Source organism: Salmo trutta, chromosome 16 (genome assembly GCF_901001165.1).
Source record: "Salmo trutta chromosome 16, fSalTru1.1, whole genome shotgun sequence".
Taxonomy (NCBI): Eukaryota; Metazoa; Chordata; class Actinopteri; order Salmoniformes; family Salmonidae; genus Salmo; species Salmo trutta.
Window position 1 is genome coordinate 41737185 of NC_042972.1, and position 58529 is coordinate 41795713.

Below are 58529 nucleotides of genomic sequence, written 5' to 3' on the forward strand. Positions count from 1 at the left end.
CTTGCAGGCAGACACTGGAATAAGTTCGAGTATCATAGGAGCTTTGTTGCATTTTTGTTGTGGGACTAGAAAAAAAAAATGCCTGGAATGTAAAATAACGTTATTAAACAGTTCCCATAATTTTAAAATAGCAGTTCTGTTTTGGAACTTCCGTTTCAGGCTACATTTCTTGAAAAATGACATCCTTATCCGGTTTTTGGTTCTGTTCCCCGAACCGGTTCCAAACCCTAGCGTATACATATACATTTGTGAGAGGATCCTCAAACCAAAGTCATATTAGTGCCAAGGTGAATATAAGAAAACAATAACCCCTGGCTACACTCCCACCCAGTGACAGCATGTTCATAAAACATCCCTAACCCCACTGACATTCTAATGAAGAGAGAATGACGAAGAGCAATTGACAACTTTATTCAGCAAAAATACATACAGGTACTATAAAAACAAAATGTCAACTCAAGTGAAACCTCATTGTTCAAATGAAAAGCATTATCAAAAAAATTGTACCCAACTAAATTACATTGACAGCCGAGATGAATTCATTCTCCGTTCTCCATGGAGCTTTCCTGAGTGTCATCATTCTCTGACTTCTCATCATCTGAGAAAACAGAATCCATAAACATAATTACAGAAGGGTACTGGATCTCAATCACTTAAGTAATAATGCCTGAGAAGCTGGTGTTGGGAGGATATATTGGTACTGGTGTTAGGCCCGAGACGAAGTCATGGCAAAAAAGTAGCTGCATTTGCATTTGTTAAAGCTGTTTTCTAGGTGACATTTATTTGGATACATCCATAACAATAAGCTGATGGAGGCATGATTTCACCCGGCATAGAAAATATTCTCAATCAAGACACTTCTTTAGAGGAGCTAGCCAACAACACCGCTGACACCATCAAACTGAAGCTGGAAAGACCGCAAACTAACTGCACTTCGTTTGACCCGTTTTCTATTGATAGTGTATACATACAAAACTACCAGTCAAAAGATAACACCTACTCATTGAAGGCTTTTTCCTTTATTTATTTTTTTACTATTTTCTACATTGCAGAATAGTGAAGACATCAAAATGATGAAATAACACATATGGAATCATCTAGTAACCAAGAAAAGTTAAACAAATCAAAATATATTTTATATTTGTGATTCTGCCAACAGCCACCCTTTGCCTTGATGACAGCTTTGCACACCCTTGGCATTATTTAAACCAGCTTCATGAGGTAGTCACCTGGAATGTATTTCAATTAACAGGTGTGCCTTGTTAAAAAGTTAATTTGTGGAATGTCTTTCCTTCTTAATGCATTTGAGCCAATCAGTTGTGTTGTGACATGGTAGGGGGGGTATACAGAAGATAGCCCTATTTGCTAAAGACCAAGTCTACATTACTGCAAGAACAGCTCAAATAAGCAAAGAGAAATGACAGTCCATTACTTGAAGACATTAAGGTCAGTCAATCCAGAAAATTAAGAACTTTGAAAGTTTCATCAAGTGCAGTCGCAAAAACCATAAAGCGCTATGAAACTGGCTCTCATGAGGACCACCACAGGAATGGAAGACCCAGTTACCTCTGCTGCAGATGATAAGTTCATTAGAGATACCAGCCTCAGAAATTGCAGCCCAAATAAATGCTTCCGAGTTCCAGTAACAGACGCATCTCAACATCAACTGTTCAGAGGAGAATCAGGCCTTCATGGTCGAATTGCTGCAAAGAACCCACTACTAAAGGACACCAATAAGAAGAGACTTGCTTGGGCCAAGAAACACGAGCAATTGACATAAGACCTGTGGATGATCTCCGCATGTGTATTTCCCACCGTAAAGCATGGAGGAGGAGGTATTATGGTGTGGGGTTGCTTTGCTGGTGACACTGTCTGATTTATTTAGAATTCAAGGCACACTTAACCAGAATGATTACCACAGCGATATGCCATCCCATCTGGTGTGTGGTTAGTGGGACTATCATTTGTTTTTCAACAGGACAAGACCCAACACACCTTCAGGCTGTGTAAGGGCTATTTTACCAAGGAGAGTGATGGAGTGCTGCATCAGATGATCTGGCCTCAACCAAATTGAGATGGTTTGGGATGAGTCAGACCGCAGAGTGAAGGAAAAGCAGCCAACAAGAGCTCAGCTTATGACAGAACTCCTTCAAGACTGTTGGAAAAGCATTCCAGGTGAAGCTGGTTGAGAGAATGCCAAGTGTGCGCGAAGCTGTCAAGGCAAAGGGTGGCTATTTGAACAATCTCAAAATATATTGATTTATTTAACACTTTTTTGGTTACTACATGATTCCATATGTGTTATTTCATAGTCTGTTTTCACTATTATTCTACAATGTATACAATAGTAAAAATAAAGAAAAACCCTTGAATGAGTAGGTGTTCAAAAACTTTTGACCGGTAGCGAACAGCCATAAAAATGATGCTTTGTGATTCGACTGGCTGACCCCGACACATTCATTAATATGGGACATCTGGAGATCGAATTTGAATATTGAAAAACATTTTCAAATGTCAGAGACAGACAGCAAGGTTATAGAAATCTCCACTGTTGAAAACTAAATGTTAGTCTAAAATGGGAGAATGTCTAGATGCTTTTTAAAGTGGAGAGTTTATAAAGTGAATGGCTGGACTGTCGAGACAGTGGATTGCGCAGTTAGATGGAACAGAATAAATAGCATTTTAACGTCATCGATTTAGCCGGTGGTAACTTTTGGAATAGAAACCATCTGGAACGCACTTAACAAATTAACATTCAGGATCAGACCCACCCCTTGTATAATGACCGACACACAGTCCAGCATACCCATAGCCCATCTTGCCATAGGAGAGCACAACGGCAACAGTCATACTTACTCTCCAGTGTCTGCTGTAGTTCCTGGATGGTACTGAGGAGCACATGGAACTGTTTCTTCCTCAACTCCAGCTGAGGGACAGACAATATATTAAGAAAACACCATACAAATCTATAATTAAATAAAATGTTATTTGTCAAATGCGCCGAATAATAGGTGTAGACCTTACAGTGAAATGCTTACTTACAAGCCCTTAACCAACAATGCAGTTTAAAGAAAAATAAGTGTTAAGTATTTACTAAAATAAACTGAAGTAAAAAATACATATTTTTCTTAAAGAGCAACAATAAAATAACATTAACAAGGCTATATACAGGGTGTACCAGTACAAAATCAATGTGCGGGGGCACAGATTAGTGGATAAGATAGTCAAATAAAACAGGCCTACCTTATCTTCCACATTCTCTTTGATGTGAGACAACTGCTGGAGCTCTTTGTCAAGTGCCTCCAACTGCCTGTGGTGAAAAATAAGGGAAAAGATCACATTTAAAATCTAAATGAATATCGACACGTACATGTTGGCTGCCTCCTTTAAACCGTGTAGAGAAAAGAGGCAGTACACTCACTTCAGTGTTTCATGGCGATCTGGATGTTGCTGGATGACTTTTGCCAGTGCATCATACTCTGCGAAATTAAAGGACACCAAGAACATTTAAGTCTACTCCAGTACCAGATTCCTGTACTAAAAGTATTGACACAAGACTAATCAAATTGTGCAAGTTAAAAACAATAGATAATTTCCCCAAAAAGTATATATAGTCATCTTGCACTACAATACATATTTAAGTGAACCCGGGTTAACCTCACCTTGACGATTCTTTCGTATTCTCTTTGCCCTCTGGATCTCCTTTTTGCATTCTGATATTTTATCATGTGCTGATGTGATGTTTTGTTCTGAAGAGAAAGAGAATCCAATATGGCGTGATTATAAATTCTGACAGTAGAACAGTGTAATGCAGGGTTGCCTAAACTCGGTCCAGGAACAAGTTCGGGAACCCTTGTGTAAAGGACTGAGATGCCAGTGTAATTTCTCTCACCAATGTCAGTGTATATTTTCTCATAGTTTTCCATTTCCCGGAGGTTCATGTCATACACCAGCAAGGTCTTCCCCATTGAAAATTCACATTGTGCCAATGTACCCAACATCCTCTGGTACTGTGTGAATCTGCAAAAAGGAATACATTACAATTTCACTTTGAGATAGTTTACATAACAGTTGATGTAAACTTCAATGAAAGTCAAACACCATTGGCTAATCTACACACACACACACACACACACACACACCACTATGTGGACACCCCTTCAAATTAATGGATTTGGCTATTTGGGTCACATCCATTGATTATAAAATTGAGCACACAATCTCCATAGGCAAACATTGGCAGTTGAACAGCCTTACTGAAGTGCTCAGTGACTTTCAACGTGGCACCGTCTGTCATAGGATGCCACCTTCCCAACAAGTCAGTTCGTCAAATTTATGCCCTGCTACAGCTACCCTGGTCAACTGTAAGTGATTTTACTGTGAAGTGGAAGTGTTGCTCTGGGAGCAACAGCGCAGCTGCAAAGTGGTAGGCCACACAAGTTCACAGAACAGGACCGCCGAGTGCTGAAGTGTGTAAAAATAGTCTGTCCTCGGTTGCAACACTCACTACCGCGTTCCAAACTGCCTCTGGAAGAAACAACAGCAAAATAACTGTTGGTCGGCAGCTTCATGAAATGGGTTTCCATGGCCGAGCAGCCACACACAAGCTGGAGCGGGGTAAAGCTTGCCGCCATGGGACTCTGGAGCAGTTGAAACGCGTTCTCTGGAGTGATGAAATCAGGCTTCACCGTCTGGCAGTGTGACGGACGAATCTGGGTTAGGCGGATACCAGGAGAACGCTACCTGCCCCAATGCATAGTACCAACTGTAAAAGTTAGGTGGAGACGGAATAATGGTCGGGGGCTGTTTTTCATGATTTGGGCGAGGCCCCTTAGTTCCAGTGAAGGGAAATCTTAACGCTACAGCATACAATGGCATTCTAGACGATTTTGTGCTTCCAACTTTGTGGCCACCGTTTGGGGAAGGCCCTTTCCTGTTTCAGCATGACAATGTCCGCGTGCACAAAGCGAGGTCCATACCAAAATGGGTTGTCGAGCTTGGTGTGGAAGAACTTGACTGGCCTGCGCAGAAACATGACATAAAACCCTTCAAACACATTTGGGATGAATTGGAAAGCTGACTGCGTGCCAGGCCTAATCGCCAAACATCAGTTCCCGACCTCACTTATGCTCTTGCGGCTGAATGGAAGCATAGTGCCCTTTGTTACAGGTGACAGTTTTAATATTCATCACGGCATCAAACGGTTGGCTGGACTTCACTTAAGACCCGTAGATCTCTACAGTACTCCTTTTTGTTTACAAGGACCTCCTTCAAAAACATCCGTCTTATCGAACTTAGCTGTTGAAGTGTGGACAGAGTTGCCGAACCCCTTCACAGGATTGGTTAACGCGAGGTCCCTAGGTTCTCCACCGAGATAGGCAAATCTGCTTTTAGTTTTAATGCCCCATACTGCTGTAACAAAATTCTAAAGACATTTCATCATGATGTTCTGGTGCTGTTTAGGCAATTTAAAGTATTGATTGGGGACTTATTTGTGGAGGAATCTGACTATTTTTCTTGGTGATTTGTGATGTTCTATTTGTGCTTTACATCTATCCACACATCCATGTGTATATTTGTGTTGTTTTATACAGGGTGTACTTGAAAGAAAGACCTAGGTCTCAATATTTCTTCTCTTTTAGAATAAAAGGTTAAATAAAACACAAATACATAAACATTATCAGTCAAATCAACCTCTCCTTGAAAGCAATGATTGGTAGTAACTAACGTTAGCTAGTAGCAACAACGGCTTATCACACAGGGCAGAGCAGTCACATTTACCCTTCTTCGGGAGATCCAGTTGAATTGCACCATTTGGTAAAGCTCTTCAACAGAACATTGATACGTCTGTCGTCTCCTGCTCCGTCTCCATCAATGAGAAGACGTTTTCTAATAACTTCGTCTGTAATGGAGAAGTTCGCAATGAGCACATTGACCACCTCCGGACCAACAACCTTTGCTAGCTATCTTTAGCTTCATGGCTGCTAAACTACATTCACACTGGTTGTTCATGACAAACTAAAAAAGGTCCGCCATGCACACTTATGTAAAATGATGTAGTTAACTAAACACAAGAGATATGTAGCGCCTATCACCACGTACTCATGAAATACTGAACAATGATGAACTAGATAGCTTGCATTGCTAACAAATACATGTAACGGTAGCTAGCGAACGTTAGCTAGCCAAGCAATGTAGCTGAGGCCTTCAATAAAATATTAAAATGTAAATTTCAAAGATGCAGAACTATTTAAGACAGGTAGCTGCTTCATGATTAAGAAACCATTTTCAACACATTGGATAATATCAAACAATTAACGATCTTACCATCAGTTACAGCACCCATTCGCCCAGCACGAACAGTTTCTTTGAATAAAACTTTTTGTTCAAGGAAATATGCTGCGCTAAAACAACTCGGACGTGGGAACTCGGGAATCTTCGACTTCAGTGCGTTCAAGACAACTGGGAACTCGTTAAAAGAAGAACTCCGACTGTGAAAAATCGATGTGAACGGTCATCCAACTCGGGCATCTTTTCTTAGAGCTCAGAGCTGAAGATCACTGGCGCCATGATTTGACCTCGTTTTTTCCCCCGAGTTCCCAGTTGTCTTGAAAGATCTAACAAAGACAAGTTTGGAAACTCTGTGGCACCAATAAACAAGGCTACGGGAAATGCCCCACCTTTATTAAAAAAAAACGGATTGGTCAAAAGGCCTCGTTTTAATTGTGACAGCATGCGACTCGCACGAAACTGCCCTCTTCGCTCACCATTACGGTGCATTTATATTGCTGAAAATGGTTACTTGGCCCCTTTGACAAGGCACAAAATGGCACCAGTTTCAGGTCTTTGAAACCGCGTGCTGGCAAGGCAGCGACGTGCGTGCTTGCTGGTGAAGTGACGTCTGCGTCCCAGAATGCATTCTGGTAAACAGACATGGAAGCACCTGGTAAAGACCTCCACAGTCAGTGAGCATTGTATTCGTTCTTTTTTTCACGATCTTCTTACTTTAATATCTGCCACATTCAACAGATTTTCACCTATCTGCCATCATATTTGCACCCCCAACGTCCAGGACCCTTGTAAGTGCAAATACATAATGTTCCTATTAAGGCTGTTAATTACTTATGCTGTGCTTTTGCCAGCTAGCTAGCTAGCAAGCTTACTTGGGCTAGCGCTAATGTTAGACACTCTTCGATTGATTGCAAAATTAGCTACATTTTGGTGAGATGGGCATCTTTTACAGCTAATTTCACAGTCAGATGATATATTTGTGTTTGAATCTGTAGTTCTGTCATTAGTTATGTCATGTTATTCACTTGGTTTTAAGTGATGCAATCTGGAATCCAACATTCCCAGAGCTAACGTTAGCTAGCCAACTGTCAATTTGCCCATGGTGTCAGTCTGAAATGCAAGTACAGTCCCTAACTAATATAATACTAGTATCTAATATACTAATAACTGAACCAGTATCTGGGCAGAAGAGACGATGAATATGACGAGTTCATCGTCTCCTCTGCCCAGATACTGGTTCAACTAATACCTAGCTACCATATAGCTATGTTGTTTAGCTAACTAGTTAACTTCACATAGACATAACGTTAACGTGTTTAACTTCTGTTTCTGGCAAGCTATTGGCTACTTGGCCAACTTAGTTTTTTTTGTGCCTGATTTTAGCAGCTAACTTTAAATAATTAGTGCAAATGTAGGGTCATTAGACAAATTGTTGAACTTGTGAACATAATCGTTGAGGGATGTGCAATGTCAACAAACAATGTCAATGCCACCATCAGCTGTCAGATGACAAGTGTCATTTTTTTCTTTTTTCCCCTCGATGAGCCACTATTAAACATGAGTAAGTATGATGTTACTTTTAAGCTTGTCTCAATGGAGTGTAAATTATGCTATGTGCCACAATGTTGTGTGGTTCATATGAACAGTCATTTGCATGATTCAAGTGTGCGTTGGTTTTTCATTAGTGTTACTGACAAACCAAACCAAAAGTAGCCTTAAGACATTGTGTAAAACAGGCTAAATATTTTTTGTTCCTGTTGCTGTAAATCTTTTTCATTATTTTGACACAAACATGTTATTTAGTCAAATAATACATTTGACCTACTAGATAGCTAATGTTCTTGATTAGTAATTGTTTTAGTCAAGTTAACAAGTGGCATCGCTCCATGTCACCCACCATCTCAGATTGTTCTGAAATCGTTTCTGTAGTTAGAAACAGATAAGATTAGCATTCCTGCAATGTTATTTTATATATATATATATATATATATATATATATATATATATATCCCTTTTTCTCCCTAATTTTGTGTTATCCAATTGGTAGTTACAGTCTCGTCCCGTACAGACTCGGGAGAGGTGAAGGTCGAGAGCCGTGCGTCCTCCGAAACACTACCCAGCCAAGCCGCACTGCTTCTTGACACAATGCCTGCTTAACCCGGAAGCCAGCCGCACCAATGTGTCGGAGGAAACACCATACAACTAGCAACCTTGTCAGTGTGCATGCGCCCAGCCCGCCACAAAAGTCGCTAGAGTGCAATGGGACAAAGACATCCCGGGCCGGCCAAACCCTCCCCTAACCCAGGCGACGCTGGGCCAATTGTCCAGCGCCCCATGGGTCTCCCGGTTGCAGCTGGCTGCAACAGAGCCTGGACTCGAACCAGGATCTCTAGTGGCACAGCTAGCACTGTGATACAGTGCCTTAGACCACTGTGGCACTCGGGAGGCCCTTGAAATATTATTTGATATCTGAGAAGTTAAGCTAATTGATTGCACCCAAATTGGCAATTTTATAGGATTAATATAATATTGAATAAATATAGTACCTATCATGCTATTTGGGCCAAACTGTTTTCTATCAATGAGTAAGACATGAGGAATCCAAAGAAATGGTCAAAAGCCACTCATGGACTCTGCCACACCCCACCCCAACAACCAGTATGTAGTGTCAGTTGGCTGACAAGTAGTGTAGAGTTGCGGCTAGGAGTATTGTTTCTTCATTCTATGTAATGTATTCTCTGTGAATTTGAATATGTTTTTTTCCCCCTGTTCAGAGAAATTAGTCATTGAAGTTGTTCGGTTTATGTCCCATCCTACGTCCTGATATTACCAGGTTCTGACCACGAGATGATGCTGTTCCTGCTTTTAGATGATTTTAAATTTAAAAAAATATATATTAAGAGTCCTCCCCCTCAATGTTAAAGGGATAGTTGACCCCAATACAAAATTACATATTTGTTTCCGTACTCTGTATGCAGTCTATGGACAAGGTATGACAGCAACCCATGCTTTGGATTTGTTTACCTGGCCACTGTTTCAAATGCTAACTTTTTAGCATTTGTGGCCTACATCCAATGCAAGTCAGTGGTACCAATATTTGCATTTTCAGGCTTCATATCCATCTATAAGTAAAATAATGGAGTTCCACAAAAATGTTTTCGATACTTTAGGATGATTTGGATATGAATGCAGATATGATCTGCATTACTGTGCAGCCTTATTCATCGACCTGGCCAAGGCTTTCGACTCTGTCAATCACCACATTCTTATCGGCAGACTAAACAGCCTTGGTTTCTCAAATGACTGCCTCGCCTGGTTCACCAACTACTTCTCTGATAGAGTTTAGTGTGTAAAATCGGAGGGCCTGTTGTCTGGACCTCTGGCAGTCTATGGGGGTGCCACAGGGTTCAATTCTCGGGCCGACTCTTCTCTGTATACATCAATGATGTCGCTCTTGCTGCTGGTGATTCTCTGATCCACCTCTACGCAGACGACACCATTCTGTATACTTCTGGCCCTTCTTTGGACACTGTGTTAACTAGCCTCCAGATGAGCTTCAATGCCATACAACTCTCCTTCCGTTGCCTTCAACTGTTCTTAAATGCAAGTAAAACTAAATGCATGCTCTTCAACCGATCGCTGCCCACACCTGCCCGCCCATCCAGCATCAGTACTCTGGACGGTTCTGACTTAGAATATGTGGACAACTACAAATACCTAGGTGTCTGGTTAGACTGTAAACTCTCCTTCCAGACTCATATTAAGCATCTCCAATCATCCAAAATTAAATCTAGAATTGGCTTCCTATTTCGCAACAAAGCATCCTTCACTCATGCTGCCAAACATACCCTCGTAAAACTGACCATCCTACCGATCCTCGGCTTCGGGGATGTCATTTACAAAATAGCCTCCAACACTCTACTCAACAAATTGGATGCAGTCCATCACAGTGCCATCCGTTTTGTCACCAAAGCCCCATATACTACCCACCATTGCGACCTGTACGCTCTCGCTTCATACTCGTTGCCAAACCCACTGGCTCCAGGTCATCTACAAGTCTCTGCTAGGTAAAGCACCGCCTTATCTCAGCTCACTGGTCACCATAGCAGCACCCAACCGTAGCACACGCTCCAGCAGGTATATCTCGCTAGTCATCCCCAAAGCCAATTCCTCCTTTGGCCGCCTTTCCTTCCAGTTCTCTGCTGCCAATGACCGGAACGAACTGCAAAAATCACTGAAGCTGGAGACTCACATCGCTCTCACTAGCTTTAAGCACCAGCTGTCAGAGCAGCTCACAGATCACTGCACCTGTACGTAGCCCATCTGTAAATATCCCATCCAACTACCTCATCCCCATACTGTATTTATTATCTTGCTCCTTTGCACCCCAGTATCTCTACTTGCACATTCATCTTCTGCACATCAATCACTCCAGTGTTTAATTGGTATATTGTAATAACTTCGCCACCATGGCCTATTTATTGCCTTACCTCCCTTATCTTACCTCATTAGCACACACTGTATATAGACTTTTTTCTACTGTATTATTGACTGTATGTTTGTTTATTCCATGTGTAACCCTGTGTTGTTGTATGTGTTGAACTGCTTTGCTTTAGTCTTTTCCAGGTCGCAGTTGTAAATGAGAACTTGTTCTCAACTAGCCCACCTGGTAAAATAAAAAAAAATGAAGTGTGAAAATACTAATATAGGTACCATTGACTTGCATTGGATTTCTGCCACAAATGCTAAAAAGTTAGAATTTGACACCGTGGCCAACGAAACCAAAGCATGGGTTGCTGTCATAACTTGTCCATAGGCTGCTTACAGGGTAAAAATATCCCTTTAACATTTGAAGGGGGTATTTCTTAAAACTTTTTTCACCTAATAGTGGAAGCAGCACCATCTAGTGGTTAGGATATAGTAACATCAGGAGGTAGGATGGGACATAAACCTAACAACTTAATTTGACTAAGGGGGAAAAAACAGCACCAAATTCACTGAGAATACATGAAGAAACAGTACTCCGAGCCGCAACTACTTGTCAGATATAGAGAAGTGATACTACATACTCGTTGTGGGTGTGGGAGTCCCTGGGTGGCTTTTGACATTTCTTTGGATACCTCATGTCTAACTCATTGTTTTGAAAAAAGTTTGGTCCAAATTGGATATTTATTAAATATGACATGAATCATATGAATTAAAATGCCCAATTTGGGTGCAATCTATTAGGTTAATTTGTTAGAGATAAAATTATATGGGAATCGAAACAATATCGAATGAATGCTAATCTTATGTTTCTCATAAGTGATTTCAGAACAATCTGAGAGGGTGTGTGTCAAATACTTTTTCTTGTGCTTTTAGAGGTGGAACGACCCAAGTGACTCACTATTAATTTGCATGTAGACTTAATGCAGCTAATGCTAGCGAACCAGTAAATAAACAAACTAACTTAGGCATTTTTTGGCTCTCCGGATTTCAAAATGATTAGGCCTACTTGCTAGTTGTACAATTTGGAAAATGTGGCTTTTGAATGAACTAGGCTTAACTCCTCTAATAATAATATGCCATTTAGCGACGTTTTTATCAAAAGAGTCTTAGTTATGCGTGCATACATTTTACATGTGGGTGGCCCTGGGAATTGATCACACAACCCTGGTGGTGCAAGCGCCATGCTCTACCAATTGAGCCATACAGAACCACGAGGTAAGGTCTCTCCTATCATTGCTAATGGAACCTACACTATGTTCCTTACTATGTAGGGCTTAGCGATATGCCCTAAAAATCGTATCTCTATTTTTAAAAAAAAAGACATATGGACGATTCATGATGTATATCTTGAATTTTTTTTATTTTTGGTTTCTCGAAATAAGCTTTGTTGCATGCTTAAAGGTCAATACACTGCATCTAAAATTATATCTATACTAAATATAAGCCTTCCACATCCATAAGACTGACAAACCTGCTTTTTTTTCCAATAATCACTGATCTGGCCATCAAGATTGTCAAAGAAAAATGATAGTTTTTTTTAAAACAAATGTAACCAGAACCATGCATAATGCACATCCACTAGTAATGACCAACTTCTTGTAGCAGGCATTATAGAAAACATTAACACAGCTCTCATAAACACTCTCAAACACAAGCCCACGTGCTAGTGAGTAACCAGTTAATCTTTATTTAATGTCTAGCCAACTTGGATCTATTTGCTTGCTAACAAGGTAGAACGGTTGAACTGTTATGAACACACCCTCCTGTCTGTCTCCAACTGTTTGAACAACAGCCTGTTCACTTTGTTTAGATATTGAAGTCAAGTGGCCTACCTGGTTAAGAAGATGCATATTTGTCAGAATGAGAACAAGTTTCCAATGTTATGCTCATTGCACATTTATAAAACACAGACTAGACAGCTAGCACATGACAGTCTGTGGCTAAAAGGCTGCGCGGTACAGGTAGCAGCGACAGAAACTGAGCGTTCATTTTCCACAATCATGTTAATTGATATGCCTGTTTTTTGTAGGGACTTCTCTGTTCTACTTTTTGGGAGGTGAGACATAAAAATGGTAACTTCTCCTCTATTACCGTAAAATAATGTCTCAATGGTATTCTGTTGTACCAAACCCTCAAATGCAAATAGCGAGTTTAAACCGCTTGCTGTCAGAGAGGAAGAAGTTCTCTTTCGTTGTTGTGAGTGGCAGGGGGAGGGGCTTGGTGTGAGAAAGTGCACACAGCACAGAAGGAGCAAAGGAGACGAGACCAAAAAGACAGAATGCTCATAAAAAAAAAATATATATATATATATTATTGCGATACAGGGATTTGTAACATTGTGCTATTTTTATATATCTATTTTATATATCGCCCAGCCTTTCTACTACACTTAGCCTAGTAGGCCTAGGCTAGTTGAAGTCATTATGTAGCCTAGGCCTATATTCTGATTTAAGGATGAGTACAGGCCTCACTAGTATGAGCAGCTGAACGATAATGGAAGAAAACAACATTCTTCCACTCCCTCTTCTCTACCTTCTCTTCCTCTGTATCTGCTGCTAAAGCCACTTTCTATCACTTTTGCCTCTAACCCTAGGAAACTCTTTTCCAACTTCTCCCTCCTTAATCCTCCTTCCCGTCTCTCCTCCCTCTCTGCGGACGACTTTGTCAGCCACTTTGAAAAGAAGGTTGACAACATCCGCTTCTCATTGACTCCTATTGAGTCCACTGGTCCCACTCACAAAGAACTACCCAACGCATTGATATTTTTCTCTCCTCCAAAATCATCTCTGGAGACCTCCCATGGTCCTTTGTAGCCGAATTGGTAGAGCATGGCGCTTGTAACGTCAGGTAGTGGGTTTGATTCCCGGGACAACCCATACGTAAAATGTATGCACGCACGACTGTAAGCCGCTTTGGATAAAAGCGTCTGCTAAATAGCATTTATTATAATTTATATTATTCCTCACTTCAACAACTCATCCCTGACTGCTTGCCCTCTAATTTGAAGATGGTCAGAGTTGCTCCCCTCCTCAAGAAACCAACACTTGACTCCTCTGACATCAAACTACAGACCGGTATCTCTTCTTTCTTTTCTTTCCAAAACACTTGAGTGTGCTGTCTCTGACTACCTCTCTCGATCTTCTTGACGCTAACCAGTCAGGCTTCAAGACGGCTCACTCAACGGAGACCGCTCTCCTCTGTGTCATGGAGGCTCTACACTTTGACATAGCTGACTCTCTGTTCTCATCCTCCTAGATCTATCTGTTACCTTCGACACCGTGAACCATCAGATCCTCCTCTCCACCTTCTCAGGGCTGGGCGTCTCATATTGGCAGGTCGCACCTACCAGGTGACGTGGAGAGGATTTGTGTCTGCACCAGGTCCTCTCACACCAGGGCTCGGTTCTAGGCCCTTTCCTCTTTTTTCTATCCACCAAGCCACTCGGCTCCTTCATATCCTCACAAATGATGTCTCTCCTATCATTGCTATGCAGATGACACTCAACTTATTTTCTTCTTACCCCCTTCTGACACCCAGGTGGCAACACAAATCTCTACGTGCCTGGCAGACATCTCAGTTTGGATGTCGGCCCACCACCTCAAGCTCAACCTCAACAAGACGGAGCTGCTCTTCCTCCTGGGGAAGATCTTCCCGCTCCAAGACCTCTCAACTCCATGGTGTCCCCCTCCCAGTGCGCCAAGAACCTTGGCGTGACCCTAGAAAACACCTGATCATTCTCTGCAAACATCAAAGCAGTGACTCACCCCTGTAGGTTCATGCTACAACATCCATAGAGTATGAACTTTCCTCACACAGGAAGCATTGCAGTTCCTTATCCAGACACTTGTCATCTACTGTCTGGACTACTGCAATTCTTTGTTGGCTGGGCTCCCTGCTTGTGCCATCAAACCCTTGCAACTTATCCAGAATGCCGCAGCACGCCTGGTATTCAACATTCCCAAGTTGTCCCATCTCACCCCACTCCTCCGCCCACTCCACTGGCTTCCAGTCAAAGCACGGATCCACTTCAAGACCTGGTGCTTGCCTACGGAGCAGCAAGGGGAACTGCCCCTCCCTACATTCAGCTCAAACCCTACACCCCAACCTGAGCACTCCGTTCTGCCACCTCAGGTCTCTTGGCCCTCCCACCCCCAGCTATAGTGGAAATTAATCCAGATTATTGTCACTGTAACAAACAAGGCTCTAAATCTCAGTGTTTTAGGGCAATCCCCAATAACATAACAAAACAAAACTTGGTTGACTGAAAGTCGTCTGTTCTTTTGACCAAGCGTTTGGTAGAACATTTTAAACGTGTATTTTTCCATATATAGACACACCCTATGTGTTTTCATAAAATCAACTATATGCATTGAGCTTACGGTTTGATGACATAAGACTAATACCTCGAGGGCGCCAGAGATCTAGATAACCAGAAGAGAAAAAAATCTAGCCTGACCCAACTATTCGCCTCGCTTTTGCAGATTCTGCCATTACATTCCTGAAGTTGCCGGTAACAGGCTACACAAGGAGTCGTCAACCTTTCTCATGTGAAATGCAAATTTATCTTATCATTTCTACCGATCGACATGCCAGTTATGGTTTTCATATGCACATTTTCGTGAAACAATTTAATTTATAATTAAGTCTTCATATCTCAAAATAATTGTCATGTGGTTATTCAAAATTCTATCCAAATGAAAATGATAAACCTAAAAAGTAACGGTACTTCTATGTCAAAGTAGTCTACATAAAGCCAACAAATAAAAACATTGCAACCTGCATGTAGAAAATAACCTGATAAAAATAAATGTCCTATAAATCACATTGGCTACACATGGGCTGTTTGCAACAAACTTTAAACATTGTATCAACTATTAACTTTGGGTCCAGCCCAAAGCTTGGCTATTTGCACAAGAGATAAGAATCAGTGCTTGACTTGGGCAGGAGCTCACCAGCGCTGAGTACCAACACCTCAAATGTTCTACTGCTTGAGCTCCTGTCCCTCTTATAGAATACTAGCTCAAATATTGTGGAGCTCCTGCACCTAAATATAAAGAGTACCAGCACTCAAAATGAGTACCGGAACCTATTTCAGTCCAAGTCAAGCACTGATAAGAAGTAATCCGGAAGGCCTCTTTTATTACGTTTCCACTGGATCAGAGCATTACATGTTTCCCTTTCACGCTGAGTGGTTATCGAAAGGGAGAGAACTGGGAAGATGTTTTAAATAATTCTCAATGGATGTAAAAACAGACTTTTTTTGTTTTCTTCACCTCAAACTGCAAGCATTCCTTTGAGGAGCTCCCCAGATCATAAGTGGTGGTGTGTTAAGCCAATCAGAAATACTATCAGATCCCCAAATTGGTACATTTATATGTCTACATTTATGTGCAGGCCAGGTAGCCTATAATCAAATAAATGTTGATTTGTCATGAGCCGAATACAACAGGTGTAGTAGACCTTACCGTGAAATGCTTACTTACAAGCCCAACAATGCAGTTCAAGAAATAGTTAAGAAAATATTTACTAAATAAACTAAAGTAAATAATTTAATTAAAAGTAATAACAATAACGAGGCTATATACTTCTATAGGTCTACTTCTATGCATGTGCGTCTTAACTCAACATTTGACAGGAGTGCTCCAAACAAAAGATGACTAAATTGACAAACTCCCAAATAGAATAAAATAAACCAAAACGTGTTTCTCACAAGTGCTGCATAGATTGTGCACTCTGCAAACGTGTCCACTCCGACAATGATAAGGGGATGACGAATAATAATATTGAAGGCATTAACATAAATAACCGTAACCAAAGTAAAACATTTTAGATTAGGCATTTATAGGAATTAACGGTAAATGTACTACTGGTACATGTAATGGGGAATTGATATACATTAACAAACAATTTACACAATGAAGTTATGAAACAATGAATGTGCACAAATTGGCGGGAGAGAGCGCATTCTGAAGAGAGAAGTGTATTGGCCATGCAGCACGGTGATGCTGCCTCAGCAGAAGTCAGGGCATTCATACTTCTTGCGCTTCGCGGAGCAGTGCAGAGCTGTTGTCAAGGAAGTGAGATTGTGTTTTCTACAGGATGTACCGCCCCCACCTATTGTCAACCAATCATATCAATGCGGAGTTATACAGAGCCCTGCGCAATGTTAAAAAATTTGGGAGGTGCATGGTGATGCGGTACACGGTTCGATTTGGCCTCTGGACGCTCCGCTATTGCGTCACACTCTCCATACGGTGCCTCTAAGATATATACAGTTGAAGTCGGAAGTTTACATGCACCTTAGCCAAATGCATTTAAACTCAGTTTTTCACAATTCCTGACATGTAATCCTAGTAAAAAGTCCCTGTCTTAAGTTAGTTAGGATCAGCACTTTACTTTAAGAATGTGAAATGTCAGAATAATAGTAGAGAGAATGATTCCCAGTGGGTCAGAAGTTTACATACACTCAATTAGTATTTGGTAGCATTGTCTTTTAAATTGTTTAACTTGGGCCAAACGTTTTGGGTAGCATTCCACAAGCTTCCCACAATAAGTTGGGTGAATTTTGGCCCATTCCTCCTGACAGAGCTGGTGTAACTGAGTCAGGTTTGTAGGCCTCCTTGCTCGCACACGCTTTTTCAGTTCTGCCCACAATTTTTCTATAGGATTGAGGTCAGGGCTTTGTGATGGCCACTCCAATACATTGACTTTGTTGTCCTTAAGCCATTTTTCCACAACTTTGGAAGCATGTTTGGGGTCATTGTCCATTTGGAAGACCCATTTGCAACCAAGCTTTAACTTCCTGACTGATGTCTTGAGATGTTGCTTCAATATATCCACATAATTTTTCATCCTCATGATGCCATCTATTTTGTGAAGTGCACCAGTCCCTCCTGCAGCAAAGCACCCCAACAAAATGATGCTGCCACCCCTGTGCTTCACGGTTGGATGGTGTTCTTCGGCTTGCAAGCCTCCCCCTTTTTTCCTCCAAACATAACAATGGTCATTATGGCCAAACAGTTCTATTTTTGTTTCGTCAGACCAGAGGACATTTCTCCAAAAAGTACGATCTTTGTCCCCATGTGCAGTTGCAAACCGTAGTCTGGCTTTTTTATGGCGGTTTTGGAGCAGTGGCTTCTTCCTTGCTGAGCGACCTTTCAGCTTATGTCGATATAGGACTCGTTTTACTGTGGACATAGATACTTTTGTACCTGTTTCCTCCAGCATCTTCACAGGGTCCTTTGCTGTTCAGGATTTGATTTGGATTTTTCGCACCAAAGTACGTTCATCTCTAGGAGACAGAACACTTCTCCTTCCTGAGCGGTATGACAACTGCGTAGTCCCATGGTGTTCATACTTGCGTACTATTGTTTGTACAGATGAATGTGGTACCTTCAGGCATTTGGCAATTGCTCCCAAGGATGAACCAGACTTGTGGAGGTCTACAATTGTTTTTCTGAAGTCTTGGCTGATTTCTTTTGATTTTCCCATCATGTCAAGCAAAGAGGCACTGAGTTTGAAGGTAGGCCTTGAAATACATCCACAGGTACACATCCAATTGACTCAAATGATGTCAATTAGCCTATCAGACGCTTCTAAAGCCATGATATAATTTTCTGGCATTTTCCAAGCCGTTTAAAGGCACAGTCAACTTAGTATATGTAAACTTCTGACCCACTGGAATTGTGATATAGTGAAATAATCTGTCTGTAAACAATTGTTGGAAAAATTACTTGTGTCATGTACAAAGTAGATGTCCTAACCGAATTGCCAAAACTATATATAGTTTGTTAACAAGAAATTTGTGGAGTGGTTGAAAATCGAGTTTTAATGAGTTTTCAACCACTCCACAGATTTCTTACATTAAGTGTGCCTTGAATTCTAAATAAAGCAGACCGTATCACCAGCAAAGCACCCCACACCACCACCTCCATGCTTCACTGTGGGAACCACATAAGCCGAGATCATCCGTTCACCGACTCTGAGTTTCACAAAGACATGGCTGTTGGAACCAAAAATCTCAAATTTGGACTCATCAGACCAAAGGACAGATTTCCACCGGTCAAATGTCTGATCGTTTCTTTTTGCTTATTTGAGCTGTTCTTGCCATAATATGGACTTGGTCTTTGTTTAACACTTGCTTACTATATGATTCCATATGTGTTAGTTCATAGTGTATATAAATAAATAAATATATACTACCATTCAAAAGTTTGGGGTCACTTAAAAATGTTGTGCTTTTGAAAGAAAAGCACATTCAAATAACATCAAATTGATCTTAAATACAGTGTAGACATTGTTAATGTTGTAAATGACTATTGTAGCTGGAAACGGCAGATAAAAAAATAAAAAAATGGAATATCTACATAGGCGTACAGTTGCCCATTATCAGCAACCATCACGTCTCTGTTCCAATGGCAAGTTGTGTTAGCTAATCAGTTTATCATTTTAAAAGGCTAATTGATTATTAGAAAACCCTTTTGCAATTATGTTAGCACAGCTGAAAAATGTTGTCCTGATTTAAAGAAGCAATAACACTTTAGCCTTGTTGAGTATTTGGAGCATCAGCATTTGTGGGTTCGATTACAGGCTCAAAATGGCAAGAAACAAAGAACTTTCTTAGTACCCGCAAAACACCAGTCTCAACATCAACAGTGAAGAGGCGACTCCGGGGCGCTGGCCTTCTGGGCAGAGTTGCAAAGAAAAAGCCATATCTCAGACTGGATAATAAAAAGAAAAGATAAAGATGGGCAAAATAATGTTCTCTGCCTAGAAGGCCAGCATCCTGGAGTTGCCTTTTCACTGTTAACGTTGAAACTGGTGTTTTGCGGGTACTATTTAATGAAGCTGCCAGTTGAGGACTTGCGAGGTGTCTGTTTCTCAAACTAGACACTCTAATGTCCTCTTGCTCAGTTATGTACCGGGGCCTCCCACTCCTCTTTCTATTCTGGTTAGAGACAGTCTGCGCTGTTCTATGAAGGGAGTAGTACACAGCGTTGTACAAGATCTTCAGTTTCTTGGCAATTTCTCACATTGAATAGCCTTAATTTCTCAGAACAAGAATAGACTGACGAGTTTCAGAAGAAAGATCTTTGTTTCTGGTAATTTTGAGCCTGTAACCAAACTCACAAATGCTGATGCTCCAGATACTCAACTAGTCTAAAGAAGGCCACTTTTATTGCTTCTTTAATTAGCACAACAGTAATCAGCTGTGCTAACATAATTGCAAAAGGGTTTTCTAATGATCAATTAGCCTTTTTAAATTATAAACTTGGATTAGTTAACACAACATGCCATCGAAACACAGGAGTGATGGTTGCTGATACGCCTATGTAGATATTCCATCAAAAATCTGCCATTTCCAGCTACAATAGTCATTTACAACATTAACAATGTCTACACTGTATTTATGATCAATTTGATGTTATTTTAATGCACAAAAAAATTGCTTTTCTTTTAAAAAACAAGGACATTTCTAAGTGACCCCAACTTTTGAACGGTAGTGTGTTTTAGTCAAGCAGTAGCAATATATACACAATCTCGGTCGACCAACAGCCTAACGACCCAAGAATTGACTAGTTAACTAATTGGGGTCAGCCCTAAAGGGTTTCACATTCACCACGTCTTAACTTTGTAATACTGTTTTCATTATTCACATTGTGTTGAATTGATGAGTAGCCTACAATAGTAAAAAAAAAAAAAAATGACACAATATTTCTTGAAGTTAGTTCTGGGCATACTGATGTTTACAATGCTTTTGTGTACAAAACTAAAATGGTAGGCCTAATTGCTATTACTGTTCTGTATTTTAATTTTCCAAATAATTTTATTGCTTTGTCATTAGGCTAATGTGTGGTACATTAATAGCCTACAGTTTGCGACAGTTGTTCTAGTGGAAAGAATTGGTTTTGTGTGTCCAATTAAGTTAGATGGCTCAATCCCCCCACCCCCTTCAAAAAATGTTTTAATGGGAAAATTATTTTAGTGTTGTTTTTTTCCTAATCTTTGAAAGGGATTATTGCGCTGCAAACTGCAGGGCTCTGGAGTGGTTAACCAGGGATAGTGCTTATTGGATTGGATTACTCTGCTGCGGCGAGGAGCTCCATAAGTAGCTCATGTGCTAGCTTGAAAGCTGCCGAGCACAGAGCCACAGCCAGATCCACCAGGAGCATTGGAGGCGGTGTTATCTTCCAGACAGACAACCCCGTAATTCCCTAAACAGTGATTACGGCATCAAGACAAGGAAAACAATGAACCTAATACTAACTTTTCCCACTCGTCTCTTTCTCTATCTCAACCAGATTCCTTCCACAACTTGTGTGGAGCGACCAGAGATCACCCAAACCGATGAGGTTTTACTGATCCAGTTAAGATTGTGTTCCCTTTTCCACATTTGACAAGGTAAGTGTTCAGTAAGCACAATACCCTGTATTTCTACTCAAATTCTACACATCAATCTTGAGACTCACTCCACAGTCCTGCAACATAGCTACAATCAGACTACTCTCAGGTCTGCAGTTTTTCAGCGGCCATTTCATTACAAAATCTCAATAAGATATTGATACCACATTAGTAAATGTAACAGAAGTGGTACGACGACCAAGCTTGCATATGATTAACTTAAGCTGAGACCTGAAGAGCCAATGCCTTAACTTAGGCTGATGCGGTCCTCTGCTGCACCATAAACCTGGGTTCGAACCCCGTGGGTCAGTTGGTTCCATGAACCAGATGAGTCTCTGTCAGGAGGTCAAAGCGGGATGGAGTGTCACAGAGGTATCCCTGACACCTGAAGAACTGCATTGGCCCCCGTTGTGTCAATGCCTTCTGATGCACGGAAGACCCGTTGGTCCCATAAGCTGTAGGCCCAAATTCATATGGTATAACAACTGCATAGACCAACATGGAAGTATAATATTTCAAAAAAATAGCCTAACTTTATTCTTAGTATGTCAGTCTGTCAGATGCAGACAATTTGCCAAGTAATATTTTATTACTGATTAGTATACAGACCTGTAATCAATCATGTAAAAATCACTGTGTTTTAGAATTTAATACTGTTGAACCATATACAATCCCCCAAAACCAGTTCCATTACAGCATCAGGCCTACATTTCGCCGTCTGTCATAAATTGTTGCACTGATTAGTTGTGATTTATAGGGCTAGTTTCTGCCCATTTGTTATTTACACCATTTAGCCTTTTGTATTGGCAGTAGAGGTATGGTGTTTGAATTTTTGCGCATGCAATGAAAATGCATTCAATCATTTCTGCTTACTACCGGTAAGCAAGTTGAAAACTGAAGATGGTTGTGTAGGATTTCAACACTTATTAACATGTTAGAACCTTCACTTCAAACTGGAATCCTGTATGGCAGGTGAGGTAACAGTGTACATTGTCTGTTACGGATTGATTCTGCCCATCAGTAGCAGGAGTAGTTGAGGCCTGTGCTGAGAGTTACAAACATGAGATAATATGAAGACATCCTGGTCACTCCATTTAAATCCGAATCACATTTTGAAAGTGGAAGGTATACTTCCTAGAAATATTTCAATTCTATAAAGACCCCAGACATTCATATTTTTGTAAGACCTAATCTACAGACTCTTATGTAACTGTAAATCAGAATGAAGTATTTAAGAAAGGAAACAGTGAACGGGATAGCTTTCCTTCTGCATGTTTGGTGTAAAGTGTTACTAATTACTAGATTATGGAAGTAGGAACTCCATTCATTCGCCACATAGCACTGATGTGACGCAAAAGGTTGTGAGAAATATGAATCTGACTACTGTAAACTGGAAAGCAGTCGCGCCTTAAGGAAGTACGACATCAATGAATATCTATTCCCCCATCCGCAACAAGAAACAGGTCCCCGTCTTAATTGTTTTACTTTAATGAGCTTTTTAAAAAAATAAATGAACAGTTCTGTCATCGATGTGCATTATCGAAGGTGTGTATCCTATCTGAACATTTTTGAAGTTGGAAGCAAGAGTGATATTCCGGTTGTCATGATATAATACCTCGGAGCATGTTCATTTGATCAATATTAGGGCACTGAATTATTATTATTTTTTACTATAATTTGGTTCGTTTTCATTCATAAAATACGTTTTTCGAAAGAAAAAAAAACGAATTCCTATGTGAACTGTATCAATTAAGCATAGGCTATACGAAGGTGATGAATATAGTATTTATTTGATAATTGAAAACATATTGTTGTCACACAGCGTGTAAGTGACCTGGATTTGTCACGTTTAATGCACTCAGGGAAGTGCATTTAGATGCTCCTCCTTAAAGTTTTATCTGCGATTGCCCAGACTGTATGTGCCGGGGGACGGCCTCGCACACATGCACCCGTCAAAACAAGAGCGATTTCGGTGGTGTCACTCCCTCTAGCTTCTAAACACATAATCAGAGGGATTTGCGTTACCAAAACATGCGTTTGCCCGAGTCAATCAATGAAGGAATCCTGAGAACACCACAACGCTGACTGCTGTTTTGTTACATTGTAGCGGAAAGAATGTCGGAAAGGGCCGATGATGACGTCAGGGGGGAGCAGCGCAGAGTGGCCAGGCAGCTGAAGCAGCAACAGCAGCAGATCCAGCGGGGAGAAGGCTCCACAGCAATGGCGACTGGTGCGGAGCGCAGATCCATGCCTAGTCCAGAAATAATGTTGGGACAGCCTTGGAGCAGCTGGGTCGATGCTGCCAAACTCCACGGCAACGACGGTGAGTGCTCGTGCGTACTGGATGTGTGTGTAGAATCGAGACATAACGATGATCGTGAGCTTTTTTTTGCTGATTGCGTGCAGTTTTTGGAATACGAAGAAACGCTACTGTTAACAACAGCAGAAGCAAGCAAGTGCAACTATTTACCTTCGTGTGTATCCGATTGCCTCTTTTAGGTGCTGAATCAGAGGAAAGTTTGAAAGAGTTCGGGAAAAATCGAGAAGCCATGCGACTGTGCAGAGATGGTGAGTGTTCTCGCTTTTGTCAAAGCCAAGGTGTGTTTTGGTTTTGTTGGGTTGCACCGGCTGAAATCTGGTTGTTCTGTTGAACAAGTCCACCACACTGACTGGTGACAACACAAGTCTGATCAATCAGTGATATAGCCCAGGAATCTATCACCAATAGTTGACACCTTGAAGAGGGGGCGCCTATCTTCTGACCCCAAGTAGGTAACCACCGCAGGTAACAACCAGCGCTTATTCAGTGGGGTCCGTAAAGATACATGTCATGTGATAAAGCTGAAATTGATGTTTATCTTACACAACAGAGAATTTATTGTCTGTTTTACACCATTTCTGTCTGACTGTTCAGTATCATTGTGCCCACCTGAAAACGCCTGTGTGTGAAGTTATGGGATGGGCACGCTCAGTGTGGTGATGGCACTTTCACAGTTAAAATGGGTGCATTGAGGTTGTCATTGAAGCTAGAATCTTAATTGAAACAATAAGAAAGCGGACACCCGCCTATGTTTTGGTAAAAAGCTGAGGGAAGGGCCAGGAGAAATAACTGTTCATAAATTCATAGAGCAAGCCATAGATGCAAGGACTAACCATCCATGGCAATTAGTCTATTCATGTTTTGAGACTATACAGGGTTTGTTTACATTGTTTACAAACATTGGAATTAAACAAGTTATATTCTTCAAGAATCAATGCATATACAGTACCAGTGAAAAGTTTGGACACAACTACTCATTCCATGGATTTTCTTTATTTGCGCTATTTTCTACATTGTAGAATAATAGTGAAGACATCAAAACTATGAAATAACACCTATGGAATCATGTAGTAACTAAAAAAGTGTTACACAAATCAAAATGAATTTTATTTTTGAGGTTCTTCAATGTAGCCACCCTTTGCCTTGATGTCAGCTTTGCACACTCTTGGCATTCTCTCAACCAGCTTCATGAGGTAGTCTTCTGGAATGTATTTCAATTAACATATGTTCTTTGTTAAAAGTTAAATAGTGGAATTCCTTTCCTTCTTAATGCGTTTGAGCCAATCAGTTGTGTTGTGACAAGGTAAGGGTGGTATACAAAAGATAGCCCTATTTGGTAAAAGACCAAGTCCATATTATGGAAAGAACAGCTCAAATAAGCAAAGAGAAACGACAGGCCATCACTACTTTAAGACATGAAGGTCAGTCAATCCGGAACATTTTAAAGAATTTTTCATGCTTTTTTTCAAGTGCAGCCGCAAAAACCATCAAGCGCTATGATGAAACTGGCTCTCATGAGGACGCCACAGGAAAGGAAGACCTCAACTGTTCAGAGGAGACTGTGTGAGCAATGGACATTAGACAGGTGGAAATCTGTCCTTTTAGTCTGAGTCCAAATTTGAGATTTTTGGTTCCAACCACCGTGTCTTTGTGAGACGCAGAGTAGGTGAACGGATGATCTGAAGCATGGAGGAGGAGGTGTGATGGTGTGGGGTGCTTTGCTGGTGACACTGTCAGTGACTTTATTTATAATTCAAGGCACACTTAACCAACATGGCTACCACAGCATTCTGCAGTGATGCGCCATCCCATCTGGTTTGTGCTTAGTGGCACTATCATTTGTTTTTAACAGGACACCTCAAGGCTGTGTAAGGGCTATTTGACCAATAAGGAGAGTAAAATATATTTAGTATTGTTTAACACTTTTTTTTTGGTTCCTATATATGAGTTATTTCATAGTTTGATATCTTCAATATTATTCTACGATGTAGAAAATAGTAAAAATAAAAACCCTAGAATGAGTAGGTTTGTCAAACTTTTGTGTGTGTGAATTAATGTAGCAACTAAGGATTCTAGGTTTAAAGTGCCAATATGTAATTCTTTGGGCAACCCGTCCAAATTCACATAGAACAGATTCTTCTTAGAAATGTCTATCTGTATATTTCTATTTCTTAAATGTAGTTTTTGTGTTTTTTTTACTTTCGGTTTTGTACACCAGCTGAAACAACAATATTTTATGGAATATGCTTATGGAAAATATATTTCACAGCATTTTAGATGGTAAAATTACTCTCTATAGTACACTAGCTTATTTTGTCTCACAAACTGAAATTAGGCTAACTATTAAGAGTTTTGGCAACCAGGAAATTGCAGAGCGATTTCTACATAGTGCAACTTAAAGAACAACTGCTATTCTTGTTGGAAACTGTCTAAAACCTCGGATGGCTTTCCTATGTCAGTTGAATATTTATAGTGCTACTAAATTACTACACATTCACATCTTTGTTGAGCACATTTATATTAGCACACTCAATAAAGTACTCTATATTTACAATATTAACAACAAAGGGTGGCCTTACTCTTTGTTTTGGCAGCTATGATCTATAATAGATTTATTACATGGGTTGGTGTCAGTGATCTGAACAAGACTGCCTTGAAATGTTAATTCTCATGCTATAAAATGAGACAGCTTTGTGCTTCTATGTGCAACACTGATGTAAAAAACAAAATCTAATGTAGTAAAAACCCATTGAATTATATTTTCCCACATAGCCATCAGGAGCCATAGTTGTCCTTTTGCACACAAAAAAATCAGAAGATTATGATGTTTTTTTTAGTAATGGTGACTTGAAACTGTGCTGTAAATAGTCACTCTACGTTGAAGTTGCCGTAAGCACAAATCTAGGGTCAGCATGCCCAATCCTAACCTTTAGTATGGTAACAAGATACACTATCCTCAGGGTAAAGTCACACTACAACTTGATTCCCAAAAAGCAGCTTGTAAAAATAAGCACTATACATGTAAGTACATCATGTACTGCACACAGTCAGTCTACAGTCTTTACTCACTGTTTGGGAAGTAAGAACGGAGATGAGGAAATAGTTTGTTATATTCATTGCATATCTATAAGGTGATAAGGTTATAGTCAAGAGAGCAGTGGAAACGCCTCGATCACACCGGCAGCGTCGTTGCATTTTGGTACTGCAGAAGTACATTCATTTCCAATGGAACACTGTTTGCCTTTCAGCATTGCATTTGCAGAGGCAGTTGCAGTGTGTTCTGTGTGTTGGATTTATAGAACGTATGAGTAGACTGCTTGATAGAAATGGTAGCAGAAGGTGAATGTTAAACTTTTGTTGCACACGTATCCAGATGAGGTGTGATCGAGGCGACACTCACCTCTGAAGTCCTCTAGCTGTTATGTGTCATAAGCCTACACTTGTGATGTCAGCAATACGTAGGCAACTCATTTCAGACTTTTCCAAAAAGCTTTTTTTCCTGTTTGAAAAGGAAGCGGTTACACACTGTAGCCTACTTGTCAGGGCACTTATCTAACGGTGCATTTGCATTGGCAAACAATGGGGCCAGTGTGCACACCGCAGTGACATTGCACAATTAAGAACAAATCACTTGTATCCTACAGGTCTCACAGAAGCCACAACAGAAAACCCGACTTGTCTGATTTACACACTTATTTCCGGGCGTAAAAGGACTCAAAACTGTTCAGCAAAGCACCTGGATCCAGCCAATTTGGACATGACCTTAATTTACATCTTCACTTTTTCTCAAGAAGACCAAGAAGCATGTTGACAGAATGTGATCAGGAAAGTCACTGTTGTGCAACTGCATTAGTCTAGCTACAGTAGCCGATTATTTCAGTGATTCAGGAAACGTTTTTGTTGTGTCATTTAGTGCTTGTTGAATCAGTAAGGCGAGTATGGACCAGAGCGCGGTTTGTGTAAAATGTGGAATTGAAATGGGGATAATGTTCGCTCCAACAGTTCGAAGACCATTCCATTTTAGTGAGAATGCAAATGAAATTGGTATTGTTTTGATAGTTTTGTCGAACCATATATCTACACACCTGATGGCGACTGAGAATGTATGGCTCGTCCCGCTGATTGTGCAGAGGTGAAATGTGGCAGTGATGTCCCACTGTAAGGTGTTGGTATTGTGACATGGCACCAGCTACATGCCTGAAATCCTCAGTCTGGCCACTGTTCGTCAGGCAGAGGTTTCCGGAACTGTTAGAAATGACCTGAACAGATGAAGTGAAATATCACTTGTCTTGAAAATGAATGGAAATATTTGCTAATGTTAGTAGAGTGAGATGTTCTGCACTTTGTTTGTCCCTAATTGTTTGTGGGACCTGCAGGATCCAATGGGATGATATTAGTGCAATAAGCTGCAGTCTGTAGGAAAACAGGGGAGCGCTGATCGTGTCCTAAAAACATCCAATAGACTAGAATACGACTTTATTAGAATAGAATACAACTTTGTGTCCATTGGTTACAACAGAAATTTGTCTTCTGCCTTTCCCAACAAACCGAGGTGTGTACACACACACACACACACACACACACACACACACACACACACACACACACACACACACACACGTTGAGAAGCACAGGGTCAGCAGCAGTGCAGCGTCCCTGGATGGAGAGCAGTTGTGGGGGTCTAAGTGTCTTGCTCAAGGGAACAACGGCAGGAGATGATACATGGGATCAGAGACCAGCAGGCTTCCAGCTGCCAGTTCAGTTCCATTTTTCTGTTGCCCAGCCCGGGGCTTGAACCAGCAACCTTGCGGCTGAGGGTCCTCTCTAACCTCTAGGCTACTGCCACTAATGTCTTCCTTTCCTCAGTCTCTCTACCTCATGACCATGGATAGGTGCACACACTGGATAGGTTTTCCACCATGATGGCCTCCCCTATCACAGCCTCACCTATTGATTACAGTTCAGTGGTCTTGAAAGAAAAGAGATGAGTGCAGGACAGCTGATGCTAGGGTGGGACCTTAGTTGGACTGCAGGCCGACTGGCTCCACACACACCTCCATTTCCAAACCCCTAGCTCCTCTCTGTTTACCATTGGGTCCGCAAACTCCTACATGCTCTGGAGTGTCCTCTTCTCTTTATCTCCTAGCACATTGTCTTTCAGACCAAGCCTTGTGGAATGGGGGTATTATGGCTTACCCTGTGGATGACTACAGCTCTACCATGACCCACATATCTCCCTGGTGGAAAAGCCGTTCTTACGCACGCACGCACGCACGCACACACACACACACACACACTCTAGAGTCCAGACATGACACACTCACACATTGGAACGTGACTGAAGGATTCTCTCCTCTGATCTGCTTCTGAGTTCACACTTTCTCGTATCTCTGACTTGCCTTCACCAATTTGCCTGATAGCAGACTGAGAGGGGGAGGCTGGTGAACGTAGTGGCAGCAGGTCAGAGGTTGCTGCCCTGTGTCCATGTGTGCAGTCAGCCTCTGTGCTGTGTGCCTCCAATAGCTGCTACTACTTTACCTAGATCATTCGTCACTGCCATGGAAAAGGGTGGTGAAATGAACTCTCCCTCTCTCACACCTTCCCCCTCTCTCCCTCTCTCACACCTTCCCCCTCTCTCGCTCTCTCACACCTTCACCCTCTCTCACGCACACCTTCACCCTCTCTCACGCACACCTTCACCCTCTCTCACGCACACCTTCACCCTCTCTCACGCACACCTTCACCCGCTCTCCCTCTCTCATCTCCGTACCGGAGAATGAAATGGCACAGTGGAGCTTCACCACTTTTAAAGTCAGGCGTGCCACTGCCATGTCCTGAATGCAGAGTGGACTGGGGATTCAGCTCATTTAAGAGACCAGTGGACACCCATGATGGCCAGTGTGAGCGTTTGCATATGAATTTAATGCAACTCCACCTTGACAATTAGGTCTACACTCCAACTTTGTTTTCCACCCATTTAGATGTAAAGGGTTTGTTCTTAAGAAGGTATGGTTGCATTAAAATCATTCAGTAGTAGACCGTAGCTCTGTTTGGTAGGCCTATGAACTCTTTTTATATGTCAATTAAGCAGAGGTTTTCATCTGAGCCAGTAGTCGATACTTCCACCTCAGTGGTAGGAGCTGACACTTAGTGAAGTGGGCCCAGACATTAACCCTGTGTTAAGTACGGGTCGCCTTGTTAATTCCCGGTCCACAGCAGCAAATGGCTTCCCTAAGAGCACAGGTAGGCTTTTGTGTGGACTTGAATAGCCATCGCCTTGGAGATGTCGGTGACGTTTCAAGTGTCCTTAGCCGTGTGTGTTGGAGGGCCTCGTCTGCCGTGGCGGTCAGGCGGACTCTCTGGGTGATTTCTTAATTAGCCCCTTCATTAGCTCTTTGCGATTCTCCTTGTGAAGGTCTCGTCTCCCAATGTGCCCCTCTGTTTTCCATGATCATGAGGCTTTCACCAAGAAAGGAGGGAGTCGTTTGTGAGTGGGGGTGTTGAATCCACCAAACAGCCAATCGGATCTGTTTAGCCGGCATTTAGCTAACGCAACGACTGACAAAGGATAAACATTTTGTAATTGTTAACCGGTTAACTGTTGAATGCCGTTTTCTTGTCACATTAGGTAACATGCATTCCTGTGAATGATGGTGTCCCTTTTTTTTCCCCTGGATGAATTTGAATATTTGCAGGTACGATACATTAAAGCCCAAGTGGTAGCCGCTCTCCCTCAGCCGCTCTCCCTCAGCCGCTCTCCCTTCTCTCTTGTTTATTTGAAGACAGATCAATCAGACTCTGCCACTGGCTGTATTTCTCCTGCCTGCTTCACCTCTTTGTTCTGTAGCGAGTCTGTCTGTTTCTGCAGCAGGTAACCTTTGGAGTGATGGCTCGGTCCTCTCCTTATCGCTGGGTAGTTTCCTCTACTGTGAAATGGTTCTAGTACCGAGGAGTACCCTCTGCGTGTGTAATCTCTGCACCTGTACAATCGGTTTTTCTCTGGAATGATTGTTACCACACTCACCTTTTTTTTATCAACCTTAACCATCTTAGAGTATTGAATGCTAGGCTCTATCTCCCTCCATAAACACAGCATCATTCGAAATGTTTCATTCAGCAACTGCCTGTGTCCACCTCCTACATTTGAGTCTAGATGCTGGTTACCTTCATCCTGTTCATCTGTGTTTTTCCCTCCCCCATGGAACCACAGACATGCCCATATTTGGCCAGTGTCCAGCACAGGACGACTTCTACCTGGTGATGTGCAGCCACTGCAGTCAGGTGGTGAAACCCCAGGCCTTCCAAGCGCACTACGGTAAGTCTCTCTCTCACACACACACACCACACACACAGACCACCATCACTCATGCAAACATTGTCCCCAAGAGCTGATCCAGTATCGGGTTTTTATATTTTTTGGTTATATAGCTCTCCTGGCGGGAAAGGTTTGGGCAGGGAGAGAGCTAGAGTTGGGAATTGCCAGGGACCTCACGATACGATATTATCACAATACTTTGGTGCCGATACGATATGCATTGAGATTCTCACATTTTCTTTATGTATTGTGATTTATTGCGAAATATTTGTCTGCTGCAGAGGGACAAGATAGTCATGAGAAAACAACATGTTGTCATCAGTCCAATTGGCTACCTTTTTAAAAAGATGGAGAATAAGCTATGAAGGAAAAATTGTTTTGGTGCCGCCAACTAGAGCATAAAAAATATTGCAATATTGTCAAAACAATACGATATATCATCAGAAATATCCCAATATGTAACTATTGATTTCTTTCCCCCGTCACTAAAGAGGACATTCTAGACTTGTGCTTTGGGGAAATCTGCTTGGCACTAATTTCTGTCCGAATGGCAGAACTACTCTGTGTGTGCGCATGTTCAAACACTATCAATGTCAGGAGGATTAAAAGCACACCTCCCGTTCTCCACCTCTAACATGAGAAAGGAGCACTCTGGCCTTTTGATCTCCACCGCCTGAGACATGTTTACAATTCTCCTGTTAATATTTGATGTGCTCCTCCGAGTCCGTTCCTCTGTGTGAGTGCAGCCTAATTGATTGTTTTAGCATGTTAAGCTGTCCCTGAGACGTCTGAAGATGTCTAAAACCTACGAGTTTCCTTCTCCACGGTGTGTGTTCTTAAACTGGCTCTTTGGCCGGAATGCTAGAGAGAATTTTATTTATTCTGAATTTCAGAATCAAGGGATCGTTTTGCTGTGTATCTCGTTAAAACTAGCCTGTTGAACCCTCTGTGCACGCACTTACGGAACGCACACACACACACACACACACACACACACACACACCCCTGTGCTTCAGTGCAGTTAAGAGAACTGCTCTCTCCACAGACACCAGTGAGTGCCAGTGAGGTGGTGTAAAATCTAAACACTCTCTCTCTCTCTCTCTCTCTCTCTCTCTCGTTAGTTCCTCTCCACGATAAGCTGCTAAGCATCAATTGGCATGTATGATTTATTTATTCCAGCTGTTCTTTAGGTAAAAGTTTGGAGACCTTTTTTAAATTGATTTCAGTGCGTACACTTTTTAGGCCTCCCTCCACTCACCGTTATCGTTGATACCTCTAGTAAAGAAGAGCAAGGAACTCTGTTGTTCCTTGAGCCATTTCAATTAAGGGTTTTTGTCAATGAAATGGCTTAGTCTAAACTGACAGAACCTTATGTTATGGGTCATTATGAATATTTGATAGTTTTATCATGTTTTCTAACACATGGTGTGTATTGGATAGGTCAGTGTTCTGACTCCTCACAACATTGACAGAGGGAGGGCGTTGTAATGTTTTCGGTTTTGAGGCTTTAGTATGGATCTTTCCATCCTTATAAACAAATGAGTTTAGAAAATGGCATGCAAGCAGTTTGCTTTTTAAACTAAATTGGAATATTCATCTTCTAGTGTATTGTCTTCCTGTGGTTGTCAAAACCACAGCCTCAATGGCACATCCTTCCATTTCTACTCTGGGCTGGTCACTTAAGTCCATCTGTGTCCCAATATGCATACATTACTACACTGCACTTTATGCTGGTGTGGACATTGGGATCCATACCATTTAAATGGTTGAGTCAAGGCCACAGGGCTTCAAAGGAATCACTACTGTCCTTTTACTATGGGGTGTTTGTTTCTTTCTCAGCGGAAAGATTGAATGAAAAGCTAGGCCTATAATATTTCATCACTGGTTGTTGCTGGTTATAAAGTTTTCAGGATTGGCCACAAGAGGGAGACACAATAGCACTCAAGTGTCATTGTGAACACTCATTTGGTCCTGTGTCAAGAGTCAAGACAGAGCAATCATGGACTAATGACACATGTGAATAGAGTAGCAATTACAGAAGTTCATACTTTCCACAAATTGAGGTTAGCCTAGTGCTGGTGTGGTCGCACCTAACTAGTATAGCTTAGTAGTCCACTAACACAACTTTCACCGTAGATGTTGTGCAATAACATTAAATCAGATGGAATCAATCTGGCTTGTATCATTGTCTTAAGTCAGATAGCGCGACTATTCCACCTGCACTGATCTGTCTCGTATCTGGTAAAGGGATAGATCGAAAGTAGTTTGGCTTTGTGCTATCTAACGTGATAAAATATCACCTCGGGGACATCGTGCTGCTGAAAAACAGTCTGAATTAACCTAAGCTAAAACTATAAATATGTCAATGTTTTACATCTTTTTTTGTTTATATCTAACTGAAGATATTTGTGCCTCACCGAGCAGTGTTTCTGAAGTTTGGCAGTGGGTTGAAAGCTAGCATAAATTTGACCAACATAGCTTGCTAGCTCAGCCAGTCACTGAAATGATTCCACTAACCAACCATTGCCTATTTCATGGAGAGTTATACGATACAAAAAAAATGAGGAATTATGTTTTCATGTTTGAATGATGGATGGTCGGCAATCCCAACATTTTAGGATGAGTTACACGTCCAACAAGACATCGGTTGAGGGACGAGCGTCGATTTAACATCGGTTGAGGGACTCGATTTGACTTAAGACAATGGTCTTGGATAGCTCACATCCACTGGTACCACAATCAATCACATGTATTTATATAGCCCTTCTTACATCAGCTGATGTCACAAAGTGCTGTACAGAAACCCAGCCTAAAACCCCAAACAGCAAACAATGCAGGTGTAGAAGCACGGTGGCTAGGAAAAACTCCCTAGAAAGGTCAGAACCTAGGAAGAAACCTAGAGAGGAACCAGGCTATGAGGGGTGGCCAGTCCTCTTTTGGCTGTGCCGGGTGAAGATTATAACAGAACATGGCCAAGATGTTCAAATGTTCATAGATGACCAGCAGGGTCAAATAATAGTAATCACAGTGGTTGTCGAGGGTGCAACAGGTCAGCACCTCAGGCTATGAAAAGCCAACTGACATTTACTCCTATCATGCAGAGTATCTGTACCGCTCCTGCTGTCTCTAGAGAGTTGAAAACAGCAGGTCTGGGACAGGTAGCACGTCCGGTGAACAGGTCAGGGTTCCATAGCTGCAGGTAGAAAAGTTGAAACTGGAGCAGCAGCACAGCCAGGTGGACTGGGGACAGCAAGGAGTCATCAGGCCAGGTAGTTCTGAGGCATGGTCCTAGGGCTCAGGTCCTCCTCCTCAGAGAGAATTAGAGAGAGCATAATTAAATTCACACAGGACACAGGATAAGACAGCAGAAATACTCCAGATATAACAGAATGAACCTAGCCCCCTGACACAAACTACTGCAGCATAAATACTGGAGGCTGAGACAGGAGGGGTCGGGAGACACTGTGGCCCTGTCCGACGAAACCCCCGAACACGGCCAAACAGGCAGGATATAACCCCATCTACTTTTCCAAAGCACAGCCCCCACACCACTAGAGGGATTTCTTCAACCACCAACTTACCATCCTGAGACAAGGCCGAGTATAGCCCACAAAGATCTCCGCCACGGCACAACCCAAGGGGGGGGGGGGGTCTGTCAGACTGTCTCATCTGCATTGTGATCGTCTCATTGACTTGTAGAGCTAGACCAGCCGTTATGAAGTTTCATAGTAGGCCTGTTCATTCATTAGTCTTCCAGCGTACAGCGTGTGAACGCGGGACTCGGCAGTGCCTCTCTGAAGACTACTGGACTTGCCTGACCAGTGAAACATTAGTGGACTTGTCTTCTATTGAGTAATGAGCTCATCTCTGCAAGGCACCAAAGACGAACCTTCATTTTCTGGCCTGTTTGTAGTCTGTGTGGTTTAAATGACTTTCATTCCATGAAGCCACTGTGTTGCTTTGTTGTGCTGCTGCTGGTAGGAAAGGCTGAGAGAGTCCGCTGAAGGTCAGTGCACTGTGATTCTATATGCTGTGATTCTTCTCTCTGAGGGCAGCTCCACTGAGCTTAACACCATCTAGACTGTTTCACCTCATTCTCCTCTATTGTTTGAAGCCCATCCATATGTTGTATGGCAGGGGTAGGCAACTAGATTCAGCCGCAGGTCGATTTTTGTCAAAGGTGATGGTCGGGGGGGCGGAACATAATTATTACTAATTTGTATAATTTTTTTAATCAACCACAACTAAGCCCAAAAAGAGATTGTATTTGAAAAGAACTATAATTTCCTACCTTGATTACATTGGCACACGATCACATGCATGCATACATACAGGTACCTGGCAAAATAAAGAAAAACACAAACATAGTGTCTTAATTGGGCCGCCACGTTGTTTATAAACAAAAAACGGGTGCCAAAAGAAATCCCCTCGCGGGACAGTTTTGGCCGTCAGGCCACCTGTTGCGGTCCCCTGGTGGATGTGGCGTTTTGACAGTGGAGCTACATGCAGAGCTATATGCTCTGAGGAGAACAGGCCTGCACTGTTGACAGGACTATGCAAAAACACCATCCACACCCTATGATCTCTAAAGCAGATCTGATTTTCATTAAGTGACTTCTACGATGGGGTTGTCTGGTTCTAAGAGGATATTTTAAGGCCCATTCCTTTTGATTGGGCCTTGCTGTGTTATGTGTAGTCTACCCTGAGTGTACAGTGTGTAGGCCTATGCTGTGCACCGGGGCACACTATCCAAAATGTTCCCCGGGCCAGCCAGCCTGTCTCCTCAGTAGCCAGGGATTCCACGGCCCTCAAGAGAGAAGATAGTGTGAGAATAGACCATAATGCTGCACCTCTTCATCACTGGTTTCCTGTTCTACTGCTCTGCCAGGACCTCTGTGGCTGGCTGGCTCTCTCAGCGTTTGGCAGGCATTGTGGGAACGTCACGCTGGGGAAGCCTGCTCGCGCTTGCGTGTGGGTTATTCAGCAACGTCTGAGCTGGATTGAGCAGCAGCGAAGGGTTGAGGGGGTGGAGAGGCCGGGTGCTAGCCTGTTACCAGGAAGGCAGTGTGTCATGGGCGGGAGGGTAGGAGAGTGAGAGGCCCTGGGGTGAAACTCCAGCTTGACTCCGGGAGGGGCTTTGTCACAGCAGATAGGCTGGGCTGGTTTAGTGTGTGTGTGTGAGGAGGGAGAGGAAAGGCCTGGGGTTGTTGCTCTGTTAGCTAGCTGGTGTAGTGTAAAATTGTGGGTGTGGGGCTGGGAGTGGCAGCTGTGCATTCTGCCCTGCTCTGTTGCTGCTCACCCACTGAGACAGCCTTGGCATGCAGCCCAGACCTGCATGGAGTTAGCATAAGGTTAGTTGGAGTTTCGTATATATGTCTGTCTATCTCTGTCTTGTGCTTTCTCTCTGTTCTCTTATTTCTCTACTCTCAGTTTCCTCTTCACTGATTGTATGTATATTTCTCTCGCACACGCGCGCGCACAGACGCACGCACGCACAGACGCACGCACGCACAGACGCACGCACGCACAGACGCACGCACGCACAGACGCACGCACGCACAGACGCACAGACGCACGCACGCACAGACAGACGCACGCACGCACAGACGCACGCACGCACGCACAGACGCACGCACGCACGCACAGACGCACGCACGCACAGACACACGCACGCACAGACACACAGACACACGCACGCACAGACACACAGACACACGCATACACAGACACACGCACGCACAGACACACAGACACACGCATACACAGACACACGCACGCACAGACACACGCACACACAGACACACACAGGCACAGACACACACACAGGCACGCACACACACACACACACACACACATATGCTTTTCTTCATGACGAGAAGATGAAACCGGTTTTGTTGTGCTGGTTGGGAGGAGGTAGCGTAGTCAGTGTTTCTGTAGTTCTCTGGCTGTAAAATAGTCAGATTAACCCTCTCAGGACTGGCCAAAATTCAGCTCCAGATGCGAGTTTTCAGTTAGTCTTCATCTCACTTTCATTTCAGTGCTCTGCTCTTATCTAAAGAGCTGTCTCTCTCACAAGCCTTCTTTCTTCCTCTCTTACTGTAGAACTTTCATTTTCTGTCTTTCTGTTTTACTTTCACGTTCTCTTCGTGTGTGTGTGTGTGTGTGTGTGTGTGTGTGTGTGTGTGTGTGTGTGTGTGTGTGTGTGTGTGTGTCAGCTTATGGGGGTGTGAGAGCTGCAACATTATAAATAACTGTCCAGGTTAAATACTGCAGTACGGGTTGGATTGCACAGAGCCCTTTGTCCTGTTCAGCAGCTGCTGTTTCTTTGTCTTAGTTGATTTCTTTTCTTCTCTGGTGTCAGTATTGTCTTTTAGCAGTTATAGTAATCTCAAGCGTTCCGTTCTGGCTGACAGGAAATCAAGCCCTTGGCCCGTGTTTCTAGTTCAGGATGAATTGGCCTGGATCAGCAAGGCTTTCTAGTCTTTGCTTTTGAAGCTGCCTGCTTTTGACTTTGTTTAGGAAATGTTTACCCATGATTCCCTGCACATTTATAGCAAAACTATTACTGTCCAAAGGCCCGTTGTTTCAGGAAAAAAAGACCACTACTACCAACTTATGGGTTATGTGTCGACGTCTCAGATTGCTTGTACAGTGTGCCTTCAGAAAGTATTCATACCCTTTGACTTCAAAATGGATTAAATATGTGTTTCTCACCCATCTACACACAATACCCCATAATGACAAAGTGAAAACAAATGGCAAATTTATTAAAAATGAAATACAGATATCTCTTAAGTATTCACACCCCTGAGTCAATACATGTTGGAATCACCTTTGGCAGAGAATTACAGCTGTGAGTCTTTCTGGGTAAATCTCTGAGCTTTGCACACCTAGATTGTACAATATTTGTATTATTTAAAAATTCTTCAAGCTCTGTCAAGTTGGTTGTTGATCATTGCTAGACAGCCTTTTCAAGTCATGCCATAAATAAATCCCGACGCGGTTTCCTTCTTGTCTGGCAACTGAGTTAGGAAGGACGCCTGTGTTTTTGTAGTGACTGGGTGTATTCATCAAGTTTAATAAATAACTTCACCATGCTCAAAAGGGTATTCAACGTTGCGTTTTACATTTTTATCCATCTACCAATAGGTGCCCTTTTTTGTGAGGCTTTGGAAAACCTCCCTGGTCTTTGTGGTTGAATCTGTGTTTGAAATTCAATGCTCGACTGAGGGACCTTACAGAAAGTTGTATGTGTGGGGTACAGAGATGAGGTAGTCTTAAAAAATAATGTTAAACACTGTTATTGCACACAGAGTTACTCCATGCAACTTATTATGTGACTTGTTAAGCAAATGTTTACTGCGGAAGTTATTTAGGCTGCCATAACAAAGGGTTGAATACTTACTGACTCAAGACATTTCAGCTTTGTAAACATTTCTAAAAACATAATTCCACTTTGACATTATGTGGTGTGTGTGTGTGTAGTCCAGTGAAAAATCTAAATCTCAATTTAATCAATTTTAAATTCAGGCGGTAACACAACAATGTGGAAAAAGTCAAGGGGTGTAAATACTTTCGAAAGCACTGTAGGTCATGTGTCTGTGTGGACTGTACATTAACCCCTAACCTGCTTTTCCCCTGACCCCTATCTAGAGAGAAGACACAGCTCGTCCAGTAAGCCCACCTCCACCTTAGCCCCCTCCTCAGCCTTCCCCCTGTCCGCTCTGTCTCGGAGCAGGAGCAGTGGGACGGGTGGTGGGGGTGTCAGTGGAGGGGCCATGGGCCGCTCTTCCAGTGGGACCAGCACCTCGTCCAACTCCAAAATCCTCAAACCAGCCAAAGAGAAGCTACCAGGCATTCAGCAGAGACCTCACTTCCCTCCCTTCAGGGTGCTCAACGACAAGATGTAAGTCATGTCTAGCCATGCTGGTGAACCATGCTGAACTTTAGTAAAACCTATTGTCATGTTGAACTTCAGCCTAGGGCTGGGCGATATGGGCCAAAAAAAAATCACTAGATCCCCCCCCTCCCCCCAAACGTATGGGCAATTCACGATACAGTAGTGTTTTCTCGCAATAAGCTTTGTTGCGCAATTAAAGGTCACTGCATTTCTAACAGTCAGCAATAATCTAATGAAGGGGCAGAGTTGGGACAGTTTTTCGTGCCCAAAGTCGACCTTTAAAATGTTTATTTAATCCTGACCTTAACCTTAAAGGTAAACTCAGCGATATGACGTAGATGCGGAGGAGAGTAAACAGCATAGCGTGAACCCGTTCACATGTGCAGATACTGTGTGTGCCTTTGAGAGCGAAGTCTTGCATCGCGCTCATCTCAATATCTGCAGTGCTGCTTGTGGCAACGTCATTTAGCTGAGTCTACCTTTAACCTTAACCACACTGCTAACCTTATGCCTAACCCTAACCTTTAAATTAAGACCCAAAAGCACATTTTTGTTTTCATAGTTTTTCACAATATAGTCAATTTTGACTTTGTTGCTATAGTAACTAGTGGAAACTCAGTTGTGAGTGGCAGGGGAGGGGCTTGGTGTGTTTATGAGTGACAAGGTGCACTCAGGACAGAAAGAGACGAGGCCAAAAAGACAACATTAGAACAAGCGGACATAAACACTCATAAGAACAAAAAAACCTTGATTCTTGCGATAAAGTCATTTGGAATTGAATTGAATTGGATATGTCGGCCAGCCCTAGTTCAGTCCCCTGCCTCTTAAAGCCCTGCTTCACGTTTGATTTGATCCTCTGAGTTCTATCTTATCTTTTCATCTTAGGTCCTCTCCCTGCTCCTCTGAAGTCTAGCGTTGTCTGAAGTCTCCCTGTGCTACCCTCCTGTCTAAATTATCCCCTTAAAGAGTTAGTTTTAAAAAGAGATCCTTTATCCAACTCCATTTGCAACCACTCAAAACATGTTGGCTTTCTCCCTGGGGATTTGAACACATTTCAAACTCTGTTCTGTTAAAATTAAACTATTTTTCTGAAGCATTTAATGCTGCTATAGATAAATGAACTCCCTCGCTTTCTCCTCTGTCCCTCTCTCTCTTCCAGCCTGACCCCTGCGGTCAAAGTGGATAAGATGCGTCTGAAGGTGGATTCGTCAGCCAAGCTGGTGCAGGTTCCCTCGGCCCACTTATTGTCCTCTTCCTCCAGCAGCACTGTGAGCTCCTCGTCACCCCTGAAGCCAGGCCTTAACTGTCCCTCCATACCAAAGGCTCCCCTGCTTGCCCCCGGCCAGATCCCCAATGGCAAGGGCCACCTCTCCCTCTCTGCCCTGGACAAGAAGCAGGACAACAGCACCAGTAGCAGACAACACCTCTACAAGAGACTGTCAGGTGAGAGGAGATGATAGGGGTTTATGTCTGTAGGACGTTTTGTTTTAAAGGTCCAATGCAGCCGTTTTTAACTCAATATCAAATTATTTCTGTGTAGCGATTAAGTACCTTACTGTGGTTGTCTTCAATTAAAGAGCAATTTCTCAAGCAAGAATTTTGCTAGGACTGTCGGAGTGGTCTGAGTGGGGAGGGGAAAACTGAAAGTATTCAGTTAGTGGCATTTCTGCCAATAACAGCTAGTTATGTTTCTCTTTTCCTTTCTACCTCTCCTGTTCTCTCTCTCTTCTTTACTCCTTCTCCTGTTCTCTCTTCTTTACTCCTTCTCCTGTTCTCTCTCTTCTTTACTCCTTCTCCTGTTCTCTCTCTCTTTACTCCTTCTCCTGTTCTCTCTCTCTTTACTCCTTCTCCTGTTCTCTCTCTCTTCTTTACTCCTTCTCCTGTTCTCTCTCTCTCTTTACTCCTTCTCCTGTTCTCTCTCTCTCTTTACTCCTTCTCCTGTTCTCTCTCTCTTCTTTACTCCTTCTCCTGTTCTCTCTCTTCTTTACTCCTTCTCCTGTTCTCTCTCTCTTTACTCCTTCTCCTGTTCTCTCTCTTCTTTACTCCTTCTCCTGTTCTCTCTCTTCTTTACTCCTTCTCCTGTTCTCTCTCTTCTTTACTCCTTCTCCTGTTCTCTCTCTCTTCTTTACTCCTTCTCCTGTTCTCTCTCTTCTTTACTCCTTCTCCTGTTCTCTCTCTCTTTACTCCTTCTCCTGTTCTCTCTCTCTTTACTCCTTCTCCTGTTCTCTCTCTCTTTACTCCTTCTCCTGTTCTCTCTCTTCTTTACTCCTTCTCCTGTTCTCTCTCTCTTCTTTACTCCTTCTCCTGTTCTCTCTCTCTTCTTTACTCCTTCTCCTGTTCTCTCTCTCTTCTTTACTCCTTCTCCTGTTCTCTCTCTCTTCTTTACTCCTTCTCCTGTTCTCTCTCTTCTCTCTTCTTTACTCCTTCTCCTGTTCTCTCTCTTCTCTCTTCTTTACTCCTTCTCCTGTTCTCTCTCTTCTCTCTTCTTTACTCCTTCTCCTGTTCTCTCTCTTCTCTCTTCTTTACTCCTTCTCCTGTTCTCTCTCTTCTCTCTTCTTTACTCCTTCTCCTGTTCTCTCTCTCTTCTTTACTCCTTCTCCTGTTCTCTCTCTCTTCTTTACTCCTTCTCCTGTTCTCTCTCTTCTTTACTCCTTCTCCTGTTCTCTCTCTCTTCTTTACTCCTTCTCCTGTTCTCTCTCTCTTCTTTACTCCTTCTCCTGTTCTCTCTCTCTTCTTTACTCCTTCTCCTGTTCTCTCTCTCTTCTTTACTCCTTCTCCTGTTCTCTCTCTCTTCTTACTCCTTCTCCTGTTCTCTCTCTCTTCTTTACTCCTTCTCCTGTTCTCTCTCTTCTCTACTCCTTCTCCTGTTCTCTCTCTCTCTTTACTCCTTCTCCTGTTCTCTCTCTTCTTCTTTACTCCTTCGTCCTGTTCTCTCTCTCTTCTTTACTCCGTCTCCTGTTCTCTCTCTCCTTCTTTACTCCTTCTCCTGTTCTCTCTCTCTTCTTACTCCTTCTCCTGTTCTCTCTCTTCTTTACTCCTTCTCCTGTTCTCTCTCTCTTCTTTACTCCTTCTCCTGTTCTCTCTCTCTTCTTTACTCCTTCTCCTGTTCTCTCTCTCTTCTTTACTCCTCCTCCTGTTCTCTCTCTCTTATTTACTCCTTCTCCTGTTCTCTCTCTCTTCTTTACTCCTTCTCCTGTTCTCTCTCTCTTCTTTACTCCTTCTCCTGTTCTCTCTCTCTCTTTACTCCTTCTCCTGTTCTCTCTCTCTTCTTTACTCCTTCTCCTGTTCTCTCTCTCTTCTTTACTCCTTCTCCTGTTCTCTCTCTCTTCTTTACTCCTTCTCCTGTTCTCTCTCTCTTCTTTACTCCTTCTCCTCTTTTCTCTCTCTTCCATCAGAACGTGAGTTTAATCCAGATATCCACTGTGGGGTCCTGGATATGACAGCTCGGAAGCCATGCACACGATCCCTAACATGCAAGGTACCAAGCCCTCTCTTCTGCCCCCTCTCTTTCTCTGTTTTGTGTGGTTAGGAAATATTCCTTGTCACATTTCCTAGGTATTTAGGCAGCCTTCAGATTCTCAGAGTGCAGCGCACCCTGACCTAACATACCTTTTTGGCCTTCTCCTTCCCTCAGACACATTCCCTAAGCCAGCGGAGGGCAGTGCTGGGCCGGAGGAAACGCTTCGACACACTGTTGGCCGAGCACAAAAGCAAAGCCCGGGAACGGGAACTGCAGCACCCCCACCCCCTGCAGACCACCCCTCTCAGGGAACCCCACCCCTCCCCCTCACGGCTAGCCCCCCACCACGACGCCCACCAGGTCGCTCATGGCAACGGAGCCACCGACGCCACCAAGCCTTTGGCGTTTGGCAAGCCCAAACCTCACAATCTTGGTCTTCCACGGTGAGTCACTTCATGTGCTCTTCCTGGGTTCTCACCATCCAACAACTACTTTTTGCAGTGTGATACAGCAAGTACCTGCATCCCTGATGTGTGTTCCTAAATCACTGTTTCCTCTGCTCTTAAACTGAACAGCATTATCTCTGATGGAGGTGGGGGTACCCCGGGAGACCCCCACCACGCTACGTCCGCTCCTGACGGGGGCTCCCGCCTTTCCAGTGACGAGGGGGAGAACGATGAGCGGGAGGAGGGCACAGACAAACTGGACTGTCACTATTCAGGTTACCACCCACGGCCGGCAGCTGTAAGTCCACTACAAATGAATTTTATAGTACAGGGATATGCTCACAACACAGCAACAATGAAACAACTGCATAGCCAGATGTGTGTGAAATCAGTCCTCCCATTGAGTGGCAGCTTGCACCGTGCATGGGAAGCAGCAGTATGTGTGTGATTGGTTTGTTAGGGTGTATTTGTGTTAACTATTTCCCTCCCTGCTGCTCAGTTTTGTACCTTTGGAAGTCAACTGTTTGGGAAAAGCTGCTACTCGTTTGACCGGCGCTGGGATCGAATGCGATGTGCTCTTACCGCCATGATGGACAAGCATGTCAACACTCAGATGTGGAAGTAAGTCTGTGTACATTCATTAGACCAGAATTCCTTCCATAATACCTACCTAATTCACAAACCGGGATAGGGCTGTGGCGGTGACCGTATTACCGCCACACTGGCGGTCAGGAGTCACTAAGGCAGTCAAATTCCACGTGACCGTTTAGTCACTGACCGTTTAGTCACTGACCGTTTAGTCACTGACCGTTTAGTCACTGACCGTTTAGTTACAGTAATTAAGCTTCTCCAAGCTCTGATGCTGCTGATGGTCATTAGTAGCCTACCAAACATGGTAACTGCCTGGTACTCAGCACTCTATTCTCCCTCTAATCACTCTGATATCAATGCAAATGTATTGTATTTGAAAATCGAATCAATCATGAGAGCCCATGAGCTAATGTTACGCAACATCTCTATAGGCTAGGCCTGCTATATTTATTTCTCAACTTTCCTAATATTAAGCACATTGCTTAAATTTACAACAGGAGTATAGCCTACCTGGCTGGCATGAAAATAAACCACATGGAAAAGTGTCCTCCATTCGCTATTGAAGTACATAGAAGACATGTATTTTTTCCCGCTGCCCCTGTTTCGATACAGGTGCATGATAATGGTCCATTCTAAATCAAAACAAATTTCACACATACAGGTGAAATAGGTCGACTTTTGTACTATGGGCGATAGAATATTGACATAGGCTTGTGCTTTTGCATCTTGTTGGCTGACGAGAAGTAAATGTGGACAGTTCTTCCAATATCTTCAATATGCGCCTCGGAATTGGATAAGGACGCGCACAGTTGCATCTCCGATGTGTCTGTCTTCACTTGTAGCCTGTGAGAAAGACCCGGTCACGTGACGGAGAGCCATGTGAGTGAGAGACTCTTCGGATTGCGCAGCACACTCAGGGAGAAGGGCACAACGCAGCACTCCGGCCCGCAAAATGCATGTTTTCTTTTAGGGTGCATTACGGCCACAAAGGGGATGCCGCTGTGAAATTCGAGGCATTATCAAGTGCTTGTCAAATTGTTATTGAGAGACTATTGGAGTGTGTACAGCCTGCACAAAAAACAAAGCAGACCTCATGCCTTTTCAAGCGACTTTTTTCAAAACAGCCTTACAATGTATTAAAAATCAAAACGTATAGCCCAACATTTGTAGAACAACTAAAGTTACATTAATAACTATAAATTAGGCATATAGGAGTACCTATTTCTTTGTTAACCGCTCAACACAGAATAGTGTGCGCACTCCCTCAAAATGTTTGGAGAAAATATTTATATTTTGTTCAGTTGTATTCTTCATAAAATAATGCCACAGAATTCTAAGCAGATCTTGTCTGCTAAATGAACTAGTGTAGCCCACAGCCATTTGGCATAGCCCAATCAGGATGTAACATAAGGACAACTCAGAGTATGCTATTCTTCTTTTCATCTGACTACATTTTCTTCATATCCTGCTTCTTCAGACCTGTTTTTAAAATAAAAATAGACCTGTTTTAAAATAAATAATGGATTTATTGTGAAGGTGTAGGCTATATTACATGGATTTATTCTACTTTTTAAATTGTCTTGCAGGCTATGTGTGGAAGCCAGGAGATGCTAAATGTCTTTATGTTAATTAACGGTCAATTACCGTGAGACCGACCAGTTATCTGCTTGACAATCACCGGCTGGTGAAATTTCGTGACCGCCACAGCCCTAGACAGGGAGCCAAAGTGTTGCAGGGTGGTGAAGGGAGATCTAGTGCTGTATGGGACACTATAAGTTAGCGGTTCCAGTGTCTCTCCAGGGCTGTGCTGACCCCTCTGTGTGTAAATGTTACTGATGGGGATGATCACAGTGGTCTGTTTGTGTTATAGAAAAATCCCTTTCGCCTTGGAGAACTCCTCCTCTTCTTCTTCCTCTGCGCCGGCCCACAGGACAACCACAAACTCCTTGTCCTCATCACACGGTAGCGCCCCTGCTTCGGGCTTCCTCAGCCCCTCCTCTGCGCCCCTTCCACCCCCCTACACTCAGTCCTACGACAGCAAGTCTGTGCTCTCGTACGGGACCACCTTAAACGCCCGTGCCTCCCCCCAGGGCGCGGCCGACCACCCTGCCTACAGCGCAGCACAGGCCAGACAAGTGTCTTCGTCGCCCCAGATGCCTTCAGCCCACTCCTCGGTCCCCTCCCTGTCCTCAGGACGACCGCTTAAGTCCAGATCCAGCGGCAAGTCCTTCAGACCCCGGGAGTCCTCTTCCACAGCTGCCATAACCAACTCCACCAGCGGGGGCAGCAGTGGAGGAAGCAGCAGCAGCCTCAGCTCGGGGAAGAAGAGGAAGAACAGCTCCCTCCCTACATCGTCTCACGCTACCACCTACTCCTCAGAGTCCTCTTCCTCCTCCAACACCACCTCTTCCTCCTTCAAGAAGAACTGCACAGTTCACAGTGGCAGCTCAGGGAGCACGTACCACCATGCCTCGCTAGTCCCCTCCTCCTCCTCCTCGTCTCACAGCGGCGTCCACAGTGTGGGACTCAACTGTGGCCCCAACGCCCGGACCAACTCCCTCAGTCTGAAGGCAGAGCCGTCGGGGCCAGCGGGGTTGTCGGGGCCAGGGGTCAGAGGCCCCCCCTCGGGCAGCCCGGCTGAGTCCATCAAGAGGATGAGTGTAGTGATGAACAGCAGTGACTCCACCCTCTCCCTGGGGCCCTTTGTCCACCAGGCCTCAGAGCACCACAGCAGCTTCAGCCATGCCCACACTGACGGCCGCCTGGAGGGGAAGAAACGCAAGGGCTCCCCCGCTGTCAGCTCCATCAACAGTGGAGGAGGTGGTGGTTTAGGGGGCGGTGGCGGGGGGCCGGGCAGGCCCAAAGTGGCCAAGTCTCCAGCCATCAACAACATCCACAGCAAACATGGACGCACAATCCCAGGAGCCACGGGGCTCCCCAACAACTCCCTCATCCATCAGGTGGGTTGGACACCTCACACACTGGCTGCTAATACCTATCATCAACCAGTCAATCTCTTTATCTGTTGGGAAATTCACTGTGCAGTCAGGACTTGTGTATCTTCAACATATGTACATGTGACCACATGTAGACTTTAGACAAAACATTAAACAAAAGAATCACCAATGAATGAATGTTGTAATTTATCATCTAACTTCCCTGCCTTTCTCTCTGTCTCTCTCTGTCTCTCTCTCAGCCAAAGGCCCGCCCCTGACAGCGATGGCTGGGTTCTCTGTATGGAACCGAGGGGCGGATGAAGAGGAGGCAACCTGTGCGCTGCTCTGGACTGCACAAGGCCTTCTAATACGTTACTCTCAGCTTCCCAAGATCCTCAGGGTGGAGATGATCTGGACAGCCCAGTGACGTCACTGTTATCGTCTATAGTGTAACTATTCCTCCCAAAGCCATGTAGGAGCGCCATGTGGAGGTGGCAGGAGTTAACACCCGGGGTGGGTCACACTTGGCCCCCTGTCAGTCAGTGTACCGAGGTAGATCTTCCTATGGGGAAGACAGGAGAGAAAAGGAGGGAGTAGGAGCCTGCCTGCCCTTTGACCTATTGTTGAAATTCCAGAGGTACGGAGGAAGGGAAAAGTGCTGGCACAACAGCCATGGCACTGCCCACCAACCGTCATGACGCAGAGCCACTGGGATTGACTGGAGAGCCCTCTTGCCGCAATCTGTTGGCTTCCGATGACCTCTTGTGTGTGTGTGTGTGTGTGTGTGTGTGTGTGTGTGACTTTAGGTTCTACTGGAAATTCAAATGTACACCTCCACGCCTGAACTCAGAAGCCTTGGAAGGAGAGGGCAGGATAAGGAAAAACTGTCAGTTGCAACACTTCGAACACAATCACATTGTTGTTTTTTTAATCCTTCCACTACATTTTGTCGGTTGGTTTTAATCCGTGTGACGTGTGCGTACATAACGTCAGGTTATGTATAGTAGCCAGAGATGAACCACAGGAGGAGCAGATTCAGTCAATTCTATATATGAGTTCCATACATGACCCAAACAATTATGCAAGTGTTACTTTTTTATGTTTCTTATGTTTTTCACTGAATTTAACTACAAAAATCTGTGTGGAGATGGGGAAGAAAGTAAATTGTGCATGCATATGTGAAAAAAGGATGCCTGATACGACAATTTGATTGAACGGTTGTGAAAGAGGGACTACTTGTCTTGAGGACAAGTGTTAATTCCTACAATATTTTTATCTTACAAATGAACAGCTACAGTAGACCTAGCCCTAACTGTGAACAGCACTAAACAAACACAGACCCACTACTTGCTTTAGGACATTTTAAGTCAGGCTTATTTGCCCCAAAAGCTGGCCAAAGGCAGCCATCTGTTTCTCCCACCCTAGTCTGTAACCACTATGCCAGCTTTGGCTATTGGCTATTAGGATTTCCATTCCGGTACCTTCAGTTATGTCACAATACAGTGTTGTAGAGGGGTTTGTCATGACTCGCATCACACTTGTCCTTCGTCAAAGCACGGAGTCTTAAACTGGCAATACTTCTCCGTCTGTCTCTGAGATGATGCTCCTTGGGATCGTGTTTTTTGGGGGGTGCGAGATTCATGGAGATGGCTTCAGAGTAGGTTACTACTTTTTGTAACTCCTGTAAATTTCGTAAACTCCACTGATGTCAGGCAGCGAGCTTAGCTGAGGAGCCGAGTATTTTCTATCTTACTTTCGCTTTTTCTTGTATGAATTGAACAAATATCGAAGTATCCCTATTTCAGAATACATATTTTATAAACGAATTGTACATATTGAAATATGTATTTTTGCACAGGCATTTTCTTATACAATTTTTTGGGGTACAATTGAGATCATTATTTATTTAGTAAATGAAAGAACAAGTTTAAGAACTTAACTTATTTGAAGTGGTTCACTGCCAAGTCTATAATGCAATAGGCCTATAACTAGAGGTTGAAGCATCTCATGAATCATGTACTGGGGTTCTTTAAAACAGGGGTGTCAAACTCAATATTGCCCCAAGGGCCGCATTCGGTCTTCAACAAGGTGAATGTAGGTGTATTATCATTTCTACACAGTTTCGATTTGGTTTTAGTCCTTAAAACAGTGTTCCCCAAATTTGGCCCGGGGGTGGTTTTATTTGGTCCCTCAAGCTTTTTACATTTTATTTTCATTGTTGGACATAAAAGGTAGTAAAACCACCAGGAAATCAGCTCCAAGTGATTTTAATTTTGTAAATCTGCTCCCAAGTATTCCCATACTTAGAGACACCTGATCCTATACAAATATAAGCAAGGTTTGAAAGTATTGTTTTAGTCAAACATGATATGTTTGGGCTTCTTGCGGTCAATTAGCAATATACAAATTATTATTTTTATGTAATTATGTTCCGGCCCCCTGACCATCCGCTCAAGAAAAAAAATCGGCCCACGGCTTTATCTAGTTAATGATCCTTGTTTTAAAGTACATTGAGTTCATTTTTTGTTTTGTTTTACTCAAATCACCTACAGGGTGGATTGGACCCCCCTCCATATGTTTGACACCCCTGCTTTAAAAGGTAGTGTTGCCACTAGCATGTGTTTGTGTGACAGACAATACTTTGTTTTTAACTCTCCAAGGTCTCACCTGTGCTTTTGAATATTTTCAAGTTGCCTCTGAATCAACAAAGAAATTATCATTTTATTTGACCCAAATAGCCTGCGATTCTGAAATGTCCCGCAGGCTGAAAGCTGTGCCCATTGTCTAAGCGATTTCCATGGATTCAATAATTTACCTTTTTAGATGAAGACCTTGTAACATTTCATCATTTGAAACACTTTCCCTTAAAGCTGAAGGGACTTAAGCAATCATTAAAGCAAGGAAGATGAACCCTTCAAACAGTGAAACTGCTTGCATCATTGTTGCCAAACATAATTTGAAGCACAGCGTTTTAAGGAAATTCTTAGTTTGCAGCTTTTAGAAATGCTGAAATAAGAAAGTGCCTGCATTTGTTTCACACTGACTGTTTGAGGACAGAGCTTTTTTCATTTCAGTTTTACCTTACTTGAATGTTCAAAGTGTTTTAGGAGCTTGCTTTTAAAATATGCCTATGAACCCTAAATGTGGTAAAAACCTGATAGCTTGTCAGCTAGCTGGTATGAAATACTTCGGGCTCTATTCAATCTGTATCGCAGAAGTTCAGCGTTACATCATGATTGCTTTTAAATTTCAATGTTCCCGCATTAGCGGAGACTGCATTCACGGTAAACGCTGCATGTTTGCCTGGCTACCCAAACTCCTTGCTCCAAACAGCCGCTATGCCACACCCACGGATGTTTGTTTCTTCTCCGCAAGGAGTCTGGATCTGAGTACCTCCCTGACGATTTCTAGAACGTAAACAAAAAACTAAACGTGCACCCCTTGGTGTTCCGATGGGAAACGCTGTTCTAACCGTTCTGGTCCAGAGCCAGAACACGTGGGTAATGCAACGTTTGGAAATTCAGCATTGGCTTTGATACTTTAATTGGGTAGAGATGATCCAATCGCTGAGGACTTTTTGTACACCACCACCAAACGACTTCAATGATGGTAGTCTCATACTGAAGTATGTGGCGAATGAACTAATTAAGTTTGAGTCGTCAGTCAATGCATGTCGGCTCAATCGGAAATGACCTATCAGTAACGCTTCAGCGATCCACATTGAATAGAGCCTGTAGTGTTAACCTTTTTTTTAATCAACGTTTTCCAGTTAAGAGACGTCTGAGATCTTGGTGCAGACCAGGGGGTGTTGAAGCTCCCTGGTCAGTTATGAATTGTTTAACAGGTTCAGTAAAGTGTTTTTGTTTACCCTCAACCTCACTGACAACGCTGACCTTGTTTCCATATGATGGAAACTTTGCAAAGCTGTTTTTATCAAGTACCACAGCCTTGGAATGTGAAAGTGAGACAGAACACAGCTTGCGGGAGGAACATATTTTCAGTAGATAACTCCTATGTAAGAGCGTGTATAGTATTTTTTTTTTTTTTAGAACATCAGAATCATTTGATCAGCTGGACTTGTGTATTGGCTGCTATGTAATTCATGAACAAACATGGTAGGTTAGATTTACTTAATATTTAAGATTGTATAGTCTTTGTAACATGTTTCTGTAAATAAATAATTTATACAGCTATTTATACAGAAGAAAAAAAGGTCTGTTTCTTTACTGAAATGGTTTATTTCAGAAATCACTTTCATCCATGTCTGTATCAAAGGAAAAGAATAAGTCACCAAAAAGAATTTATTATATACACAATAAGGATCGCTTCTTCAGACAAACTATTGGTGTGGATACTGATACAACAGGGAAAACCCAGATCTCCCTCCCGAAGGTAACACTGCACTCCATGTTACATGTTAATAACTCGGGACAGCTTCTGGACACGGTTGAGCAGTAGGTCCCCTTTCTTGATTGTCTCCTGGTACTGCCAATTCTTGCTATCAGGTCTGAAAGAAAGAAAATACAACACTGAGCTCTGCCACTTTTACATGCATGTGAAAATGTTATTCTTACCTGTTGGTTTCCACAATCTCGTTTACTTTGTCGATTTTGCAATGGAGGCGTCCAGCAGCTATGAATCGGGAGAGTTCCCTAAGAGCGAAGGAAAAACAAATAAAGTTTCTGTACCAGTGTAATCAAGACCAATAATCATTGTCTTCTGACAGGGAGCATCCTTCCTATGCGACTCGAAGTCCTCAACCAAAGGCGTAGTCGCTGATTTAAGACAACCTCCAGGATGAGCATTAATAAACTCAGCAAAAAAAGAAACGTAACTTTTTTAGGACCCTGTCTTTCAAAGAATTCGTAAAAATCAAAAACCCTTCATTGTAAAGGGTTTAAACTCTGTTTCCCACGCTTGTTCAATGAACATGCACCTGCGGAATGGTCGTTAAGACACTAACAGCTTACAGACGGTAGGCAATTAAGGTCACAGTTATGAAAACTTAGGACACTGAAGAGGCCTTTCTACTGACTCAAAAACATCAAAAGAAAGATGCCCAGGGTCCCTGCTCATCTGCGTGAACATGCCTTAGGCATGTTGCAAGGAGGCATGAGGACTGCAGATGTGGCCAGGGCAATAAATTGCAATGTCCGTACTGTGAGACGCATAAGACAGTGCTACAGGATGGACAGCTGATCGTCCTCGCAGTGGCAGACCACGTGTAACAACAACTGCTCAGGATCGGTACATCCGAACATCACACCTGCGGGACAGGTACAGGATGGCAACAACAACTGCCGAGTTAGACCAGAAATGCACAATCCCTCCAGTGCTCAGACTGTCAGCAAGAGGCTGGGCTTGTAGGCCTGTTGTAAGGCAGGTCCTCACCAAACATCGCCAATGTGCACAAATCCACCGTCGCTAGACAAGACAGGACTGGCAAAAAGTGCTCTTCACTGACGAGTCGCGTTTTTGTCTCCCCAGGGGTGATGGTCGGATTCGCGTTTATCATCAAAGGAATGAGCATTATACCGAGGCCTGTACTCTGGAGCGGGATCATTTTGGAGGTGGAGGGTCATCGGACTGAGCTTGTTCCAGGGAAGACATCCTCCTCCCTCATGTGGTACCCTTCCTGCAGGCTCATCCTGACATGACCCTCCAGCATGACAATGCCACCAGCCATACTGCTTGTTCTGTGCAGTACTTAATGCAGCTGGTGGCCACACCAGATACTAACTTACTTTTGATTTTGACCCCCCCTTTGTTCAGGGACACATTATTCAATTTCTGTTACTCACATGTCTGTGGATCTTGTTCAGTTTGTCTCAGTTGTTGAATCTTATGTTCATACAAATATTTACACATGTTACGTTTGCTGAAAATAAACGCAGTTGACAGTGAGTGGACGTTTATTTTTTTGCTGAGGTTAGGTATTGTGGGTATGGGACAAGAGGTAGACGTGAGACTCACTGGTCAATGAACTCTGTACTGACTCCAAAGGCCTCAGCCATGTAGCCCAGGGTGAGTGAGCGGTAGGACTCCAGGAGCTGGCTGTAAGCATGGATACGCATCTCCCTCACGTAATAACGGTAGTGAGGGGCAAACAACCAGTCCTTCTTCATATCCTGCTCCACCGTGGCTGCAGAGGGGACAGAGACAAACAGGTTTACAACTAAGGAATGAGGTGACATGAAACATGCATGTCCACTCACTGGCTGCAGACATCAGCGTGCTTCGGCTTTACTTTTTGTAAGCCTAAACGAGTGGTGTCTCACCCAGTGACTGGAAGAAGACAGAGTAGCGACACTCGTAGAGGGAGAAAAGGTACTGGCGGACAGCAGGGAGACTGTGTAGCACCTCCAGGATCTCTGCTCCCTTTATCACCTGGGGGAGAGGGAGAACAACACATTAGTCCATAGGAGATGCTATATTTATGCCAGAACAGGAAATCTACCAGCTATATAAAAAATAAGTGTCTTCACTTATTAAAAACAAGTTTGAATGTTCACGTTCTGGCATGTGGAAAGTATTGTTTTCTGCAAGCACACTGTCTTAAAACGACCAACTCTTGAACGACGTAGGCACATGGATGTACTGTTGATGACACCACCGTGGCTCCTGCTACCAACCTTTTCTCTGAGGTCGGGCCTCTTCAGGGCAATCATGCAGACGTAGACGGTGTACGTGACGAAGGTCTTGTAATCCATGAGCTCGTAGGAGGTGAAGGTGGACACTGTGTCCAGGAAGAGCTCAGCAGCCTGTTTAAAGTCACGGATGGCCACACAGTACAGGCCCTGGTACACCTTGAGACGGTTCCTCCTGTCCCAGTCACCCCCCTCCTCAATAAGGCTGTGCAGACACAAACAAGGTCACTGAAATGACAATGCTTACAAAATACGAGGATATAGAAAACAATAGCTTACAACACAGAGTCAACACACTAAAACAAAACACCTAAACAGGCCTAAACGGTGCCAGTTACTGCAAATATAATTCTTAGAATACATAGTGAGTGAGGACCCCTAATGGCATGGCATCATAAAGTAGTGAATGCAGAGAGAAGTAGCCCCTTTTAGGCAAACTACCTTTTAGCTTTCTCAGTGTTGCGTGTGATGAGGTCACTGTCCATATAGAACAGTCCAATCCTTAGCAGGTAGAACACAATGTCTAGTCGATGTCCCAGGGCCACAGTCTTATCAAAGGTCTTCCTGAAGGCAGTCAAAGCGTCCTCCTGTGGTATTAAAGTTAGTAGCTTGTTTGATTGAGCTAATGATGTACATGCATGGCTAGGTTGGACTGAAGAGTCCAGGGGATTACAGAGGCAAATGATTGCTTTATACAGTATAAAATGTGTAGCTCTACAATGAGCTATGGGCTGACACCGTGTTTTGTATGAGGTCAAATCATGGTACTAACAAATAACATGGTTTCGTACTCCATGGCCTCTGCTCTGAATGTAGTAGCTGATTAATGCAAAACTCACCTTATTCCCAATTCTGATTAGATATTCAGCTCTAGCCATCATTGCATCTCGGATTTCACTCTCCCCGAGGTTCTTCTCTGCATCTTCCAGGACGTCGTCCAGGCGTTTTAGCTCGTCCTCGTTGGCCTTCTTCATCTTATTCAGCAGGTCTGTGTCAAGCTGCCACTTCAGGTCTTTACACAGGCTTTCATAGTAAGGTGCCATATCTGTAACAAGAGACATCATCAGCTATAGTGGCTCGCTAGCTACAACTTGACGGTTGTAACTTTCTTTGGCAACATTCTAACATTAGACATTTTTATTTAACCAGTATATTACCGTTATCTGTTTGAGTAGCTAACTAGCGAACTTAGCTAGTTATAATACCTTGTATTGAATAGCTAACTGACCGGTAGCAGTTTGTTAGCAGTTCGATTTATGTCTGACAGTGACGCAAGCTAGAGACGTTGGTTACCCATGCTAGTTTGTAGACCAGAACTACCTTGTTATCTAACTAGCTAACGTTATTGTTGTTTGTTTATTTACGAGGCAGAAGCCAAAACTCACTGTTCTCTTTGATCGAGTCCATGAGCTCAGTTTTCACTTTATCATCTTGTCGGTGACCGTCCATCGTGAGCAGAAATTTCAGCTGTGCTATCCTAAGATCCGGGTTTTTAGGCAGACCCTCTTCTTCCAGGTTTTCCAACGGCATTTTGTCTTGTATAAAAGTAAAGTAATGAGCGCAGATATTTTCTGTTTGTGACAACAGTGTCAGAGGTATCTTCTGCTAGTTTGCTAACAATGACTACGGAAAACACTGGTCTGCCACTTCCGCTGTACGTCGCCGACGACTTGAGAAGAGAACGTCAGAGGTGACACGGTGAGAACGTTCTGCCCTCGTCTGGCTAACGAAGGAATGTCCGCCGAGCACACACAGAATACCAAATTATCTCATTATAAAGCAGGTCTGGAACAATTTATCACTCAAAAAATATCTATATTTTGCCCGATAGTTTTCTTACTTTCTAAAACATATACAGCGACGAGTACTGTGTCAGAGATAGCGACTCAGGGGTTGAAATGTAAACTCCCTCTGAGATGTAAAACATTAATCTTATTCCTAAAAATATCTAACAAAGCAATTGTCTGGTGGACATGCAGACATAAATAAGTGTGTTACATGGAACTCTCAAGATACACAGAATGGAGACTTTGCTGAGACCTGGTAGGCACAATTTTGATTATTTAAAAAGGACATGCTTTTTCATATCTGTATTACTATATATAATTATTAGTTAATATGAGAAACAATCAAACTGTTGAAACCATGATTTAAACATATTTATAAACTTGGTGGTCCGAGCCCTGAATGCTGATTGGCTGAAGCCGTGGTATATCAGACCTAATACCACGGGTATGACGAAACAGTTATTTTTACTACTCTAATTACGTTGGTAACCAATTTATAATCTCAATAAGGCATCTCGAGGGTTTGTGCTATATGGCTAATATACCGCGGCTAAGGGTGGCTATTTTGAAGAATCTAAAATCTAAAATATATTTTGATTTTATTAACACTTTTTTGGTTACTAGATGATTCCAAATGTGGTATTTCATAGTTTTGATGCCTTCACTATTATTCTACAATGTAGAAAATAGTCAAAATAAAGAAAAAGCCTTGAATGAGTAGATGTGTCCAAACTTTTGACCTTTACTGTATATATATTAAGAAATTAACAAAACACATTTATAGCTATAACTTAATTAATTGCTGTATGAAAGGGTTGTAACAATACAATAGAGAGGTACAAATTAGACAAAAAACGGAATACCATGACTCAACTAAACAGGTGAGAGAAGTAATATTGCGGTTGTAGGCTATCCTTGTCTTCTCCATGTGCCGTTGTGAAAATGTAGACTAAATATGTGTAGGCCTATAACTGCAATTGTAAAATGTTTAGCCTGTTTATGTTCTTTATTCCAGACCTGTGGTAATGCTCTAGTCTCCTTAACCATTTTGCATATTCACTTGTGGTCAAATTAACACCTAACCTACTTCACCAGGCATGTAGACATACTACTGGTGAACTGCCTTAACCATGTCTGTCTGCTTGCAGTACATCCAGAGTGCCTTGCTCAAGGGCACATCGGCAGATTTTTCACCTAGTCGGCTCAGGGATTTGAACAAGCAACCTTTTGGTTACTGTCCCAGCACTCTTAACCGCTAGGCTACCTGCTGTAGCCATACCTGATAGATCAGTTTCTGTATGGATTCACTGCAGGTAGGCCTATGTGATATTGCACCTTCAATTTCATGCAGATTAGTTGAATCGAAGGATCATTATGCCATGGTTAAATAGAATCCCAGAATGACCTTGTTTTTTACAGGGATAATAGCAATTTATGTTTTAGTCTTGTTTGTGAACCTCAGGTTTCGGAGCAAATATCCATGCAATATACCTGGGTGAGAGTTCACCCTTAAAGATAATGGCATGGTAACACTAACGTTAGCTACCTTTGACTCCATTGATAAACTGTCAGAACAATTTGTTGGACTAAGGTAAGGTGCTATTTTTGAATTTCAACATTTCACTGAAAAAAAATAAGCATCAAGCATCACACTAAACGTGTAGCAATCAATTTGTGCCAAATCGGATATCCTGAATATGCTCTGACTTGAGGCTTTGTCTCAACTTTCTCAGAGAGATGCTTGGCTGTGAAAATAGCTGGAACATCCTACTGTGTATTTCCAACATGTTTTTCTGTGGTACAGCTGCTGACAAAGGCCCTTCTTTCCAGAAGCCTCAAGATACTTATTGATAGAAAAGGGCAATGCAGAGGCTTGCAAAGAAGTTAGGTTGTTTCTTCATAGTTGCTGAGGCTGTCCAAAGGGCTTCATACTCAGAACATTGAGTACTGTCTGTGCAAATGTACAAATTGGAATTATGGTATTTACAGTCATTCCTGTTCATCTTGCTTCTGGGTGTATTATATGTAGATATAAATGTATGAAGGAAAATAAGTATAATTTATGTAATAGTCATTGTCAGCACTGTATCTATATACATACATTGGTATTATTGAACATAGCTTACAGATGGCACCATGCGTGTATAGCTGAATGAAAAATAAGTACAGCTAAGGAGACATTACTCACCTATTGTATCTTACTCAAAAACAATATATGTTCCTCCGTCCTGTGTTGTGTGTGTGGTTTCCCAGCTCTGCAGAGTCTGTGGGGTAGGGGTGAGAACATGGAGGAGATGGAGGAGATGGTGTTGGAGTAGGCTGCCATAAAGGGCGAGGCCTCTAAGAGTCTACTGGAGCTGCTGAGAGACAGAAGCTTCCGATGGCAGCTCATCACCATGGTGGTGGTGTACAGCCGCATCCAGTTCTCTGGCATCACTGCAGTAAGCACAGCACACACCACCCTCTGTCTTTTATCCCATATCTCAGGCGTGGGCAAACTTTTTGGCTCGAGGGTCATATCGGGATTTCGAAATTCAACTGAGTGCCGCACAGATTTTTGCGGGCCAGAAAAATGTCTGTTATCTCTGCATACTTTCTATCTAGTTTTAGACGTTCAAGTGTGGCCAGGAGTGTTTTTTTAACGCAAAATAATAATTTCCCACAAAAACATAACAATTATTATTATTATTTTTTACAAATCCCTCACTGCTGCATTTAATCGGCTGTCGGGCCAGATGCTGCCCACGGGCCGTAGTTTGCCCACCCCACCCCTGCCATACCTACAGTACATCCTCTTCTTCTTTCCACCCTTTACCCTCACATCAGTGTGTTCTCCTTTGACAGCTTCAAGGAGGCAGGCATCCCCCCTGAATAAGATCCGCTGTGTGATTTTGGGTGTTTTGTTTGAGGTCCCCACCTCCATCATCTGGGTGTGTCGCTGGGGAACATGGTCTACACTACAAGGGGTAAACTACGATACCCCTCTGCAGTGTTCTAGTAATCAGTCCAGTCTCGAGACTACAAAGCATGTGCCCAGGCTAAAAAGGTTCAAAGTAGAAATCTTCTTAATTAACTTGAAAATGTCACTGGTTAAGTGGTCATTAGACATCCATGATAAGGACTAATAAGTTAAAGTAGTCAGTGAACAGTACAGGAGAGTGACCATAGGGAAGGAAACACTGTCCCAGTGCAGGATTCGACCCCCTGTGCATACCGTAAAGGAGCTCTGCTAGGTGGAACATGTTTGTCACTAAGATGTGAATGCCACTCCTGAAGTCCTAAACAATAAATCATGTGTGAGCTCCTCTGGCTTTGCCATCCCCTAGGTGGACGGAGGGAGGGAGTGATGGATGGGTAAGGTTCCAGACAAGTTCTGTTGTGTGCAATCATCCCCAGGGCCTGCAGATAATGCATGTGGGAGGAGAGCACTACTCTGGGGGGCAGTGTCTGCCATCATGATATTAATCACCATCACTCTCAACCTGAAGGTGAGCTCTTGACCTTTCAACTCTCCTGCACTGTGACAAACTTACAGTAAGAGGACCTAGGGTATGATACGTGGAAGAGACAGTGTTGCTCGAAATACCAACATGACATTGCTGTGATCATCAATGGGTGATTGGTCAGATGCATCCTTCCCTGTTGCCTGTGGTGTTCCTAGCTGGATTGTTGCCATCTCTCACACAAGATATTTATCCAATCATGCCAGCCTGCAGCGTTTGTCTTCACTGGAATCCTGTGCTGGGACTAGTCTTCCCCTTTCTTATTGTAAGTCTATAGCCCATCATCAATATACTGCACCTCTATATGTATTCAAAACATGTAGGACAGCAGAACACTTTGGAATGAAGTATTGTTATATAACGCTTTTTATAATGCTTTCAAAGTTACCAACTGAGATACAATAACATTTCCTGAACACAATTCACATTGTTCTGCACTGTGAA

The 58529-nt window shown here is 42.9% G+C and overlaps 3 protein-coding genes across 6 annotated transcripts; 1 reads left to right on the forward strand and 2 right to left on the reverse strand.

Annotated features, from left to right (window-relative positions):
• Positions 1-392: 392 nt before the first annotated feature.
• LOC115150766 (THO complex subunit 7 homolog) lies at positions 393-6688 on the reverse strand. Its single transcript, XM_029694426.1, has 8 exons — positions 6328-6688; positions 5782-5902; positions 3893-4020; positions 3663-3749; positions 3422-3479; positions 3244-3310; positions 2857-2926; positions 393-598 (listed from the first exon to the last, which is right to left on the reverse strand). Exons 1-8 carry the CDS (start codon positions 6344-6346, stop codon positions 540-542), a joined length of 609 nt encoding a protein of 202 aa, XP_029550286.1. The 5' UTR covers positions 6347-6688; the 3' UTR covers positions 393-539.
• A 227-nt stretch (positions 6689-6915) lies between these two features.
• Positions 6916-50342, forward strand: LOC115150763 (ataxin-7). 4 transcript variants are annotated; one of them, XM_029694420.1, is made up of 14 exons: positions 6922-6946; positions 7030-7852; positions 21081-21180; positions 23288-23503; positions 23680-23748; positions 30711-30815; positions 38469-38721; positions 39875-40158; positions 42111-42193; positions 42350-42618; positions 42751-42919; positions 43121-43242; positions 45083-46172; positions 46409-50342. In XM_029694420.1, exons 4-14 carry the CDS (start codon positions 23296-23298, stop codon positions 46424-46426), a joined length of 2670 nt encoding a protein of 889 aa, XP_029550280.1. In that variant the 5' UTR covers positions 6922-6946; positions 7030-7852; positions 21081-21180; positions 23288-23295; the 3' UTR covers positions 46427-50342. The 4 variants fall into 4 exon arrangements, with proteins under 4 accessions (XP_029550278.1, XP_029550281.1, XP_029550280.1 ...); XM_029694418.1 differs by having other exon boundaries at positions 6916-7852; XM_029694421.1 differs by having other exon boundaries at positions 6916-7079.
• Positions 50343-50366: 24 nt separating this feature from the next.
• On the reverse strand, positions 50367-54485 carry LOC115150764 (26S proteasome non-ATPase regulatory subunit 6). Its single transcript, XM_029694423.1, has 8 exons — positions 54181-54485; positions 53635-53840; positions 53237-53382; positions 52781-53000; positions 52427-52535; positions 52122-52290; positions 50723-50800; positions 50367-50655 (listed from the first exon to the last, which is right to left on the reverse strand). Exons 1-8 carry the CDS (start codon positions 54323-54325, stop codon positions 50559-50561), a joined length of 1170 nt encoding a protein of 389 aa, XP_029550283.1. The 5' UTR covers positions 54326-54485; the 3' UTR covers positions 50367-50558.
• Positions 54486-58529: the final 4044 nt, after the last annotated feature.

What these genes read in the sequence shown, in the direction of transcription:
- LOC115150766 (XM_029694426.1), bottom strand. An exon ending in AATACGAAAGAATCGTCAAG is followed by an intron (nt 3,480 to 3,662) that starts GTGAGGTTAACC and finishes TTAATTTCGCAG; the next exon opens with AGTATGATGCACTGGCAAAA. An exon ending in AAGAGAATGTGGAAGATAAG is followed by an intron (nt 2,927 to 3,243) that starts GTAGGCCTGTTT and finishes TCTGTCCCTCAG; the next exon opens with CTGGAGTTGAGGAAGAAACA.
- LOC115150763 (XM_029694418.1), top strand. Translation starts at nt 23,296, where the DNA reads ATGTCGGAAAGGGCCGATGATGACGTCAGGGGGGAGCAGCGCAGAGTG. An exon ending in CATGCGACTGTGCAGAGATG is followed by an intron (nt 23,749 to 30,710) that starts GTGAGTGTTCTC and finishes ATGGAACCACAG; the next exon opens with ACATGCCCATATTTGGCCAG. An exon ending in CCTCTACAAGAGACTGTCAG is followed by an intron (nt 40,159 to 42,110) that starts GTGAGAGGAGAT and finishes CTCTTCCATCAG; the next exon opens with AACGTGAGTTTAATCCAGAT.
- LOC115150764 (XM_029694423.1), bottom strand. Translation starts at nt 54,325, where the DNA reads ATGCCGTTGGAAAACCTGGAAGAAGAGGGTCTGCCTAAAAACCCGGAT. An exon ending in GGACTCGATCAAAGAGAACA is followed by an intron (nt 53,841 to 54,180) that starts GTGAGTTTTGGC and finishes CTCTTGTTACAG; the next exon opens with ATATGGCACCTTACTATGAA. An exon ending in GGCCCGACCTCAGAGAAAAG is followed by an intron (nt 52,536 to 52,780) that starts GTTGGTAGCAGG and finishes CCTCTCCCCCAG; the next exon opens with GTGATAAAGGGAGCAGAGAT.